We start from the raw sequence: 70,669 nt of genomic DNA on the forward strand, positions 1-70,669 counted from the left end.
GGGGAGCTGCAGGCGCCTCCTCGGGCTCTTTTGCGAGGGGTCAGCTGGAGATCTTGGTCCAACAGAGCATGCTTCCTCTTGACTGGGGAGTTAATCACCTGAAGCAAAGAAAATAATAGATATCGTAAGCATTATATGGACCGTGAACAGTATCTATATCCATCCATCACACGCGCACAGAAAGGGTGGATAATCGCTTAGTTAGTCACCATAGTTTCCACGTATTTAGCCAATCACACCCACTGTACATTGACTAGATTAGAGCCCAAACCAAACTGCAAAAACAGCACCAGCCTCGTAATAGCATTCGTTTGACAGAGTTTAATATCTTCAACAAAAAATACGACACAGCAATTGGAGCATTACATTGTTCTCCTCTGTGTTTATGGGTTCCTGGCTTTTGTCACCTTCCTCGCTCCGCTGAAGCAGTGAGCACAGGTATTCCTTGGCCAGTATCCCCACCTCAAAGGGAAGACAATTGATATTAGAGTCATTATTAAGAAGCCCAAAAGCAGTGCATTAAAATCCACTTGTTTTCATATTTTGAATATTATGATTTTGCTGTTTACCATGCATCTCTGAGGTTTATTACTAACTGTGGAGCCCTGACCCATCATTGTGAACTGTATTCTCGAGTGGGATGGCCTTCTTTGTCCACCAGGAGGCTGGGACACTGGTGCACTTTTATTTACATGGCCATGCTTGGACTACTGCCCTCCTACATCTGTAATCTAATCACACGGAGAAGTGTTGATTCTTATGGTTTGCGTTCAAATTATCAGTTGTTGCTGTCTGTTCCATTTGCCCGCACAGGAGTGGGAAAAAGGGCTTTCATGTACTCCTTACATGCTCCTTCTACATGGAACACGCTGCAAAAAGACTGGAAAATAACAGAACTGAACAGAAATTTCTTTGAATGCTTTTAAATCCAGGCTGAGAGCACTTGAGACAACCTCCTTTACTTTTTTTTTCACTTGTTTTTTTTATGTTGTAACTAACTTTTGCTGCCTCTTGGCCAGGACTACATTGAAAAATAGGTTTTTAATCTCAATGGGACTTTCCTGGTGAAATAAAGTTTAAATAAATAAATATTGATCTGGTAATTGGCTTTAAATAAGAACTTTAAAAGGTTTCTGCTGACCAACAAAAAAATGGTTTGAATATTCAACAAAAAACAATCATAATAGCTTCATAGATAGAACACAGCAGAATTGTTTTTTCTTTCCAAAAATAAGGAGCATGTTTAACTTGGTTCATTTTTTTTAACTCGGTATTGTTAGATCAAACCTGAGATAACCTATCTCAGGTTATCTCAGGTTTGATCTAACAATACAGAGCAACACAGTATCTAAAAAGCTAGTGTCTGAGGTTATTCCTTGTCTTTCATTAACTGACATACCAGGGAAAAACAAAAAGGTAAAAAGTAAACGTCTGAGCTCACCCTCCATCGGGTGTAGTCTCTGGTCGAGTTGGGTCCGAATTGGATGCTACATTGAGCCGTGGTCACAAACTCTCTCTCCATGTCCTCCGCTTTCTCCTGGGAGATCCTGTCCAGGAGGCCAAACTTTGTGTCCCAGACGGCAACAACCTGTTACACATAAGCAGGGCGGTAGAACCGGACGGTGTCGGTGTCTAGTCATTTACACTATGAGTGAAAACTACTTTTGCATAATGCATACGTCAGGGTTATTGTTGCTGTTGTCGTCGTACCCTGTTGTGGAGGATGCTGCTGCTGGTGTGTCGGACGTGGTCGGCTCTGCTGCTGATGTCCTTGTTGTTGTACATCTTCAGCTTGGGCAGGAGCACCATCAGCTTGTACTCATCATTCACCTGAGGGACAAACGTACGTTTGACTTGCTAGTAGAATGTATGATATATTGCATAACACATCAAAACTGATAGAAAATACTGCTGCTGTAGAGTCGTTTCCCTGTATTTTCTTTATTAATGCTGTTCCTCACAGTGATATAAATGTTGCCGTCCAGCTTGAGTTCTTCCAGACCAGTGAGGGAGTCCAGGGTGGTGACGTCCTCCATCTCGTTGTCCGAGAGGTCGAGGGAGCGCAGGCTGGGCAGGGCCAGGCCCTGGGGCAGCTCCTCAAGACGGTTCCCACACAGATTCCAGGACTCCAGCGACTGGAGGCGGGACAGCAGCTTCACGGGGAGGTCTTTACATTCCAGCCCGAGCCGAGAGAGACTGAAGCAAGCAGAACAACACAGGAGGTCTCTTCTTAATCATGAAAACTGTTCCTATTCCCATTTCATTTAATAACAAACAATATGCCACAATGACTGGAGTGCATTGCTAGTTTTCAAGCAGTTGGTAGGAAATGTTACCATGCTAACCAAGATGTCCAGCAGACCTCATTTTGATGAATACTAGCAATGGCCCTCATGGTCTTAGCCCTACACTCCAGTCAACATGGGATAATAACAGGTACACTTACTTCAAGGTTTGGATTTGTTCCAGTGTTTTGGTTTTGGGAGACGCCCTCTCCAATAAAATATTTTCTGTTATCTTCTCCATCGCCTTTCTAAAATAAAAAGAAAGGGTTGTTTAAAGCAAATGTTTAATATGGACTATAGTTGTGCAAACAAAAATAATGCAATGTTGAAACTAAATATGACCGGAATACTCTATATAATAATTTCGTACAAATGGCTCGATACACCTCGCAAAAGGTACGATCACGGAACCGAAAAGAACGAGGTTTACACAACTTACCAACAGCAGCCTCGCACTTTACTTTGTGCTTTTATTTTGTAGTATATTAATCGAGAATTAAGTGGACTGTGCAATGTTTTTACAAACTTGTTTTTAAATTACTGTTAGATACCGTACTAGTACAAAACAAGTATAAATGTATATATTTAAGTATAATTCACACGCTTCTCACCAACTTCACCGACGCTGCAGCCTCGCTCCCGGGAAAATTTTGTGCAGAAACTGACGTAGTTTCCGGTAGAGAAACTTGTTCTTCTTCTATCCCACCGAAGGGCGGTAAGTGCATTAGCGCCCCCTACTGTGTGGCAAGAGTTATGTGCATTAGCGCCCCCTACTGGCGCCTCCGGCAATTCTGTGCACAAAGTGTACAACACCATAGCCTATCAGCGGGTTTAGCCTCTTTTTTTCACATGTGAATTGGGATTCAAGTGGCCTAAAATATTCCCGTTGGCCAAGTCCGACCGAAGTGATTCTCACTGTTGGCGACACACTGATTGAAATCAATACAAGAACGCATGGATCGAAAGAGAGCTTGTTAGTTCATCTTCGGAAAATTTTGGTTTCACGCTAGAGACGCTAGAGGTCAGCAAGACCCGCCGTCGCGCAATGACGTCGGTTAGGAATAGTGGAGTCGAAAAGTTTTTATTTTATTTTATTTTTTTAATTGAAAACGAATTCATTTACAAAATCGTTGGCATACAATTACAATTACACCTCTCAGTTTACATACAAGGCACAAAGAATAAAATGATCACTTAAGTTATATAAAATAATGGGACAGATTATAAATATAGACAAAAATATAATAAAATAAATAAAGTAAGAAATAAATGATAAACAAACTTTGCTAGGGGTTCTGAAATATATTTTTCTCATCATAAGCGGCAATAAATGCTTTTGCATGTTTACTTTTCATTTGTTTTAAGGCACTTAAATGATTGGCAACCAGGTCCCACTTAAACACAGAGAAAAGTGGCTTGGTTCTCCTCCACTTGCTGGCATGGATAAAAAAATTTGACAGACGCATCACAATGTTTATAATCAAATCACTCTCCTTGTCCTTAATATTACACCCAAAAATAATATTTTCAAATGGACTTCTTTGGTCTTGGGGCTTACAGGAAGCTGGATTATGGAGTTTCTGTTTGATCATATTGGGAAGAGTAAATTATTAAGATGAGAATGCATCAATTTGTTTGAGTTTCCCTCAGCCAGAAAATTCTGACCATTGAAATAAAAATAAAACAGTGTTTCTGTGTTTTGGACAATTTTTTTACTGACACAGGGATGGCTTTGTTTACTTTGTCAAATTTAATTAATTTTAAACAGTGCTGTCTTTTCCTGTTTGAAAGGAAGCACCGTTTCATTTCTCCTTGACCCGATGACAGTTTCCACAAAGGTTAAGTAAAGGAGCATAAAGGTTAGGAGATTTGACTGTTCGTAGAGGCCCCCGGTTTTGTTGGGTGCCGACTGTCTGCCCTCTCAAAAAACCAAGAAGCGGTTAATCACAAAATTAATAACCAGGGAAGGCTAGGTCCTTAAGAAACTCGCAACTCTGTATTCCATTTTATAAGTAACCAAGTAGCTAACAACATTTGCAAGGCCAAATCAACTGCCATGGACTGTTTCCTGTTTTTCATAATTGTACATTTCACTCAGCCCGTAAAAGTGAATGGACTTATTTGCCATTATTAAACTACATTGAACACCAATTCATGTTTTCCCTTACTTAAATACATCTGAGTTGCTGTCATGTTGGAGGCTCTTAACTATGATATGCACAGGATAAGTCCAGGCCTTTACTCTGCAGTATACTTGTACACTACAGGTGATTCCATCGGATAGTGACTAGCAGGACTGCTGACACACCGCTCTATATGTGGCTCAGCTCTGGGCGCTTTCTCACACGTTAGGAACTCTGCGGCTCCCCAAGGCAACCCTTCCAGTGAGTGAGAGAAGCAACAGGAACAAGCTGAAGAATGCAAACCCGTGACTTTTATTAAGACAACATTTTTCTTAAGCTCTGCAGGATGTTCGTTTTTTTGTGTCAAAACAGGATTGACCTGTGCAGAAACAAAATCACTCATACAAATGATGGCAACGTGTGACACAATGTGCATACACAAATACACACTTTGTAGGCACCGCCAGTTAGGTCAAGGCAACAGCCTTAGTCGGCGATCTCGGGTGGCGTGGGACACCAGTTTGACCCAAAGTATACAAGCTGTCTTGGTCCAGAAACCTGCCTTAATCACACAGTAAACATAGTCTGAGTTTAACAGTTAAGTTTTAGGTTACACATGAAAATAAGCATATTGAAAGTACAAAACACATTTGTTTTTGGCATTGATGAGTATCACCATGTTTTTTTCTCTTCACAAATTTGAGATAACGTCTTTATCGTAAGTAACTAGACTAGAGTACATACACTTGTTCCAAACCCATTGAAGTCCCACGGCCAAAATTGTAACAACTCGTTTCAACGTTTATTCTAAATCAATCCCCTACTCTCCCAGGATCCGTCTGCTACTACAGACTGATCTAGGTAAGCCCCAAATATCGGTTAAAAAGCTTTGTCTTAAAAAAATCGGTACATTCATCTGGGCTAAGCCACAATGGTATGGGGTGGGGGGGATTGGGAGAGAAGCCATGGATACGTTTTCTTGTTCTTAGTCTTAGTTGGAGAACACTTAGAACTGAGACCAGCCTCATGACACATTGACCTTCACATGACAGCAAGTTTGCAGACATGGTCTGGACAGTCTTTTAGTTGTTATTTTAAGCTACAGAAGGACACCTTAAAAGTGGTTCCAATCCATAGGTAGGCAAACATTAGTAAAGCATTGTAAAGCATTCGATTTTGCAACATGCTGCAATGTAAATCAGAAGAACAAGTCAAATCAACTCATGAAACAAACTAGGGATGCAGTCCATTCCACAGATCAACGACTCGTCTTCACCTTAATAAATAAGATAAGTCTTAAAGTGATGGCTTTTTTCCACTGTAAGCAGTATCTCTCAAGCAATCCAAGTGCCGATAGTGACTAGTACAGTCTAGACCGAATATCATCTAGAGGAAGAGTAACAGACAGGTTAACACCAGGGATGTTTTCTTTCTTCTCCTTCTACATGAGTGGGGGCGTGGCCGTCAGGAGAGTGGGGGCGTGGCCGTCAGGAGAGTGGGGGCGTGGCCGTCAGGAGAGTGGGGGCGTGGCCGTCAGGAGAGTGGGGGCGTGGCCGTCAGGAGAGTGGGGGCGTGGCCGTCAGGAGAGTGGGGGCGTGGCCGTCAGGAGAGTGGGGGCGTGGCCGTCACGAGCGTGGGGGCGTGGCCGTCAGGAGAGTGGAGGCGTGGCGGTCACACCACCTGCAGGCCCCTCTCATGGCCGTCCAGCTGCACCTTGATTTTGTGCAGCTCCTCGATCTCCTGGTGGTGGCGCTCCGTCTTGTGGCGCACCAGTGAGCGGTAGAAGTGCACGGCGAACACCATGAAGATCACGCCCACGGGCACCATGATGATGGTGGAGGCCAGGGCCGCGTGCCAGCCACTGGCATTGGCCACCCTGCTGGCGGGGGTGGTGGTGGCGGCGGTGGCCCCGAGCCCCCCACCACCGGGGTCGGGGACCCGGCTGCAGTTGCGAGCGGCCAGGGCCAGCTCCACCGCTGCCTTGACCAGCACCTCCTGGCTGGGTCTGACAGCGTCCACCGGCAGGAACTTCATCCAGCACAGGAGCACCACCTCAGCCAGGAAGAGCAGGATGCCCAGCGCCGTGGAGAAGCCCCAGGCCAGCTCGATGTACACGTGCATGCGCACGTGCGGGGACTCGCTGACCGAGTTGAGGTTGTGGATGTTGCTAACCGCCTCCACATTGGGAAGGATGCAGGTACTGATGAGCAGGGCGAAGAGGTGCACTGCCACCAGGACAGTGGTGCACACGCTGAAGGCCACCAGGAGCGGCCGGGGGTAGTCGTACTTCATGTCCAGCTCAACCTCCACCATGGCCACCTACAGAGACACCAGGTCAGGCAGAGCGTGTGTGGGGACACAAGGTACCTTAAGGAGGCTTCTCTAACAAGACCCAACTCAGAGTTGGAAGTAGAATCTAGCCAGAGTAACACTTAGATTTAGTAGCCTGGTAACAGATGGGGGGAGATATGTGACATTATTTTTAAGCACAAATACACAAACGATGCACACAAAAATTTACACAAGAGTTTGAGCAATCATTTAAAACTGTGATTATCTGCTAGAAGAGGGACAGGAAGTTAGGACCCATAAAGGCGAGCTGACGTCAGCGGGCCTGGCGGGGGGGCCTGGCGGGGGGGCCTTGCGGGGGGGCCTGGCGGGGGGGCCTGGCGGGGGGGCCTGGCGGGGGGGCCTGGCGGGGGGGCCTTGCGGGGGGGCCTGGCGGGGGGGCCTGGCGGGGGGGCCTGGCGGGGGGGCCTGGCGGGGGGACTCACCATGGCGAAGCCCGACAGCAGCGCAGAGGTCCGGCTGGAGGCCTTGAGCTTGGCCCGGCTCAGGTACAGCTTCCTCCAGGACAGGGCCTGCACCGAGTGGTGGTTGGAGCTCACTAGCTCCAGGTAGCTGCGCCGCACCCAGTCCCGGTAGTCCATGCCCCCCCCGTCCGCCTGCAGGCGCTCCGAGGCCGCCGGCGTGGGCGACCCCGTGGGCACTTCCAGGTCGCTCATGGCCGCCCTGGGGGTGGACAGGAAGAGGGAGGAGGGTAAAAGTCTACGGGTGGTGGATGGCGTCCGTCTGACAGATTTGACGATGGGAGGATCAATTTAGCTCGCTTTACAATATTGCCATGAAATTCCAATACTGCAGCAATAGTAAATAAATGGGAGAAATGCCCGTTGTCACAGCATTATGAAGTCCCTTCAACATAAACTTGAAATACAGTGTTCCCTTATAACACAAGATACGTCAGCTTATGAGGCCACCGTTTCAGAATGAATACTAAATGTTTTACTCCAGTAAAGTTAACCAGTATATATATTGGTCCTATATACAAATTCATAAAAGCACTATATTCTTCACTGATCTTTGCTTTTCATTTCCCATTCCAAGTGCTCTATTCTGGATTTAAAATGTCACCCAAATACTTTACAAGAAAGATTGCATCATAATATTCATAGTTTATAAAATCAGTTTTCTCACAAATCAGACTTTAGATCCCTAATCTAAAGTCTGATGGCCGACAAGCCAAAATCTGGGTGAATTCATATTTATTTCCACCATTATGAAGCTCGAGGCACAGCTGTTTTTCACGTAGATGTAAACAGAGGTAAAGTAGAGGTAAAGTTAGTTAATATTCAAAACTCATTTGATATTCAAAATGTGGCACATTTATAGATGGGCTCATTAGGGAATTGAGGGAAAGCATTTTATTACCAAGAAACATATACATCTATAAATGGAACTAAGTTTGTCCTTCTTCCAAAACAACCTTTGGTTTGTCCATGAAGTTAATCATAATTTAATACAAACCAAAATAAAATCACTAAATATGATTATAAACAGTACAAAGCTACCTTTTCAGAGTCAGAGTCCCACCAGACCTAAGCAAAAGTATTCTAATAACAACTGATCTCCGTGATAATCAGTGTCTCTGTGGTCTACCCCTTTGGTTTGTGTTTCCGGCCTCTGTGACTTCCTGTTCCATCTCAAACTGGTCCATGTAAGCCACTCATCTCACCAAACGTAGATATTTTAAGACCTCAGCTATAGGGTTACCATAAAGAATGAACTCATCATCATTTAGCGTTATGCCAAGGAAAGACCATATGTTTTAGCAATGGATAATCAAGGCCCCACAGCGGGGACCATCTCACCACATTCCCTCTGGTTTCCTGCTTCTATTTAAACACTGACCCCGTATTCCTCTCTCGCCTCCAGCGCTCCGATGTCTGCGTCCAACGCAGTACTTATTCTCCTCTCAACAGAGCAAATGGAATCCCATTAAATTTAATACACAATGACACAACCCTGTGGTGGCCCGTTATCCACTCATACATACTGTACAATGGAAATAACTTTATTTATCCAAACAATAACACTAATCCAGAACAATAATCCCTCCTCCACAGGGTATCAGATGCCTTCCCCGCAACAAATCATCAGTATCCTCACTATCATCAGTTTACAACTTTGGACGACCACACCATTGACCAGAAGTTTCTGGCAACTGAGGGGTCCTGTCCTGGTTTAGCAAAGGATTCTGTGCCCCTCCCCCCACCCCGTACATTCCTGTCTGAAACACTACATGGACTATTCAGAAAGATCTGAGTAACATACTGTACTAATTGCATTTATATAGCAATATCAAGATATCTAAAGTGAGTGAGTGAGTGTCACATCTTATCCACTACCCGTGTGTAGCACCCACCTGGGTGAAGACCCTCTAACGTATAACCAAAACCCTGGGCTTGTACATGAGTGTATCATAGACTCTACTCCTCCATATTGAGCTGACTCCAGAGAGTTGTAGAACCCTGTCCCATCCTTAGACAACGTAAATACACTGTGAACTAGGGTTGAAAACTATATAACCACCTCACGCTGTGGCAGTTACGCTCACGATGTGGCAACACAACAATGTCTCTGCATAATGACAAATCATTTAATGATCAATCACTTTATGACCAAAAAATAATAATTTGCTCTTCATGCGATGTGTTTTAGACTGGCCGTATTTGACGCGAGGTTTTGCATACTGGCCCGTAGCACGATTACGTCATATTACTGTAGTATTTATTAAGGCTTTTATCTCGATGACAGACTCGGCATTGTCTCTCTCCTCATCATTACTGCCAACATAAGCTGAATCTTGTCCACAGACCCAGGGTCCACCGTGTCCACAGACCCAGCCAGGGTCCACCGTGTCCACAGACCCAGCCAGTGTCCACCGTGTCCACAGACCCAGGGTCCACCGTGTCCACAGACCCAGCCAGGGTCCACCGTGTCCACAGACCCAGCCAGGGTCCACCGTGTCCACAGACCCAGGGTCCACCGTGTCCACAGACCCAGCCAGGGTCCACCGTGTCCACAGAGCCAGGGTCCACTGTGTCGACCCCCGGTACCGACGCGTCACCGAGGAGCTCTCCTGCTCCTCACCTCCTCAGCGTGTTTCAGCCAACAACAAACGAGGAAACATCTACCAACAAGACCGACGGTACAAACTATCCCAAACGCCGCCGAGTATACGGCAGGGCGAATCCAATAACGTCAGTCTGCCTAAAACACCGGAAAAGAAAAGCTAAAGGCTGTAAAGCAGAACCTGGACTTTGCTGATCAGAGACCCCAGCTGAACGGCTCATCAGGACGCAGAGAGGTTCAGTAGATAAGAGTTCATCTCACCTGACAGGTGTGCATCGATTATGAGGAGGGCTGGAGCTGCAAGGTGTCCACTACGGTGGGTATATCCACTGTATCTTCTCCTTCTTCTGCTGTTGTTATACGGGCGGTCTATAGCCAGCTCTCTGTGTCCCACTACCGCTCCCAAGCGGATCGGAGTGTGGAGCAGTATTCCGGCTCAGAGTCTAAAACAATTAATAGATAAAGTCGAAAAAAAAACTAAATAATTCAACTAAATAACTCCAATAAAGACTTTATAATACAGTAGCAAAATATGCTCCCCTATTCATGGAGTGAGTAGTGGTATAAAAAAAATAACGTGATTATGTAGTGGGTCCATCGTTTGACTCAGGCAATTGGTCTGCAGATCAAAACCAAACACATAATGTAGCACTTTTTGATAGGGTTGCACGACACAATAGACTCTGCTATCAAGTCGGACTACGGGAGCAAAATCTGACAAGGGAGTGTAGATTGGCAGAACACCGGCAACAGTGTAAATCATTATCAATAGTTCATATAATTATTGGTAATTAATAAGTTTTCCCACAACAGTTCCTCCCTTTTTGAAAGAGAGAGAGAGAGAAAGAGAGCGAGAGAGAGAGAGAGAGAGAGAGAGAGAGAGAGAGAGAGAGAGATATTGAGATACAGAGAAGAGTGAAAGGCTGCAAGAGAGAGCCTACAGCCGACAGTAGAGAGCATGCACTGGTGTGCTGGTAGGTGTTTGGCTTCTTGTCCAGGTGCAGGTAGTACACTACGGGAACCATGGTGTCTGAGAAGGAAAAGAGAAAAAAACATACAGAAAGTAAAGCCACTCAAAATATTTATATTTCATGTATGGTGTTTTAAACAGCATGCAGCATGCAGTACACCCATTCTCACCCAACACCTGTGTCCCTTGTATAATGTAGCCTTGACTATCATCTGTTTTTAGATTTTTGTTTTATCTTACTTGTTGTTGGTTGTATCATGTTTAGCCATGATGCCCGGTTGCAGCAGTGAGTCCTGCTGCAAACCGTTGTGACTGAACAACTCCTACATACAAAGGTCATGGGCCAGCTGGCGAAGGGCAAGAAGGAAAGCATGAGGGGTGACAATCTTACCATCAGGATGGAAGCACAAGTTGGACTCCAAGGGGGCAGAGCTGATCTCAGACTAACCTGCCTTCTCACGAGTGTAAGCACTGTTCTGCAGCATCGCAGCCTCCTGAAGTGAGGGGCCTGGTAGTAGTCGCCCAGGCTTTGGGCCTTGTAAAGCCATCCTTGGAAGGGGTTAAAGGCAGCTTGTTCAACAGCACAATCTGCTAATGCATTACCCTGGCAAACTGAAGAAGAGGTATATATCTGATGTAACATTTAACAATAGAGTCGTCAGAAACTAATAGGCGTATTTTAACTAAAAAGCTAAGCTGAAAGCTTATTTTCAAATTCTAGCCCTGTCTTGGATGGGGTTGTTGGCCAGAGGTTGCATTGAATTCTACATCCACATCACCTACATCCAGGGGCGTAGCACCAAATTCTGGGCCCTATTTTGTAATGCAATGACGTCTGCAGCTAACTAGCCTATATGCCATAGGTTATTATTTATCATGTAGCCTAATAACGGCTTAGTATTAATTTTATATTAGGTTGCTTTAAATCAGTAGCCTGCTGTTGCAATATTAGACACTACACTTTATTTATCCTTTACCTTAATAACCACGGCCTCGTCATGTGAAAGTGTAGCCCATTGTCTGCTCTTGCTTTGGGTTGTCTCTGTTCGTTTTAGCAATGATAACAGAGTTAAGAATGGGGTTTCATCTTGTCTGTTTAAACATTTGTGCTCACCTTTCTTAGAAAATAAGTTAGTCAGAACCCGACTTCCTCAATGTTGTCTTCCTTCCCAGTCTTTCTTCACCTTTCTCTTCTGAGAGCCAAACTTCAATTGATTTAACTGTGGCTGTGACATATTGCCGCATGACATTTAGTTATGTTATTAAACTATTTGAGCAACAATCCAAAAAAAAATATATTTATTTATTTATTTATTTTCAAATTTCCCATGGGCCCCCCTCTGCCTTGGGCCCCCCCAAGCCTGTCCCACTTACACCCACAGTCCGTCAGCCCTGCCTACATCGCTGTCACTAACAGTAGATGTTGTAGTTAATGCAATGTCTGTGACAACTGCATCTCTTGCTCTACAATCTGTGTCAGTTCGTCTGCAACAGGAGTCTTCTGTGTAGCAAACCAAGTCACAATCATCTAGTGGTGTGTTTTATTTTGACACTTTTGACACAAGTATGCTCATAAAAGTGAGGCTGAAACATTAGTGTTTCCGGGATTACAGGTAGCTTTTTACATTTTGATTCAAATTTGCTCAGATATGTGACTTCATAGCCGATATATTTAGTGGTTGCGGAATTAAGTAACAATTTAACAACGTTGGCAGTTGTGATATAAACAACCTATTATTATGATTCTTCAATCCGGCAGCAGCCACAGTTTGGAGGTTGTAATCTACTGAGCTACAAGAAAGCTCTGACTTACTTCAGGCACTCTCCTGAGAGATCAACGAGAGATCAACCACCGAATGGCAGAAGTCTCTGCCTCCCCCTCTGTGCAGTACTGACGGTGGAATGTCTCTTTATCTGCCTCCCCTCTGTGCAGTACTGACGGTGGAATGTCTCTTTATCTGCCTCCCCCTCTGTGCAGTACTGACGGTGGAATGTCTCTTTATCTGCCTCCCCTCTGTGCAGTACTGACGGTGGAATGTCTCTTTATCTGCCTCCCCCTCTGTGCAGTACTGACGGTGGAATGTCTCTTTATCTGCCTCCCCTCTGTGCAGTACTGACGGTGGAATGTCTCTTTATCTGCCTCCCCTCTGTGCAGTACTGACGGTGGAATGTCTCTTTATCTGCCTCCCCCTCTGTGCAGTACTGACGGTGGAATGTCTCTTTATCTGCCTCCCCTCTGTGCAGTACTGACGGTGGAATGTCTCTTTATCTGCCTCCCCTCTGTGCAGTACTGACGGTGGAATGTCTCTTTATCTGCCTCCCCCTCTGTGCCGTATAGTCGAACTAATAGCCCCTATTCACGCAGATATGTTTTTCCAGGAAAAACTACTGATTAACGGTGTTGATCTTCGCATAAGATTCATCAGAGCAAAAAACGATTTCTGTCTCATGGTCGCAGGTAATTATGAATGACATATCTTCTGACAACGATACTGATACAGCAATGCATTCAAAGTTTACAGTCAGCTCGTATCTAGTGCTTCGAAAGCAGTCCTTAATATACAATAATATATAATATACTTAATATAATAAAAAGTACATTAATGTTACTGCTTTGGGGTCAATTCTTAATGTAAACATTAACATTTTTAATAATGCACCAGGTTAGAGGGTTCCTTGTACAATTTACAGCATTAGGTCTATGAGAATCTATTTCATATCCAAGCAAAATTGGTATTGTAACTGAAATATCCCTAACTGAATCAATATCGAATCGAATCAGAGATTAAATCGAATCCGGACCTTGTGAATCGAATCAAATTGATTCGGGAAATCAGTGGCGATACCCAGCCCTACCCATGACCCTGCTACAAGTGCTAATACAATTATTAAGCCTATTTGGAGAGAGAGAGGATTATAATGTGACAATATGTCAGTCATCGTGATAACTTTGTTATCACTTTGTGTTGTAATGTGACACATTTCAGCACATCTAATAGCTAGGAAGTAATATCCTCACATAGCCACAGGGAGCAGTACAGAGCACATATAATAGCCAGCTGTAATAACCACACATAGCCACAAGATGTCAGCACCAGCACACATAATGGACTAGGAGGCGGGCGCTCAACACCATACCAATCAGAGCACATTACACGTCATAGAGGCCACGCCTGCCAAAACACTAGGGAGAGCACACAAGCGAGAAGAGTCAGAAACTCTACAGGCAGCTTATCGATCAGATACCCAGCTAAGAGTCGCTCCATGCGTGAATTATACAATTCCTCTCCTTTTGCTTCATAGATCATAGACCAGAACCTAGACCAAATAAAGTGAGTTAAAAGCGATCCTGTTTCGGCAGCCTTTTCTGAAAAAGAACACAACAGTGGTACATTTTAAACAAGGAAACGCGATTTGGCATGAAACGTTAATGGAGCAGTTAATAGGTATGTTTTGGAAAAGAGATCCTCATATAGTCTGGGCACTAACAAGATGAGTGAGCAGGAAAAGGTCTGGAAACAGACACAACCAGCAGGAGGCCACAGAGTCAATGCTGACACACTGATATCATCATCAGCCCTTTGAATAAGGTTTGGCGGCCCCACCCTCACATGGGACACGAGGCTACTGGATCTTCTGCTTACTCTCGTTCTCCTAAATAATTGAGAGATCAATACTCAATAATCAATACTTAAGACATAAACCAGACATAAACCACCCTGCTGGTTTATCCATGCTTGGTGTTTTCAGGTCCCAGTTTACATAGATAATAAAAGTCTAAAAACAAGTTGCACCTACAGCGATATAGTGTTGTTTCTCCTTCTTATTAAAAGAAAGCGTCTGCTAAATGCCCTGAATGTAAACGTACATTTTAAACAGCTGTCGGTAACACAGTGTAGTTACTCTCACTGATGGAAAAGTGAGGGACAGACTGTGTGTCTGTGTGCAACGTCCTGTGAGGCGCCTGCAAAGAAGGAGGAATGTGATAAGTTACCGTGAACACACACACACACACACACACACCACTAGTTTCTTGTCTAGTTCAGATTTCTTTTTGCTATATTGTGCAAACCAGCTTGCACAAAATAGTAAGAGGAAGATTTGCATGGTTGGACGAACGGACTAACAGAACTTTCAGATTGTCTCCTTGATCGCAGACTTTAGTAGTAGCGAGGCGACGCGGGCTGCAGCTCAGAGAGCCAGCAGGCAGTCAGGGGAGAGAAGGTGAAGATGAGGGGGGCCACATGCTGCCTCCTGATCCCCCTGCTCAGGGTGGCCTTGCTGGGCAGCTTCTCTGGCGTCACAGGGTCCCTGGGGGGCCCCCCACACCTGGTCTTCATCTTGGTGGACGACCAGGGCTACGGGGACGTGGGCTACCACGGCTCAGAGATCCGCACACCGGTGCTGGACCGGCTGGCGGGGGAAGGAGTGAGGCTGGAGAATTACTACGTTCAGCCCATCTGCTCGCCGTCGCGTAGCCAGCTGATGACCGGCCGGTGAGTGTTCCTCCAGGGCACTCTGCCCTTCTTCTACACGACTCAGTGATGTGAGGGGATGGGGTTGATGGGGTTCTACTCAACACCACTCAGTGATGTGAGGGGATCCAAAGCGTCCTCATAGTGAATGGAGGAGGGCACTAAGATGCTTATAAAGACAGTAGTGCAGCTTACACTATACTATGCTACCCGTGGTGGGAGTATTTACATGATTTTATTTTAATTATTCCACATGATATATATGCTTATTATTAAGCTAATGTGTTTTGTGCAAAATGTTGGTTGAGATCAGCCGAAGACATAATAAACAGTCCGTCAATACAGTCGCTAAATAGCCTAGCAAACACAAGAAGCTGACTAAGCTAATGCCACAATGTGGAAGAAAACCATTTATTTTTGATGACAGCATTGCAGTATAGCACTATGTGTGATGTAAGCTATTGGTACTTTCAAACCTAACACTGAAGTATAAAACAATGACACACAGTTTTAAAACAGTAAAACACAACAACATAATACGAACAATAAAATCACAACATTTAGGACACCACAACAACACAGACATCAACACAACTTGAGGACACAAAGACAACATGACATCACGCTTGGGTTGATTTCTGCCATGATTTTATTTTCAATTTAAAACCAGCAAAGTTCCACTCTCTTATCTGGCTCGGTACTGAGTTCCAAGACGAGGCTCTAACAGAAAATACGGATGTGCCAAACTCAGTGGATCTGTGCTGTACTACACAGTCCCCTCTGTTGGACGTTCTAGTTCTCCTCCCATTGTCTGAGCGCAGTGACACAAACTCATTTAATGGAGGAGCGGCCAAATTGTTCATTATTTTATAAACTAAACATCAGCAAGAAACACAAAGCTGTCAAAGGTCATGAGGTTGTGTCTTTGAATTATTTTACAGTGGTGATATTTGAATGGCTTCTTGTCCAGTACTTTGAGTGCAGTGGAGCAAGTGTTGTTTTTCCAGGTTGTGACCAGCTTGTAATACAGTATGAGATGTGTGAAAAGATCATGGAGTGCATGTAAAGTTTTGCTGCATCCAGAGGGAGCTGGTTCCTAATGTATGGAAGCCCATTCCTGCCAGTAAAAATAAAAAAAAGATGAAAACTCTTCCTTGATAAAAAAAATAAAATCCCCATTGTAAGTCATAATTATGAGATAAAAAGTCGAAATTATGAGATAAAAAGTAGTAATAATGAGATAAAAAGTCGAAAAGTCGAAATTATGAGACGAAATTATGAGATAAAAAGTCATAATAATGAGATAAAAAGTCGAAATTATGAGATAAAAAAAAGTCATAATAATGAGATAAAAAGTCATGGTTATGAGATAAAAAGTACATCACCATCATCGCTGGCATCCCGAACCATGCAAAAGACAAGCAATCCTGAATAAGTTAAAGGTCCCATGGCATGAAAATTTCACTTTATGGTTTTCTGGTTTTCTAACATTAAGTTGAGTTCCCCTAGCCTCCCTATGGACCCCAATTGCGTTAGGTGTAAACCGAGAAGTAGGTATCTTGCTCCATCTTTGAAAAAAGGATAGCTGAAACGCTTTGATTTGGCTTCCGGTCCCGTATGACGTCATACGGGACCAGGTTACCAAGTGTTCTTTGTTATTTGGATAACCATTCTGCTGTTGGTGTTATGGCGCATAACACGCAACACAATAACGCAAGCTTGCATAAAGCTCCCATTTGGGGCTCCAGCAGGAGACAACCCTGGGCAACGGGCAGCGTTTAGCGGGGCTCTGACAGACAATCCTGGGCAACAATCCTTTTATCCTCCATGTCGCGGTTCCCAATTCCTTCTCAACCAACCCGACGCAGACAACCCTGGGCAACAATCGTGGGCAACAATCCCTTTCTCCTCCATTTCGCAGTTGTACTTAATATTGACGTGGAAGTGGAAGAACCAGAGGCGTTTGAGAACCCGACGCAGTCGTTTGAGATTCATAATATCATCCGGAGGCTCAAACAGCTTTTGACCATGATAATATATATTATATTATATAGATATCTAAATATAATATGATATTATTTAGATATAGAGCTCCAGGACTCCCGCCGGAGCACCCGGAGTGTTCAGTGTTCCACTATAAACACTAGTGCATGGTACCGTGGCCACAAGCTGCTCACACCCCCCCCCTACCTTGACCCGCCTCTAAAAATGGCATGTTTGTGGAGAGCTCATTGTGGGACTGGCTTGTAGTGGCTGTAATTCTGCACCAAGGCAGAATTTCTTGAATGTCTTCAAGTACTGTATTAGGGGCCCACTAACACCTATATTAAAGCATCCATAAAATAGCATGTCATGGGACCTTTAAGAATTACAGCTATGGTTACTTTTGTTAAAGTCTTTCAATAAGTACACCGTTACAACTAAACAAATTAGATCTCTGTTCGTGTAGTCAAAGCTACACGAACAGAGATCTCATTTGTTTAGTTAATTTAAGCATGGTTGGGGATGCCAGCGATGATGGTGACAATGAAGGGACCTTTGAAAACAGTGCTACTGGAGCACATGCACACTTTACTTTTTATCTCATTATTATGACATTTTATCTCATAATTTCGACTTTTTATCTCATAATTTCGACTTTTTATCTCATAATTTCGACTTTTTATCTCATTATTATGACTTTTTATCTCATAATTTCGACTTTTTATCTCATAATTTTGACTTTTTATCTCATAATTATGACTTACAATGGGGATTTTATTTTTTTTATCAAGGAAGAGTTTTCATCTTTTTTATTTTTTACTGGCGGGAATGGGCTTCCATACTAATGTACCTAAAAGTCCTTGGATTTAATTTGACTGTATTACACACCTGCTTCACTTGTTTCTTAAAGGAGAGCTGTGAGTCAACAGTTATTCCTAAATATTTAAAATGTGAAACAGTCTGGATCCTTTCTCCATTAACAATGATATCTGGCTGACTTCCATTCTTTCTATTATAAAAGCACATGCATGCTGTTTTACTGATGTTGTGTCAAGCAGGACACAGTTGCTACTGTTAATTTGGCTGCCACCTCACATCTATTCTTTCCATGTGCGAGGATGACCGTGTCATCTGCGTACATTTGGATGTCTCTGGACGTACAAGTGGCAGATAATTTACATATAAACTAAATAACAGAGGTCCTAAAATTGAGCCCTGCGGGACACCAACAGAGCAGCCAACAACATATATCACATAGTTCCTCATAGGACAGGAAAAAATATATATGTTTATTGTTGAAATAAAAATAGACAAAATGAAGCAGCAGGTGTTCTCTGTCTCTCTCTCCCCCTCTCTCTGTCTCTCTCTCCCTGTCTCTCTCTCCCTCCCTCTCTCTCTCTGTCTCTCTCCCTCTTTCTCTGTCTCTCTGTCTGTATCTCTCTCCCTCTGTCTCTCCCTCTCTCTGTGTCTCTCTCCCTCCCTCTCTGTCTCTCTCTCTTTCTCCCTCCGTCTCTCTCTCCCCTCCCTCTCTCTCTCTGTATCTCTCCCTCTCTGTCTCTTTCTCTCCCTCTCTCTGTGTCTCTCTCCCTCCCTCTCTGTGTGTCTCTCCCTCTCTCTCTGTCTCTATCTGTCTCTCTCTCTCCCTCCCTCTGTCTCTCTCTCTCCCTCCCTCTCTCTGTCTTTCTGTCTCTCTCTCTCTCCCTCCCTCTCTGTCTCTCTCTCTTTCTGTCTCTCTCCGTCTCTGTCTCCCTCTCTGTGTCTCTCTCTCTGTCTCTGTCTCTGTCTCTCTCTCTCTCTGCTGCATGCTGGGAGTGAGTCGTAGTGTGGAGTGAGACGCTGAGCGTTTGTTCCGTAGTAATTGATTTAATTTGATGTGGTTTATTGGGTATATTTTCACTTTAAGTTTATTGTTAGTGTGTGTGTTAGTGCGTTTCTTTTTTCCTCCTGCCGGTGTCTCGCCGGTCGGCGTCTTTCAGAAATGGAGTCACTTTCGACCACCTCACGCGGAAGCACGGCATTAAAGTTAATGCCGGCTTTCCGTGCAGTGTGGAAGATATTGGGCTTGCGGTGGGAGAGCAGGTGGGGCACGGCAGCGTGAGGTCGGCCGCTCGGATGAACAGTGCCGTGGTCATCTTCCTGGATCAGGTGGAGAAGGTGAACCGCGTCGTCGAGACAGGCATCACGGTGAATCAAATGTTTGTGCAGGTGGTGCCGCTGACACAGCCATCCACCAGGGTTATACTATCAAATGTCCCTCCATTCATAACCGACGAATTTCTTAGCAGAGAACTCTCCAGACATGGGAAGGTGGTGTCGCCCATTAAAAAGATAATGTCTGGATGTAGATCTCAGCTGCTGAAACACGTAGTGTCTCACCGCAGACAGCTGTTTATGATACTTAACAATCGGGATACGGAGCTCAACCTCCGATTCCATGTTAAAGTAGATGATTACGATTACGTGATATTCGCCACCTCGTCGGCTATGAAATGCTTTCGTTGTAACGAAGAGGGACACACCGTAAAAGCCTGTCCGAGACAAGGGGATCCAACTCCGCCTGGCCGGGGGGTGACGCTCGGCACTGTGGCGGAGATTTCATCTGCTGCAGCCCGGGCTGCGGCATCCGAGCGGCCGATAGCAGCGCCGCGGAGCGCACCGCCTCTCGCTGCTGCTGTGTCCGACCTGGAGCATGGGGGGGTGAGTATGGATGATGTGCACGGTGTGAGTGAAGATGATCAGATAGGTGAGGGAGAGGTTTTGGGTGATGGTGTGGTAGAAAGTGGAGCGGGGGAGGAAACAGCTGAAAAAAGTGTGAGTGAAGTGTATATAAATAATGGTGGCGTTAGTGAAACGCAGGGAGGGTTATCAGAGGAGGAGGAAATACAGGCAGAGGAGACAGGTGTGGGGGGCAGTAAGCCCACATGGGGGGAACAGGTGGAGGAGGCTGAGATGGAGGAGCAGGAAGAGGAGGCAGTGAAGGTGAAAAACTGCTTCCAAACGAAGGGGAAAAACTAGAACAACAAAGCAGGAAGCAAAGAGTAGTAAGGTGGAGGAGGACAGACAGACTGTAGGGGGCAGACAGAGGAAAGTGAAAGCGATGAGTGTGTCTCTGACAGCAGTGACATATCTTTTTAGTAAAGCACTGCTAGTAGGAGCTGGTGAGAAACGATATTTCGTTTCAGCCAATGTATCCTGTACATTTGTGTGAAATGACAATAAAGTGTCTGAAGTCTGAAGTCTGAAAGTAAGCAACAGTCAACAAAAAAAACTTTACTCTGTAGAACTAATACAGTCGTTTTTAGCCAAAACCAAAAATGCTAAAGGGGTTAAAATGGAAGAACATTTCCCAGTTTTAAGTTTGTTTTATACCTCGGCTAGACTCCACATGAGCAAAAAAGATGAGTCTGGTTTTACTGATCAGGAGGTTTTTAGATTAAGGAAACTTTTGCCTAAAGTTAAACGACAAATGAACAAGGATGATGATGGGAAGAACTCCAAAGTGTGTTTTAAGTAATTTATTGGCTTTTATTTTTGTTCTTAACTTCTTACTTATGGATAATTTTAGAGTGGGAAGTCTAAATGTAAATGGAGCCAGAGAACAAAGAAAAAGAGCAAGTATTTATGAGATGGCCAAAATGAAACATATTGATGTATTTTATGTACAAGAGACACATAGTGACAGCACCAATGAGGCAGACTGGAGGAGAGAGTGGAAGGGGGAAGTCATTTTAAGTCACAACACTTCCCTGAGTGGAGGAGTTGGCTTCCTCCTTTCCAAATCTTTTACTCCGGTCTCACTGGAGGTCGAGCATTTTATCGAGGGGAGGTTGCTTTTAATGAGAGCACGGTTTGGCCTTTTTACTGCTGTTTTTATCAATGTGTATGCTCCAACAACCGGTACAGAGAGGAAGCTGTTTTTACAAAAAACTAATGATGTTTTAAATGGCTGTGCCTCTGAGGATTTTTTATTCTTGGGGGGGGATTTTAACTGTACTGAAAACGCTGCGCTAGATCGCAACCATGCAGAGCCGCATCCAGTTTCCCAACATGTTCTGAGGCAGCTGGTCTATTCTCATGGCCTGGTGGACGTGTGGAGGAGGACGCACGCAGACTGCCGTCAGTACACCTGGTCCCACCTCAGAGAGAGTAGGATCTCCTCAGCTCGATTAGATCGTATCTATTGTTTTAAGCATCATTTTAATATTTTTAAAATGTGCAGTATTGTTCCTTCTGGTTTTATTTTTATTGATCATTCTTTAGTTTTGTGTAATGTTTTTATTCAGAATATTCTACCTAAAAGCGCTTATTGGCATTTTAATTCAGTCTTAGCATCTGATAAACATTTTAAAGAGGTTCTTATTTATTTCTGGGATGTTTTTAGACAGAGGAAGGGTGATTTTAGCAGTATTAGGCAGTGGTGGGACCATGGTAAGACTGAGATTAAACTTTTATGTCAACAGCACACCCTCAATGTCACCAGAGACATCACCAGATCTATGAAAGACCTGGAGACTGATATAGTGGAACTAGAAAGATTGAGTGAGTCCACAGCAGAGGATATATTGAAATCCTCAAAATCAAAAAGCTAGCGTTAGCCGACCTGTTGGATGTCAAAGTACAGGGTGCACTGGTCAGGTCTCGGTTTCAAGCCAGTGCGGAGATGGATGCTCCCACTAGCTATTTCTTCGGCCTGGAGAAGAGGAGCGGGCAGAGGCGGGTAATCCACTCACTGTTAGCAGACACGGGGCAAACAATTACAGAACCAAGCCAGATACGGAAGCGAGCTGTGCATTTTTATTCATCGCTCTACAGCAGTGAGTATGAGGAGCAGGAAGCTCAGGTGGAGGGGTTCTGCAACGGACTGCCTCAGGTCTCTGAGGAGATAAATGCACAACTAAACAGGCCATTAGAAATGCAGGAGCTGGTAGCCGCTCTGCAGGGCATGCAGGGGCGGCGGGCTCCCGGCATAGATGGCCTGAGCGTAGAATTTTATAAGACTTTCTGGGGCATCTTTGCCAAAGATCTTTTAGATGTTTTTAATGAAAGTCTGGCCTCTGGTTCAATGCCCACGTCCTGCAGGAGAGCTGTGATCACGCTGCTCCCCAAAAAAGGAAACCTGCAGGACATTAAAAACTGGCGCCCTGTGTCTCTACTGTGTGTGGATTACAAGCTTCTGTCCAAGCTCTTTGCCTCCAGGCTGGGGGTAGCTATGGAGCGTCTCGTCCACCGGGACCAGACCTACTGTGTGCCCGGCAGGTCCATGGTGGACAATGTCCACCTCATTCGGGATGTTTTGGACATCTCCAATTCATTGGGTTATAGCACTGGTCTGATTTCTCTAGACCAGGAAAAGGCATTTGACCGCGTTGAACACAACTTCCTCTGGAAAGTTATGGAAAAATTTGGGTTCAGCGCTGGTTTCATAGCCAAGATCAAGGTGCTGTACAGTGATGTTGAGAGTGTGCTGAAATTTAACGGCAGTCTGTGTGCTCCTTTCAGGATGTGTAGGGGTGTCAGGCAGGGCTGTGCTCTGTCCGGCATGCTCTACACACTCTCCCTGGGACAGGGCCTCGTCCACCTGGCCAGCCGGACAGCCACCTTTAGACTACAGTTTTTACAGAAATATCTCACAGGCCCGGCTGACCTAGTGTGGAGAGATGTGGCCAGCTGTATTCTCAGACATGCAGATTACCTAGGGCTGGATGCTGCTTTGTTTTTAATTGATTCTAAATTTTTAAAATTAAGTGGGCTACCTCCGTTTTACCAGAGTGTTTTTAAGTCTTGGGGCCTTTTTAACTGTAAAAGGTGCCCAAAGTCTGACTCTCTGTACTGGTTGTTGAGAGAGCCATTGATTCACAGGGCCAAGCTGGACATCAGCAGCAGCGTCACCCCCGGCCTGACGGTGGCGCTCATTAAAGCCAAGCCCTGTGCCTGCAGCAGCTGGTGGATGCAGTGGGGCCGGCGCTGAGTGATGCCCGGGCCTTGGGTTCTCTCCTGGGCCTGCACTCTGTCCGGGTGGCGGGGAGGCTCCTGGAGCTGTGGCGCCAGAAGCTCACTGGGGGAGACAGGAGGCTCCTCATGGACTATGGAAAAAGAAAGGCCAGACCGGACCCAGCAGACCCCTTCCCTGACGTCTCCCTGAGCCCAGGCCTGGGGGAACTCGCCGGCCCCCTGCTAGCTTCAGCATACCCCGAGAAGCTGACGATACACAAGGCTGATAAAAAAAGTGGTATTTTAATTGTGTGAAAACCATTCACAAGGCCAGACTGTGCAACCGTTCCCCCACTGTGTGGTCCAACAGACTGGGAGCAAACGGACCCGGCCCACAGTGGAGGATTTTATACCAACCTCTCCTAAAAAAAAGTGGAGAATTCTTCATGGTGCTGTAGCCTCCAATGCTTTTATCTCTGTTCTTAATCCTTCTGTTACTTCCTTCTGTTCTGTAACACCTGTCCATTTTGTTGCCTTCGAGAGACTATTTATCATATTTTTACGGAGTGCAAGAGACTCACAAGTTTCTTCTCTCTTTTAACATTGGTTTTTAGTTTTTTTGATGTGGCTTTTACTGAGAAGGTTTTTATCATGGGAGCTGCCTACAAAAAAGAAAAAAAAGAAAAATGTCAGCTCCTTAATTTCCTCTCAGGTGAGGCAAAGATGGCTATATATATTAGCAGAAAAAACAGAGTGGAGAACAGAGAAGGGCAAGAGGCAAAGGCAGTGTGGCTGATAAATATTAGAGCGAGACTGGCTAGATTTTAGATTTTACAAACACATTGGAGATTTGGACTCTTTTAAACAGCGCTGGTGTTTTAATGACATTGTCTGCTCAGTGGTTGATGAAGAGTTGGTGTTTGCACCAGTTTTTAATGGATGAGTTATATATATTTTTTTTTTAAAACATACTGGGATTTTAAAGCATTTTAGCACTTTATTGAACCGCTGAAATGTAAAAACCATATTTAAGTAAATAAAGTGTGTTGTTAAAAATCAAAAAATCTCTCTCTCTGTCTCTCTCTCTCCCTCTATGTCTCTCTCTCTCTCTCTCTCTGTCTCTCCCTCACTCTATGTCTCTCTCTCTCTCCCTCTCTGTCTCTCTCTCTCTCCCTCTCCCTCTCTCTCTCCCTCTCTGTCTCTCTCTGTGTGTCTCTCTCTCTCTCTCTCCCTCCCTCTCTGTCTCTCTCTCTCTCCCTCTCCCTCTCTCTCTCCCTCTCTGTCTCTCTCTCTGTGTCTCTCTCTCTCTCTCTCCCTCTCTCTCTCTCTCCCTCTCTCTGTCTCTCTCTCTCTGTCCCACCAGGTATCAGATCCACACCGGCCTCCAGCACTCGGTCATCCGGCCCCTCCAGCCCCTCTGCCTGCCCCCGGGTGACCCCACCCTGGCCGAGCGCCTGGGGGCGGCCGGCTACGCCGCCCACATGGTGGGCAAGTGGCACCTGGGCTTCAGCCGCAGGAGCTGCCTGCCCACGCGCCGCGGCTTCCACAGCTTCCTGGGCACCCTGACGGGCGGCGGGGACCACCTCTCCTACCGGAGCTGCGCCGGGGGGGGCGAGGCCTGCGGCTTCGACCTGCATGACGGAGAGAGGCCCGCGTGGGAGATGGCGGGGAACTACTCCACCACGCTCTACGTCCAGCGGTGAGCGGCGTCTCATTGAGACATCCGAGTCAATTCAGCCGATGACCTCTAGTCCTAAAACACTAATGTACCAATGACCTCTAGTCCTAAAACACTAATGTACCAAATGCACTCCTCATTTATCAATCAAAAGCTTTTGTTCATGAATGATCTTGGGTGATCCTTCAATATGTTTTGTCTATTATTGGTGGTCAGTAATGAAGCCAACGTGGGGTCACGTAGCTCAGGAGGCGGGGCAGTCAGGGTGGTGGGGTTCAGACTCCACCTGGCTGAGGTAGGGGTAAGCGGCCCCTGAGCAAGGCACCAGGCCTTTGGTTGTTTCCTTGCTTGGTTAATGCTGTCCTGTGTTACATACGTTTAGGGGGGGGCATGATATTTATAAACATTGTTCTCTAATACTCAGAGTTTCAAAAGCACAAACTGCTTTCATAGCCTAACCTCTCTCTCTCTCTCTCTCTCTCAGAGTGAAGGAGATCCTGAGAGGTCATGACCCTGGCCGGCCCCTGTTCCTCTACCTGTCCCTCCAGGCCGCCCACTCGCCCCTCCAGGCCCCCGAGCTCTTCCTGCAGGCCTACCCCGGCGTGGAGAACCCGGCGCGCCGCCGCTACGCAGCCATGCTGAGCTGCCTGGACCAGGGCCTCGGGGAGGTGGTGGAGGAGCTGCAGCGCACAGGGCTCTACCACAACACAGTGCTGGTCTACTCCTCCGACAACGGGGGCCAGCCGCTGTCCGGGGGCAGCAACTGGCCCCTGAGGGGCGGCAAGGGGACGTACTGGGAGGGGGGGGTCCGCGCCGTGGGCTTCGTCCACAGCCCTCTGCTGAAGAGGAAGGGGGTGGTGAGCCGAGCCCTGATCCACGTCTCTGACTGGTACCCCACCCTGCTGGGTCTGGCGGGGGTCTCCTGCCAGCAGGGCGGCCGTCTGGACGGGCGTGATGTCTGGGGAGCCATCAGCGAGGGGCTGCCCAGCCCCCGCACCGAGATCCTCTTCAACATCGACCCGGTGTCCAGGAGGCCCGGGGCGGGGCGGGAGGCCCCCGTGATGCTGCACGGTCCGGGGGTCTGGGACACCGCCGTGCGCGCCGCCATCCGCGTGGGAGAGTGGAAGCTCCTGACCGGGAACATCGGCGACGGCGACTGGATCCCTCCGCAGAGGACGCGCCCGCCGCCGGCCCTGGAGCGGTGGCGGGCGCTGGAGAAGCGCCACGACCAGCGGAGGAAGTCCGTCTGGCTGTTCAACATCACCGGAGACCCCAACGAGAGGGCGGACCTGGCGGAGGCCCGGCCCGAGGTGGTGAGCCACCTGCTGGCCAGGCTGGGCGAGTACAACCGCACGGCCGTGGAGCCCAGGAACCCCCCCGACGACCCTATGGCCGACCCCCAGCTCCACGGAGGGGCCTGGGGGCCCTGGCTGGGCCTGGAGGGGCCGGAGGGCCCCGGAGAGGAGGAGGTGAGGAGGGTGAAGCACTGCAAGGTGTGCAAACTGAAAGCGCTCTTCAAGAAGGTGGGCTCGCGGCTGCAGAGGAACTCACTGCTCTTCTGAGGTTTTTCCTGTTGTTCCGAGTTTTCAATAACACTGCAACTCTTCTTTTTGTTGTAACTGATTACAAATTTAGATTTTGCTGTAAACATAATAAAAATATTTTTTAGAACCATAGCTTCAAATGACACAGCGTTTCCATACACATGATCTAGCCTGATTAAGATGGCAATTTGTTTTGGTTTTGTGGTTATCAGAATGGTTTTGATAGTGTAATAAATGGCTGAGTGATGGCAAATTCAATATTGACTGATGAACTGGGATTTGGGGTTCATATACATATCCCTGGCGCTAAGCAGGGGATATGTTTGTTGTAACCACTCTTTTACGTTGCTATTGATTAAAGAACCGGTAACGTATAAGACTGCATGCTATACTATTATTGTGTTACTGTTTTACATTCTTAGTGGGACTAATGATATGTCTTGAATAGAGTTATGGTCCAACTCCCAGGTCGCTGTCATTATTACTCATTTATTCTGTTCTATTTTCTTTTTTGTGTTGCTATTTAAAGCGAACTGAAATGGGTGCAGAATGGTTTAACTCTTTCATTTGAACCTATGCCCGTATAAGCTGTTAGTGTCAAGGGTTTTAATCAGGAGCGGCTGGTGGTGATATTGGGGGGGGGGGGGGCTAACAGATGCTAACAGGGCCTATATATATATATGTTTATAACATATATATATGTTTAATACCCATAATAGTTCACCCTAGGGCCTATATATATATATGTTTATAACATATATATATGTTTAATACCATAATAGTTCACACTAGGGCCTATATATATATGTTTATAACATATTTGTTTAATACCATCATAGTTCACGATGCAGCAACAACAAAATCACATCCGAGGTGTAGTCCAGAGATACAGCCCCAAGTTACAGCAAGGAATAATGCTCTACAATGAGAAACAAGTACACACACACACTCTGGCTACACACACACACTCCACCTATGCACTACAAAACGTGTTTGAACTGTAACGACTGCCAACTGCACTGTTTTTATCACACACATTATGAAGCAAGCATCATGTCCCGAATAAATTCAAGGCCTCGGAGTGATTTTCCTTTAAGAGGTCTATGGGCTTGGGCCTTCCTTATTTGAAGAGAAGTTCACATCGACGGCCTTTCTGGGATGCAAACAGGTTAATCACCATGTCATTGAAGTCCGGTGACACGCAAAATGAAAGATTTTGTCGCATGTCCTTTTGTTTTTTTTAGGACATTGTTTTGGCAATGTGCCCCCAGTCTCTTTATTTAATTTTTTTCTTCCAAAGACATTAACAAAAACAGGTGAGTCCGTAGATAGTCCACCTCGTTAAGTATGTTAGCATTGGTGATCATCACTCTCTCTTCTCCCGCCTCCAACAGGCACTGTCACTGTTGGAGGCGGTGTGTGTTATTGGTGGAAAGTCACTGGTCTGGGCTATATTCATTTAGCCATGGTCGCTAAATCCAGGGGGTATGTCATGACACCTGTCACTCACGGTTAGGGTTGCCAACTTTCTCAACCCCAAATGCAGGACACTTTGTTTGTTCCAGGTGTGCACGTTCGCGTGTGTGCGCACGCGCCCCCCTACCATAAACAGTGGCGGAGCCAGAGGGGCTGTTGGCCACCCCAGGTGCCACCCCTACCGCGTTCGACCCCCCCCTGTCGACAATCGCGTTCGTATGCCCCCCCCCCCCCCCCGTCGACAAATGCGTTCGCCCCCCCCCCCCCACCCCCGTCGATAATCGCGTTCGTGCTATCCTGACCTGTTTCCGTTGTTATTGTCTTGTCTGTGTTTGTCGATAACATTGATAGAATAATATTAGAAATAAAACTATCCTTGTATCGCAATGATCACATTACATTTTGGGGGACTACTTTCTCAGCAGTGGCGGAATTTTGCTTTGCTCCGGTGTAGCAACCGATTCACTACAGCAGAAGGTAAACAGAAGCGCACTCCAGGTAATATCAGTCCGCCACTGCCGTAGCTTGCTTCCAACTACAGGGATTATAAACTAAATGCAATGTGATGCAAGGGTAAGTTTATTTCTAACACTATTCTATCAACACAGACATTTACATCGATAGTCTGGCATTATAATTGGTTTGCATCGGGTGTATTGTGGAGTGGGTAAAACTGTTTTTATTGGCAGGCTAGCAGTTCCCCTCGACTTGCGCTAGCCTAGCACCAGCGATTTCTGCAACTAGAAGGACTGAATGAAAAGTGTTGAAAACGGTCTCCAATGATGAATAACACACTGGCTCACTTGGAAATGAGACCCGATGTCCAAAATCCTGAACTACCCCTTTAACAAACAAAAATCAATAGTGACAAAAAAACCTTGCCTTGAGTGATGATACAATTACTTATGTAGACATACAATGTACATTGTGTACTGTAAATTAAGAGAAGTGGTTTATATTTATGTATTTATGTATTTTATAAAAATAAAAACTTTATTTATTTTTGAAAATAGAAGAAATACCGCCCCAGTTGCCCCAATACGACATTCATTATATACTGAATTGCCATATTCTTACCATCAACACAAACACCCCACAGTTTATGGAAAAACCTTGCCTTGGTGCACCCTGTAGTGTGTGGAGAGTACACATGTTTTAGTAGCAGGATGAATCAGGTTTATTTCGAAATTAATTTAAAAAACTAAAACAAACCTGAAGATCATCCACAGCCAGAGTCTTCCAAGGCCCAGGGGCTTAAGATCTGAGCCAAGTTTCTGTGAACACAGTACATACTGTATGAAAGTAAGTTTAACGGTACAATTCTTCTCCTCCTAAACATGCATAAAAGATTAGAACACAGTTGTAACAGGATCAGCCAACAGGCTGGAATTCAAATAAAAAAATAAATGGCCTAATGGGGTCAGAACAGCCCCACTGATAAGTTGCAACTATGTCTCTGTTTCACGCATCCAATTGGAAATTATGTACAGTATCTAAAATTTGAGTTTATGTAAAACAGAGCCATAATTAAAAAAAAATAAAAATGGATAAGTGGTCTGAACAGAACTACCACTATCCAGCAATGATAAAACTGGGGAGCTAAAAAACCTGAATGGTACGGTGTGACTTTGATCTCTCCACCCAGTGCCACAGAGGGGATCTAGGAAGAAAATCTCCCTAGCTTGGGGCTTGAGCATCTGTCAATGTTATGTGTTCAGATATAAACAGACACATATAAACTTACAACTTTCAAAGCTACATCATTAAACAGTTTTCATTTTTATAGTTGTTTTATCTGATTGAATTTTATACTGTGCCTATTGCCTGTTTGTCTTCTTATGTCGTTTTGTACTTTAAGAGCACTGATGTGAGAGTTTCTACCTCAATTTCGTTGTACCTGTGCAATGACAATTAAAGATATATTATATATTCTTTAAGATTCCTATGGAAGCTAATGAGAATAGTTGGGAAAAAGCAGAGTATTCCCAAGGCGTGGCGTAGGGCTGGGGGAATATTTATTAGGTAGCATTAAAAGCCTAGTTAAAGATTATTTTCTGGATATTCAACTTTGTTTTAATACGGTAGAGTACACCACAGGGTGGCAACAGCTCGAGATAGGAATTATGGCGGGATGTACAATCTCCCCACTCGCCTTCACAATGGCGATGGAGGTGATTATCAGGGCCTCTAAGTGGGTAGTGGGTGGGGAGAAGTTGCAGGGAGGGCCACGCCTCCCCCCAATTAGGGCTTTTATGGACGACATGACAACCATGACGTCAACCGCTCCATGCACCAGCAGGTTGCTGGATAAGTTAAATAGCAATCTGCAATGGGCTAGAATGAAGGTGAAGCCAAGTAAGTCTAGGAGTCTCTCAATCGTTAAAGGGAAGGTAGTAGATAAGAAGTTTGCTATAAATGAAGAGGTGATGCCTACAGTTTTGGAGAAGCCAGAGAGAGAAGAGTCTGGGAAGGTGGTATGATGCAAGCTTTAGTGATAAGGCACAGGTTGAAGGATTGAGACAGGAAACTAGACAATGTATTGCAAAGATAGACAAGTCAGGGCTGCCAGGTAAGCTTAAGTTATGGTGTCTGCAGTTTGGTCTATTGCCCCGGCTAATGTGGCCATTGACAGTGTATGAAGTTCCTCTGTCAAAGGTAGAAAGGATGGAAAAAATGATCAACTCTTTTGTCAGAAAGTGGCTCGGAGTCCCACGCTGCCCAAGCAGCGTAGCCTTGTATGGGAAGGGCATTGTAGAGTTGCCCATATCTAATCTGACAGAAGAATTTAAATGTGCTAAGGTTAGACTGGAAATGACTCTTACTCAGTCCAAGGACCCAGTGGTGAGGAGGGTTGCACCCACAGTTAAAGCAGGGAGGAAATGGAAACCAAAACAAGCGGTCCAGCAAGCTCAATCGGCACTTAGGCATAGGGATATTATGGGCCATGTTCAGCATGGGCGGGGGGGCTTAGGGAGGGACGTAGGTAAACCCTCATGGGGTAAGGCTTCTGCAGGAGAAAGGAGGAAAATGGTAGTGGAGGAAATACATAGACAGGAGGAGATTGTAAGATGTACTAAGGCAGTGTCGCAGGCTAAACAAGGGAGGGAGTGGAGAAGAAGAAGATAAAGTGGAGAGATCTATGGAGCATGGAGGCTAGCAGGATCAGATTTATGATAGGTGCCACTTATGATGTTCTCCCATCTCCCCAGAACTTAAATCAGTGGTTTGGTGAGGATGACACATGCACACTATGTTCCCGTGTGTGCAGCCTCCGCCATATCCTATCAGGGTGCAAGGTAAGTCTCTCCCAGGGGCGCTATACGTATCGTCATAATCAGGTATTGAAATGTTTGGCAGAGGCTGTTTATGTTAAACGGAGAGAAGCTAATTCAGCAGCCGCTAGTAAAGAGGGTAGGCAAATTAACTTTGTGCGTCGGGGGAAAAGGCTAGACCATTTAGAGGCAGGCATAGAGTCGGGCAGCTAAGTAATGGAGGAGCCTGGAAATTGAAGGCGGACCTTATTCAGCAGGTTGTTGTGCCTCCACACATCGTTAGTACTCGGCTAAGACCAGATATGCTATTGTGGTCAGACTCAGAGAAGATTGTTTATTTTATTGAGCTTACAGTTCCTTGGGAAGACAGAGTTGAAGTAGCCAATGAGCTTAAGAAAGCGAAGTATGCTGCGATGGCTGGAGAGGCAGCACAGAGAGGCTGGACTACGCGACTAAGGCCTATTGAAGTCGGTGCGCGGGGGTTCATGGCTAGATCTGCTATTAGCTTGCTGACTGAACTGGGTATTTGTGGACGAAGTCTGAGGCAGGCGGTTAGTAACATGTCCGTGGCAGCAGAACGAGCAAGTGAATGGCTGTGGATAAGGAGAAAACATACTTCCTGGGGTTACCAAGCTAAGGTAAGCCAGATGTGCTAATGTGTGCTATTGTGCTAACGTGTTTGTTTGGTCAGGGTTAGCGGTAGGGCTAGGGGTACGATGCAGAAAAGAGAGTGTTTAGATGCATTAAATGTGGCAATGTGGTGGCAGCATTGAGGGGGGTGAATCCAGGACGCTGGTTTCATTGTTAAGCCTTCAGGAGGTGTCGTGGGCCTAACTTAACGAAACATCTGTGAAAGAGGGTGCCCACTTGATAACCCCAATGATATTCTGCTTACTGCATACTGCTGTATTTACTGCTGTTAGTTTGGCTAGTTGTCTCGTGTTTTTCACCTTTGGTTGGTAGCTTAGCTCAACGCAACAAAGAAACAGGGCAGGAGACAGCGCGACAATCCATGTTTCTTTGTTTATTTCTCCGTGAAAAGCATGTAACACAAAATGATCTCTGCAGTCGGTGCGTAACCGCAAATCAAATCTCCCGCCGCCGTCTCTCGGAGGCCAGGCCCCTTTTATGCGGTTCCAGGGACACGCCCCGTACGCGGGTACACCCTCTGATCCTGGAACATGTGGGACCAGGCCTAGGAGAGAAACGAGAACAGGAGCAGCACACACAATATGACCCCTGAAAGGCCAAGGTGGCCATAACACCCTCCCGCTTAAGAAGGGACTTGCAGAGTAACAAAAGTCCACAACCATTTCACCAATTCCTAACTGTGCGTAATAGGTGGTGACCACAAGCATACAAAAAAAAATACAAAACTAACTAGATTCCCAAATTTACTCCCAATTAAACCCCCTTTTCCCTGCAGGCGTTTCCATTCTGTCCAAAACCTCTGTCATCCGGGCCCTGGAAGACAAAGCAGACACAGGAAAACACAGAGAAACACATCTGACCAAACTTAGTCAGTGGGAGCACGGGATAGGGCGTCAGCAATAACATTATGCGAGCCCTTAATATGTTGGATATCCAAATTAAATGGCTGAAGAAAAAGAGCCCAGCGCATTTAACCGCTGGTTGGGGTTCTGAAGCGACCGTAAATAGGTCAGAGGATTATGGTCAGAATAGACCACTAGAGAAACAGCACCCCCAACATAAACGTCAAAATGTTGATGTGCCCAAATTAAACCCAACGCTTCTTTTTCAATTACAGAGTAACTGGACTGATAGGAGAGAAATTTCCTAGAAAAAAACTAACTGGGCGATCGATGCCTTGCTCATCCTCCTGGAGCAATACAGCACCTGCTCCTACCTGGCTAGCGTCCACATGCAGTTTGAACGGCCGGTTCAACTGCGGCGCGGCCAAAACAGGAGACGACGTCAGGAGGGCTTTTACTTTCTCAAAAGCCGACTGGCATACCTGGGTCCAGTCAAACTTCACCGAGGACTTCAAGAGGTCTGTCAACGGCGCAACAACAGACGAAAAGCTAGGACAGAACCCCCGGTAAAAACCCACCATGCCCAAGAAACGCATTAGGTCTTTTTTACTTGTGGGCGATGGGTACCGGTCAATGGCCAAGGTCTTAGCCCGAACCGGACGCACCTGTCCTTGTCCTACAACCTTTCCTAAATAGGTGACTGTCGCCCTCGCAAACTCACACTTTGCGAGGTTTAAGTCAGGCGGGCTTCAGAAAGACTTATGTCTTAAGTCTTATTTTTCCGATATTTACTTTTACTAATTTCTCTCAATTTTGCCTTGTACCAACTTTTTTCCTGATATTTCATTTTCTTCTTTTCTAGAAATTTTTGCCTGTTTTCCTGATATTTCATTCTTATTCTCAATTTATTTAGATTTACAAAATGGTTAGACCTACTTATGGATTTGGCTTTTACCGATTTTACATTTTGTTCAATAATGTCTAATTTAGCTTCTAAAATTGAGGATGCGACCGAAGTTAAATTGTCTGCACAAACCCTATGTTTTCTGAGATTGTAACTAGACCCACCCCCTTTGCAATACCCATAGCAACACTGCATGTTTGGCTTCTGAACACAAACACACACATTCTCATAATGATTACCATTACAATTTTCTAAGTAAATTCCCTGATCTGGCAACGACTCCAACTTACAACTATATTCAAGCCAGCGACCATCACAGTAAGTAAAAATACTAACTCCCAAAATATCTGCTGCTGCTTGAATCTCGACTTCAGTGGCCCAACTACCGACATACGCCATTTTTGAGACTGTGAGATATTCCTCCATCGAACTATACTCACTTCTCAAAACACCACCATTACCTTTCAAATGCTTAACTACAGCTAGTCTAATTTTCCTATGATTCTTTTGTGTACCACACACAGACTGACTAACTGCTCTAAAGAAACAATTACCATCCCCGACTATTTTCCCATTTTTACAAGGAGCACCCAATGGACCAACTTGTGTAGAAACTAGATCTGCCTCCTCTGAGTCAACATTTAACTGATTGCACAGAGTTTCTACAACTTCCCCAGAAAGCGGCTTAAACTGGAGGCCTTTACTCAAAACATCACCTACAAAAACAACATCCGAATCATAATCACCCTTCCTTAACTTCTTTGATGAACACCCACTCGGTGAAGCTTTACGCTTTACACTCGAGCTAACCGTTGGTTCTACTTTTAAACTGGATCTCTGGAAAACACTAACACTAGCTATCTCAAACGGTTTGGGTGGTTTTAATCCTGTCGCTAACTTGCAGATGTGCTCAAAAACATCATCTAGGCACGTGAAATACATTACAACACTCTTCCCTTCCCCGTCCACCATCCCATCTGCACTGCGCGCATGCGAATCTACAATAGCAAAACGTCCACCTTGACTAATTACTGCACATGTACTACCACCTAATGTCAGAAAACACGTCTGATACTTTAACTAAGACTTTGAATATGCAACATCAGGTCGGCCAGGCACGTGTTAAAAACCGCTACAGACCTACCAATACCACATGGAAAACCAGATACGTCACAAGTACTACAATCAACTACAACAAAGTAACCATTGTGCTCAATGACAACACTCACCGCACCGTGCAGGTTCAAGAGACACAATCCATCAGTCAACAAAGGTTCCTGTAGCTTTTCGAAGAACACAGAGTCGTCAGAGCCGAAACCTCTGTAGACTGATGGACCAATGGCTACTTTACACTTTCTGCCAAAAACACTGTGCTGTTTTAAGAACTCGCACAGATCACTATCAAAGCCACTATCCCTAGTTGATGTACCTACAGAACTAGCCAACTTCTCACCTTCTAAACAAACACTATCGACATCTCGCGCACCCCATGTACAAACAGGGGCAATGACGTGTTTAAGTGCGGCGACAACACTGCACGCAATTGACACGTCAGTCGTTGTCGCCGACACTTTTCCACTACCACCACCTCTAACTACACTACCAGACACAACAGCCTGTGGCTTTCGCTTGCCACACCTGCAAGAGGGAGGGTTAGCGTCAACCTTACTTTGGATGAATCTTCTGCTGACCTCCTCCCCCTCCGGCACCGTCACAGCACTCGGAGTCGCGTCCCCCTAAAAAGAATTAAGAAAATACATGAACAAAAGTGTCATTATTGCATTTGAGAGAACTTGCTAGTCATAGCAATAATTTGCTATGTGTATTACACAATATGTACATGCACATAGAATTAAACTGATTAAGAATAAAGCGTACTAACTTCCTCCTCTGCAACCACATCCACAACAATGCCACGTGTCAGCCTGGGAGACACCCCAACGCTGGGTGCCGCCTTGACCTGTTTACACAAAACAAAACCATGTATTTTCTTAATTGTTTTCAATACTTGCCAAAGTACTAAACAAGTAAAGCAAAGAAACTATTGCATTATTGGTGCCTACCATTTGTACTGCGCAATTCAGTGATTACATTAATGAAATAAAGACAAACCTGGCACATTGCAGGTCTCCTCTTGTAGGCCACACGTTTCGGACGTCGCTCCACCACACACCGTGTCTGATTAAAGAAAATCAAACACACTTTTAGAACATATAAAAGGAGTGTTTTAAGGGAGACAATACAGTTTTAAAAGACCTCAATCAACACGTCACATTTTCAACTTACCTTTGTGTGTTGTGGAACAGCACGGCCAACATGGCGGTGCTGAAGTGGACAGGATTGAGTGGGATGAAACAATCCTTCAGCACGATGGCACGTCCGTCCTCCTGTGAAATAAACACAGAAACAGAATATTAGTCACAATTGCTATTGAGTAAATCAATGTGCACAGATATACAATCGATATACATATGTTAACAATTAACGTTACAATATACTACAAACCTGATGCCAAACCACACATCTCTTTGAGGGCCTGAAGAGCTGATCCGCAGATTGGATCCTCTGCAATGACAAATAACAATTATTTGATTAAAATGAATGCATGGTGAACATTTTTGAATTTCAACCATCAACTATTTTGCAAATATGAGTGGGGAAAAGTACTGTATGCAAATATTACCTTCTTGCCGTTCACCACTTCCATCCAGACATCGCAGGGGGGAGAAGAGGGAGAATCCCTCACAATCACCCTTGGAGGGGTGATTGGACCCGGCGATGCTGGTCGCGCCTGTGCCGGTGCTGGCACAGGCACGGGAACATCCGGCGCCTTTGGTGCTGGCGCCGGCACTGGCACGTCCAGTTGCGTGTAGGCAGCATGCCACAGCAACTTGGCAAAAATGCCCATGCCAGCCTCGTCGCTCAAGTGAACCTGAAAAGGATAGAATAATACACTAACTAACAATAACATCAACTTTCAATAAATAATACTATCAATTCAACTACAAATAAGTGTAAATCATCAACCTTCTTTGCACACAGTATATGCTACTTACACTATCTCTGACCCAGAGATTCAGGTCGCTGAAGGGGAAGTGTTTGAACGTCGAGTAGTACGCCATACCTAAGAAATGATAAATATATATAAATCATTCATATACTTACATATATCAACAAATAAAGTAAGCAAGTAACATAAACATCTGTTTGAAACATACCCATGGACTTGGCCACAGAACGAAACTCCCAGCTCATGTGCTCCTGCAGCTCTGGAGCGACACTCAGGCGTGGAACGAAATCCACGACAAAAACCTTGAAAGACAATGACATTCCATTTAAACACATGTACGCTGTACTGCAACACCTCATTAACGCATTTTAAGAACTGAACAAAATACACACAATCAACTAAATTACTTACATTCTGCCAACGCTGACTTGCACTAATCAAGAGCTTCTCAAACTCTTGACCAGCCAATTCATGAGTAGTGCTGGTGGTCAGGTTGTTGCCGAGGGCCAGGATGCAGACTGCATCGGGTGTCCGGGGTAGCGTAGCGTGGACCAGCTCCGTCCTAAGATGAGACGCGCTGGCCCCAGGGGTCGTCATGATCCCAAAGGAAAGCCTTCCCTTGGAAATCCCGACCGTTCCATCGGCAAAGGGGCGCAGATGGGAATCCCCTATGATAAGAACAAACTGAAAGATAGAAAAACCTATTTAGAAATCATGTTTTTCAATTAAAAAAAATTAAAAAAATTGTTAAAAATTATTAACACATTCTTAAACAATCAATTACCTTCTTATCAGCCGAATGCGCAGGAACGAAGAGCTTGTGTGTCTTGCCTGACACAGACACCGGGTACTGGGTCACACAACGGCATGTCCCTGTACCACGGCCTATTCACAGAAAGAAGTATATTAGTATTTATAAAACGGATGGCTTAAATCAAGCAATCTGATTGGTTCCCAACTGTTGTATATTGAGCATATACACACAGCTATGACGCCCGTTCGGTTTACAGAGTTCAGTATCACTCCGCGCCTAACTTGAACTGTTGTTTATTTATATATAAAAGCAATAGAATAGTTCACTGAAGCCTAAAAACATGTTGATTGCTGGATAGGCTGGAAATGTTGTAAAGCAATAGGCACACATTGAGTGAACTGCTCGATAGTATTGAGTATTGGGTGTAAAATACACATACTGTACCCCTGAAATCTCCAATAAAGACGTTATAATACAGTATCAAAATATGCTCCCAGTATTCTTACAGTGTACATGGAGTGAGTAGTGGTGTAAAATAACATGTTTCTGTAGTGGGAGCATCGCTTGATAGAGGCAGTCGGTCAACAGATTAAATACGCTACCAAACACATAAGGTATCACTTTTTGATAGGGTAGCATGATTCTATAGACTCTGATACTGTATTATAACGTCTTTATTGGAGAGTTAAGGGGTACAGTATGTATATTTTACACCAATACTACACCGCGGATCAATAGTGTCGTCATGCGCATGCGCAGAACCACTAGGTAGCAAAATCACCAGAGTGAAGGGGGTCGCCGTCCCTCCGCTGCGCGGCGGGATGGACAACGCCCCTTAACTGTGGTATAATGACAGTATACCACAGCCTGGCGTGATCTATTGCTTAAATATAGTATATACTATATTAGTAATAATATTACTCATCTAGATAACACAAATATTGACCTCATTTACAATTTCAAAAGCTTCACTGTGCACATAGAACTTGATGACAATGGAAAAAATCCAACTCCCTACTTAGGTGCAACAAACTCAGGACGGTCAAACGACAGATCCACGTCAACGGGACGTAGGGCTGCCTCTCCTCTTGGCCGCCTGAGAGAGACGGTACGACTTGCCGCGAGGCATCTAAAAACATATAAACAGAATAAGATTAGAAAAAGCGAATGAAACCTGTAATGAAACATACTTGCATCTTTACTACCACACGTTTAAATGGAATGATAAATGAAGTATGAGAAATAAACTCACCGTCGTTCCAAGGAGGATCAAGCGTCCTAGTAAATCGATAGATTGATCGATGGATAGATAGATAGAATAGATGGATAGAATAGATAGATAGAATACTACTAGTAGTACTAATAGTAGTGATAGTAATACCTGAAAAGGTATTAAACTATCAAGCACACTCTCTCGATTGAAATATCTCTGTGTAGAAATATTTCCCACAATCGCTCTAAACCTTGCAATAAAACACAGCTCCGAAGCTCTGAGTCTCAAAGAAGGCGACAACTGCCGTTCGGACAATCCTTTTATAGCCTACCTGGCGTCACACATATTTGAATCACAACAGCCAATCGCAGCACAACATCAGCCAATCACGACACAGGGATTCAAATAAGCCAATCACAAAACTGTCAACAAGCTCTTGTGTTCGCGCTTCTCCGCCATCTTGTGTATGCTGCTCCGCGACTCGTAGTACTTCCGCTCTGAGACGGTGGCCGCATTTGTAGTCAGGATGGTTTATATCGTTAATGTTAGTATTGTTTAGCATCTACTTTTGGTTTTTGGACTGTCTGTTTTATAATGGTGTCTTGTTAGCCCTTGTGGGCTGGGCATGCTGATGCATGACACAATAATAATAAAAAATACTAAACTAAACTAAACTCTAGGGTCAGTGGAACATAATACGTCAATGCCACCGCCATCTTGGGGCGGCCTAACCACCCACCTGAATGAATGAATGTCGGTCTTCTGTCCCATCGACGTCTATGATATCTAGAGGGTGGTAAAGTTGGTTTTATATTTGACGTTGGATATTCGACACATTCGAAAAATCTATTTAGCACTGGCTTCGATGGACGCATTTGTGTCAAACCAACTTTGATGTGACAAGGCCTGCCTATATAACACAAAGCTTCTTTTGTCAAAAAAAAAACATTTTGGTTTTATACCATTTTTATGTTGATAAATGCTTTAAATCTATTATGCGGCTTCACTTTTTGACTTACCCATATCAAAACACATGGGGTGAACCCAGCTAACTGCCCCACACATAACACAAAGCTTCTTTTTTTTCCAAAAACCCACCCTTTGATTTTATACAATTTCTTTTTTTATTAAAAAAGGCTATAAATATATTATGCGGCTTGGTCTTTTCACCTACCTATATCAAAACACATCTGGTGAACTCAGCTAACTGCCCCACACATAACACAAGGCTTATGTTTTCCAAAAACACACATTTTGATTTTATACAATTTTTTATTATTTATATCATGTTAAAACACATGTGGTGAACTCAGCTAACTGTCACCTAACACAAAATTAAATAAATACAACTTACAACAATGTCAAATATTTACATATGAACAGGAAATCAAATACATTTATTGATTATCGCACAGGGTACATTGCCATTGTGCCAGTTCTTGTGGAACATGTCCTATCCGGGTTGCTGTCAGGCTAATGTCATGGAACCACCTTCCACATGAGTCACACTGGGTCTACAAAGATAAACAAATTGAACATCTCATATTGGTGATATGATTTTTTTGTGCTTTATTTAAATGACAAAATGTAAAAGAAATCACAGATTTGTCATTTTATGTACAAAATATGTTTTAATAATAATAATATATTTTACACAATATCAGCATAGTGTAATTTTGTGAAGGTGCATCCTATCTTTTTATGTAACTTCTGCTCCTTTAACAAAGTGTTCCTTTAACAACAGGTTATTCCAACGACTAATGCTTTCTGATCATTCTAATCTCCAATACACATTCCAGCATTTAAATGTTTGTGTTGTTGTATTTCAGGCACCTACCCAGTCAATTACTTCTGCCTTAATGTCTTTGTGTCTTGGCAAATACTTCAGGCCACACATTGAACAGTACTCTTTCTCTACAAGAAGAACAACAACATTAAGTTATGTAATGCTTTAAAATGTACTCTCACACTGCATTACTGAAAGGGAAGAACCTCAATAACCAAGTACCAGCATGCAGCAGCTTCTGAGTTACATATGGCGGTAAGTTAAAACATTTATTTAGCAGAATTAAGCAATAGCTCTTACTCATAACCCTATAGGCCGCGAGCTAGGGGGCCTTACTGTGCACCCCCCGCATGATCCAACGAAACCAACTTTTTTTGAAAGGTCTGACCATGCTGAACATGAATTAGAATGTTTACATTGAAACTGTTGGGTTGCACTTCCTGTTTCAGGCCCATGAATAGATTTACATTGAAAATCAATACGGTTCAATACATTGGAAATGCAGTATAGGAACATGACTCTCCATGACCTAGGGGAAGGTGTGACATCTGTCTTTGCATGTTTGATCACATCTACAGGACACAAGCTTTCAGAAAATGTATGGTTTGAGTGGTTTAATTGGCTTTCCCTAAATAATAGATGTGATGTAGATGTAGATGTGATCAAACATGCAAAGACAGATGTCACACCTTCCCCTAGGTCATGCAGTCATGTTCCTGTGATGCATTTTTAAATGCATTTCCAATGTATTCCAATGTATTGAAACGCATTGACTACCTGAAACAGGTAGTGCAACCCAAATGTCAAGTCAAGTCAAAGTCAAGTCAAATGTTTCAATGTTAACATTCTAATTCATGTTCAGCATGGTCAGACCTTTCAAAAAAAGTTGGTATCGTTGGATCATGCGGGGGGTGCACAGTAAGGCCCCCTGGCTTGCGGCCTACTAATAATTGTACGTATTTACCTGATGCGGACAGTAGATCCTCTGCCATCTCTGCCCGGAGACGACCCATAGCCCTTGGCGAGTTCTTCATATTTAATGAAGGAATCCCCGGAAAAGACTGGATTGCCTCTTTAGCCATCTGATAGACATGTCAAAATAATATGCGTTACTGGAGTGTAGTCAAGTACTTGTCAAGCGTTCTTAAGGGTGTTCTGAATCTTCCTCTAATACCTGCATCACAAATACCCCGCAGCTTGTTGAGTCCTGCTGAACTGGGTGTGGAATTGTTGCGGCTTTCCACTTGAGACTGCCCCACACCTGTTTAGGTACGCCGTAAAGGTTTTGCCTCATCTGAAAGTAGCGCCTAGAAGACACAATGCACCAATGTCTAACATGAGTCATGATGTCCAAGTTTGTGTGCATTTCTGATGACTTTACAGATCTAGAACCATTTGATAAGGTTTATTTAAGGTTTATTATATATTTCTGAATCGCAAAGTATGTTGAACTGTGACATATCACATCTATTTCAGTTTGCGGTTGTATTTTGGTTAATTGATATTCACCCACAATTGAAATGATGCTTCACTGGTAGTCGGACAGTTAAGTTATATTTTGCATTATTTTCTTACTTGTAGCATTGAACAGCAGTTGTGGAGAGGTGAAGATCTTGTTCTGCAGCAGCAGGATCCATCACAAATATACTCCTTAAAGGCGCATGAAGATACTGGGAAAACATAAGGAAAAAGCAGAAGCACATTATGAAATCCACAATTATCCTCTGCTAACCTTCTTTGCAAATCTTTGTGTTGTTGTAGCCTACTCACCACGAACCGCCAGTGGTTGTTGTTTACATTCACAAATGACACAGCAGCGTCAAAGGTATCCAGGTTCACCTGTGTAAAAATTAGCACAACAGCATGAGGCATACTATGTCTGATATGTTATTGTTTTTATAGTGAATTGATTTTGTTGGTCAAATTGGCAGTAAGCATCAATCAACACGTGTTACGGTGGCCTTACATTTCGCATCAGGTGTCGACTGATTTGCTCCCTTGAACCTCCAAGAATTACACCATTTGTGTAGTGGTCTAATTGAAAGATTCGATGAGCAGGGTCATACTGGTTAAGGGTAGCTCGCATGTAAGCTTCTGAGATTCGAACCTTGAATACCTTTGTGTGTTGTGGAACGGCTGGGCAGTCAGGGCTCGAAAGATGAGCTGGAACCACGGCGTCCATCGTGTTGGACCACAACCATCTATTACACACACACACACACACACAAATGATCCAACAGGATGTCGTGCAAAGAGATAGGAGTTACAAAACAAGAGCGTGCATTAAGGACGTCAGGAGAGAGAGAGAGAGAGAGAGAGAGAGAGAGAGAGAGAGAGAGAGAGAGAGAGAGAGAGAGAGAGAGAGAGAGAGAGAGAGAGATGCTTGTTTCCCACTGGGTTTAATAGCAATTGATCCCCTTCTCTTCTGAGGGTTCAGGTCAGGGCGAGCCCTCGGTTCCTGACCAGAGAGATGTTGTTATGGAGCTACCGTCCTCAGCTCATTCAAACTGAATTACAAGGGGCCGTTTCCAGACGAGCCGGCCGCCGTCCCCAGGATGCACCAGGCCTGGGTGCCTTGGTTCACCAGAGAGAGCAACATGGCGGACATGGAGGACTCACCTACGACCCGGTCCCCCGTCTGCACGTCCATCTTCCTCATGGCCGCCGCAAACAGCGCCACGTCCCGCCGCAGCTCCCCAAACGTCACCTTGGTTACCTCCTCGTTAGACTCCACTGCGGAGCGGGCAGAGCCACACACACACACACACACACACACACACACACACACACACACACACACACACACACACACACACACACACACACACACACACACACACACACACACACACACACACCCCGTCAATTTGGGGCAAAACAGAGAAGGCTAGCTATTGTTATTGCAGGACTCAAGCAAAACCAACAAGACACACAATTGTATTAGTTAATTTAGACGACAAGATTATGTTTCCCGTTATTCATTCATTAACCTGATGACGGGCGATGATATTACATATGGTTGCCTCCTCTGCCATGGCGCACAGAGACAGAGAGCCATTGTTCTAATCCCACTAAGTAAAAGCTATCTGACGTTTATAGGTGGACTGTGAAGCCTGTCCTAATAAAATGACAGCTCCGGTGTGTGTGTGTGTGTGTGTGTGTGTGTGTGTGTGTGTGTGTGTGTGTGTGTGTGTGTGTGTGTGTGTGTGTGTGTGTGTGTGTGTGTGTGTGTGTGTGGAGGTACACACAGGTACTATCTCCATTTCCATGTCACTCAGTCAGCGAGAGAGGGAGAGAGGGAGGGAAGAGAGAGAGAAGGCGAGGGAGAGAGAGGGAGAGGGAGAGAGAGAGAGAAGGCGAGGGGGAGAGAGAGGGGGAGAGGATTTAATCTTATTACAGCCTGCCCTGTACAATCTGACTCAGTGTTATGGATTTTCAGCCTTATCACATCACACACTCCTCCTGAATATAAACACACCCCCTGCACTCGCTCACGTCTGCCGGCCTGGGGGGGGGGGGGGTCCCTAGAACTGACCAAATCATCAGAAACTCTTGATACGTAGAGGATGCACAATTGTACTACAATAATTATATTACATTCATTATTGCATTGTGCAATAATGTATCATTGTATGGTTTGAAGGTTAACAGGAAATTAACATCTAGCTGGACAAATCCTATATTTATGTTTATACCTTGGATTCATAAATATTGCCTTTTAATTACAAATGTCAAGGTTCCTGATACAGATCTGTCCTCTTCTTCTGCAGCCTCACTATGAGAATGCACCTGTTTTGTGTTAATTAATTAACGAGGCGTCTCAGGTGGACTTGGAGTGTTATGCAACGCCTCAACCAAACCGTTTTATGTGAAAATGAGTTATTCGTTCAGTTGACAGTGCTCACTGGAGTTTGGACTATTGTTTTTTCATCTCCTGCGTTGCCACTCAACAGTGTTTCCCTGCGGACACTGCCCATATGTGATCAAGTCAACAACTTTCTCAGGGCGTCGGATTCGACGGCCTGTGCTGTAGCCTGGGTACGAAACACGCGGTCGCAAAGACATGTCTTATCAGATTATAACATTTATTATGACAGGTGGAGTTGTTGATTCAGCGGCCAGCCATACAACAGACAAAATACACACATAAAGGTATGAAAGAGTGTTCTTACTGGAAGCGTAGAGCGCCACCTGGTCCAGGTCTGTGTGTTTGAGCAGGTTCTCTGCGTAGTTGAGCCTGGCTCCTTTGAACCACTCTGGGACGTCCGACACCCGCTTGTTCACGTCGATCACCTGAAAGCAGGGAGCTTTGGCTTGAGAAGACCTTCATGAAGACATGTAGGAATGGATGGATGTGTGTGTGGCTCAGAGATGTATAGGAACAAAGTAGAACTACTTCACTACTTAACTTAAGTACTAAAATGCTGTAAAATCTGTACTTTACTGGAGTATTCTTTTTTTCTCCTACTTCCACTTTTACTTCACTGCTGCTGCTACAGCCAAAGGAATTGTGTGTCCTTCAGTTTAAATATTTAAAATAATATAAACAATATGATATTCAAACTTTTGACTGCTTTCTTTAATATAAACATAGCACAATACTTGTACTTTTACTTTCAGTACTTGAGTAGTACATTGTCAAATTAACTACTTGCAATACTTAAGTACAAAACATTTTGAATACTTGTACTTCCACTTAAGTGTGGTGTTTAAAGAACACTTCTACTCAAGTCACTTTTTTGATATAGTACTTGTACTCCAGTCTGGGTCTCTAGTACTTTATATATCTCTGGTGTGGTTCATGTATTGGAGAGCAGTGTTTCAGGCTGGGTTGTGTGTGTCATGCTGTCACTGCATCATTGTGTGCATCATAAAGTCCACACGGCCACTGGCTACAGCGTGGAGCCGCCACGTGTCTGCACACACACTCATTAGAGTGATGATGGGTTAATTGAGGGCTGCATCATGTGACCCACACACACACACACACACACACACACACACACACATACCTCCTCATACGGGCTGGAGCTGACGATGCCACAGAAACTCCAGACTTCGGCCCAGAAGTCTGGGTAGCTGTCCACCGACCACTGATACAGATCATTGTAGTTGGCTGGAGACAGAGAGAGCATGTGGTGAGAGGGTGTATTGTGTTGTACATGGTGATACACATCCATAACCAATCATTTATATAGACATTTACTCCTACTCCGTTGTGTCTGCCTGCTTCCCTGTTGGCCTTAGACTACACATCCCAGCAGGGCTGTGTATTCAAAATTTACGACTGGTTTTGCCACAATGGCATGTTTCCAAACACCAGAATAGCACAAAACCAGAAACACTGGCTGTAACGCAAGGTCAAACAAGTCACCCTGTAATCTTTGTTGTAACAGATAGAATAGGATAAGTGTCCAAATGTTATTATTAAAATCGGAGAACATAACATCCTCAGTTGTCTGATCATCTGTGGACCCTGCTCTTCTCCTACTACGCCCAGCACCATTAGGGCCCCTCTCCATTACATAACAGCCATTCTGCATGGCTCCCCTGCTCTTTGCTGCCATTCATTAACCATCCGTTCCATCCGGTGAATCGGGTCTCTTTAGCACTCTTTAGCGCTTTGTGTACCCTCACCCATCGGATAATAGTAGTTAATCATGTGTAATACACTGTGTATGACACAGTATCCGGATAATAGTAGTTAACCATGTGAAATACACTGTGTGTATGACAGTATCCGGATAATAGTAGTTAACCATGTGTAATACACTGTGTGTATGACACAGTATCCGGATAATAGTAGTTACTCATGTGAAATACACTGTGTTTATGACACAGTATCCGGATAATAGTAGTTAATCATGAGTAATACACTGTTTATGACACAGTATCCGCATAATAGTAGTTGACCATGTTAAATACTCTGATGCAGGCTGTACACTGTGTTGTGGAACACGGTGGACCACCACCGCTACAGCAGATCTGTGCGTGTGGTGGTCAGCATGAGGAGTGACCTGTTGACACCGAGGCTATGTGTGAGAAGGTTAATCCATGACATAGTGAGCTTTGTAGCCAGACGAGGAGGTGTGGTGAAGCCGAGCCGACTCTCTTCGACTGAGGTGTCTGGAATCTTGATGTCCCTTGTTTTATTTATGTCCAAAACATCGGTGCAAACTGAGTAGGTAAAAGCATTGGTCAAATTAGTTTTAATTAGCATCGTTCGACTGTCTTATTATCATATTGTACTATTACGTTATAACTCAATAATATAGCCATACCTGCAAAGAGCAAAAGACAAAAGTAGCCTCGTGCATAATCTCCCGTCTCTCCTTTCAACTCACCCAGATCGACACCGTAATCCTTACTGATGTGCGCCCTGAACCTGTTCATATGCGTGTTTTTCTTAGAGTCTGGGTACCACAGCGCTTTGGTCTCCTCCTCCATGATCTTCTCGCTCTTCCCTTCCTGTGGGTCTTTCGACATCGCTGCTGCTCGGGGTCTTCTCGTCTCGTCTCAAGGGCTTGACCACTGCTGGATAACCTACAGACGCGTTCAGGTGGAGCGTTGAATGAGATCACCCGGCTAGCGCCTCTGTCTTGTGAGCAGGGTTGGAGGTCTGTGACAGCTGACCCACTGAAGCGTCCGGTCAGCGTGGTCCTGCTGGAAGCTCCGCCCACCGAGCGACCGCGCGTCTCTGGAGCGCATTCAAGAGACGTACGCTTCCCGTCGTTTGTATATAAAAAAATATATTTCCCCGTTTCTCTTTACGATACGTACAATCCGTCCATCTGTCTTTTATTGGGATTTAATACGCATAGGGTCATTGACCATTGTTAAAATGTATAAAAATGGTTAGGTCTTAACTTGAGCAAAAATTCTCTGCACGTGTAAATTAAACAAAACACAACACGTAGGAACGACTTGGCAGTGTATCTTAGGTTTCTGTTTTAAATTTTGGTGAAAAATTACCGGAAACGAAAACATAAAAGGGCGAATATAATATTTATTTTTCACGGTTCGCTGGTAGACAGTTGCGAGTCTTGAATGCCTCCCGCCTGTGACGCGCACCAGGAGCTGGCTCGCGGTTGCTCAAGGGCTCTGCTCAAGGAGGGAGGAAGAGGCGAGTTTTGATTGGACGAGAAGAGTCTGGTTCCACATCAGCCGACGGATCAGTCTATACGGGGCGGGCCGTGTCAGTGGACTGGCGTCTTGCTAAGCTAATACCGGTTCAGAGGTGTGCCCAATCAGCAGCCAGCAAAGGGAACCCTCCCTCCCTCGGGGGATGTCCTACAATCAGTCAGAATGGTGTGATTTATGTTTGTTTATGATCTGTGTAGTATACCGCTATATATATATATATATATATATATGTATATGTAGGCCTATGTATGTATATTTGATAGACAGGCAGATTGAGAGTAACCTCATCATTTTGGGTGACAAGTAGGCTAAATGCATTGTAACCTGTGATATTCACACCTTCACAACGAGAGGAGAACTACACCATAAGAAGCCTCAGTCACAATCTCCATCCACTGCAGCGATTACACAGAAGAACTATGTGTCCCCACACACTTTTGGGACTTGTGGGATTGAAGGAAGGTTGTCTTATGCAGGAAGAAGAGGCCCACCACACACCCCCATGTTGTGACTGTTGTCCAACAGGGGATAAGCCAGGACAACCTTGGGGCAGACCTCAGCCTAAACATGAATGCAATCAGCATGTGAGACATTCAAGGTGCAACGTTATGAGAGCGTTACGTTCATGAGAGCATTTTAATTAGTGCATAAACCACAAAAATAAGAATCGTTGCGGAGGTGTGTGTGTGTGGATGTGTGTGGAGGTGTGTGTGTGGAGGCGTGTGTGTGTGGAGGCGTGTGTGTGTGGAGGTGTGTGTGTGTGGAGGTGTGTGTGTGTGGAGGTGTGTGTGTGTGGAGGTGTGTGTGTGTGGAGGTGTGTGTGTGGAGGTGTGTGTGTGTGGAGGTGTGTGTGTGTGGAGGTGTGTGGAGGTGTGGAGGTGTGTGGAGGTGTGGAGGTGTGTGTGTGTGTGGAGGGGTGTGTGTGGAGGTGTGTGTGTGGAGGTGTGTGTGTGGAGGTGTGTGTGTGGAGGTGTGTGTGTGGAGGTGTGTGTGTGGAGGTGTGTGTGTGGAGGTGTGTGTGTGTGTGTGTGGAGGTGTGCGTGTGTGGAGGAGAGGGGAGGTTAGGGTATAGGGGAGGGGAGAGGTAACCTTACCTTATTAGGGTAACAGGCATGTGTATAATAAAAATTACTGCACAACAAGCCACACAGCCAGGTCGTTTTAAGTTATTTTATATCATATCTATCAGTATACATTTCAACATCTGTGCGCACAGTGAAGCAATTCTGGGATGTGATTAAAAAAAAACAATGGTTCATGGTGAGACCATCTGACCCTAACTCTGTCCCTAACACTGAACCATGAGGAACCCTTGTAGGAACCAAGGAACCCTTGAGAAACAAGGAACCCTTGAAAACCCATGACTTAAGTCACGTCCTGCGAGGTAGAAGTTGAATCCGAAGTCTCCACCGTCCAGCTCTGACGAGGCGCCGTCGGTGGGTCACTGAAATGTTGCAAGAGGAAAAACACAAATTGTTAGCCTCGTAGCATAATCTATGTTAGCCATTGGCCAACAATGTCAATGAGGCTACCGATGACGATTATGCTATGAGGCTACCCATGTCGATTACGCCATGAGGCTACCGATGTCCATTACGCTATGAGGCTACCCATGTCAATTATGCTACAATATCAATTATACTATGAGGCTAACGATATAGATAACTCTATGAGGCTAGCGATGTCGATTATGCTATGAGGCTAACAATATCCATTATGCTATGAAGCTTACAATATCCATTATGCTATGAAGCTAACGATATCCATTATGCTAGGAGGCTAACAATGTCCAGCTAGGAGGCTAACCAGATTCCGTGTCTCCCTGGATCTGGTCTCCAGCCTCTGGTCTCCCATGCCTGGTCTTGGGGATCTGGTCACCTGCTGGTCCTCAGCCTCTGGTCCACCCTGGTCCAGGAGATCCTGTGAAGTCAGACAGCATCTTTATAGACCCGTGCACATAGCGGTTTCGAATCTAACTACAACCCCCCCACAGAAGCCCCTTACCTTGAGCTGGAACGATGATTGAGATCTTGGGGTGCTTTGGTCGTCTTGTTGCAAAATACAGCCAACAGACTTACCTTGAGCAGATCTAGTAGTTTGTTGCTGTTGGTTCATGTACAAATAATTGACTATACATTTCATATCCCCCCCATTTAGCAAATAATTCCCACCCATAAACAAGGCTAACCCTACAAAATAACAAACTGTTCTCATGCCTTTTGTCTACTTCCTTACTACTCTCTAAAACATCGCATGAGTGTTGCCTTACTGATCAGGGTGTGACCTGAGTGACCAGAGATGCATGCTGGGATACTGTGCCATCTGACGCCTACAGTTCTGTAGACGTTGCCCCTCAGGGGCCAAGTTTTCAAAAGGCTGTCGTGACATCAGTTACATGACCTGGAACGTCCATCAAGACCATGACAGGGACTCCAAGACGAAACGCCAAAGGGTAGGCTGTGAGGCTCCCCCTCTCTGTGACTAGAATACAACCCAGCTCTTACAGGAGAGAATCATGGAGCACATTTCAATGTTCCTCTTCATAGACCTTGAAGCCCCAGTGAGGCTTTCTCCACCTCCTTTGCAGTTGTGTCGAGCACAACTGCAGCTCAACAGGGATGCTAGTTGGGATGTTACCAAGATGGTTTCCGATTCAAGGGGGACCCATCTCCCAGGTCCAATTAGCCTCTTTGTTACAATTCAGCCCGAGAAAGACTTGGATCTCAGGGCAGGAGTACAGGAGATCCAGAGGGCTTGCCAGCAGTCCATCATGTTGAGGTTAGGTAGGGAAGCCACGTCGCAGACTGTTCATCTTCCATCTTCAGTCAGTTGGTTGGTTTCTCATCCGATTCTGTCCATTCGGAATGCCGTTAGTCCTTCATCCATTGTACCAAGTAGCCATTATCACTTCCCATTGTTTGCATGATTCAGTCACACTGCAGTCCAAGCTGCATGACACTCAAGTCATCCTGTCCTTTGTGTAGAAGGGTCGAATTGAGATCCAGATGCTAGATCGCTCCAGGCTCTAGCTGTATTGAACACCCACTTTGTTATCCTCTTTGATTTAGGCCACAGACTTGAGTCATCCAGAAACGTCCGACCAAAAGACACTCAAGGGTGTTTCAGGAAGAGTAGCGTCCTCCTATAGCTGAAAATTCAAATGTTCAGGTAATACAAGTAGAAATATTTCCCCTCACACATGTAGTGACCAGTACCAGGTTAAAGATTGCCTCTCACACTTAGTGCCCCATGCCAGGATAAATATTGCCCTTCACATGTAGTAGTGCCCCATGCCATGCAAAGATTGCCCCTCACACACTTAGCTCCACATGCAAGGTTAAAGATCGCCCCACTCACTTAGTGCCCCGTGCAAAGGCAACGATTGCCCCACTCACACTTAGTGCCCCATGCCAGGATAAATATTGCCCTTCACATGTAGTAGTGCCCCATGCCATGCAAAGATTGCCCCTCTCACACTTAGTGCCCCATGCCAGGATAAATATTGCCCTTCACATGTAGTAGTGCCCCATGCCATGCAAAGATTGCCCCTCACACACTTAGTACCCCATGCCAGGATAAATATTGCCCTTCACATGTAGTAGTGCCCCATGCCATGCAAAGATTGCCCCTCACACACTTAGTACCCCATGCCAGGATAAATATTGCCCTTCACATGTAGTAGTACCCCATGACATGCAAAGACTGACCAGTACCAGGTTAAAGATCACACCTTTATTTTCAGTTATAACGATCACAATACTCAAAGGAATACAAAGCCAAACGAGAGAGGAGAGACCAGCGGTGGGTTTGTAGGTCCTCGAGAGGAGAGACCAGTGGTGGGTTTGTAGGTCCTCGAGAGGAGAGACCAGCAGAGGTTTTGACGGAGAGACCAGCGGTGGGTTTGTAGGTCTTTGAGAGAGGAGAGACCAGTGGAGGGTTTGACGGAGAGACCAGTGGAGGGTTTGTAGGTCGTTGTTAGAGGAGAGACCATTGGAGGGTTTGTAGGTCTTTGAGAGAAGAGAGACCAGTGGTGGGTTTGACGGAGAGACCAGCGGTGGGTTTGTAGGTCCTTGAGAGAGGAGAGACCAGTGGAGGTTTTGTAGGTCCTTGAGAGAGGAGAGACCAGTGGAGGTTTTGTAGGTCCTTGAGAGAGGAGAGACCAGTGGAGGTTTTGTAGGTCCTTGAGAGAGGAGAGACCAGTGGAGGGTTTGTAGGTCCTTGAGAGAGGAGAGACCAGTGGAGGGTTTGTAGGTCCTTGAGAGAGGAGAGACCAGTGGAGGGTTTGTAGGTCTTTGAGAGAGGAGAGACCAGTGGTGGGTTTGACGGATAGACCAGTGGAGGGTTTGTAGGTCTTTGAGAGGAGAGACCAGTGGAGGGTTTGTCCCTAACAGACGTACCGTAAAGTAAGGGCCCACCAGTGGTGTGGGGGCTGGTGGGTCAGACCAGTGGTGGGGGGGCTGGTGGGTCAGACCAGTGGTGGGTCAGACCAGTGGTGGGGAGGCTGGTGGGTCAGACCAGTGGTGGGGAGGCTGGTGGGTCAGACCAGTGGTGGGGGGGCTGGGTCTTGGGCTTCAAGGCGTACGGAGGGAAACGTTGGAACGTGCTCCGTGGTTCTCAGGTGCAGGAACCAGGTTGGGTTCTAGTTGCTGAGAGGGACAGCCCTCACATCTCGCCCCCTGGTGTGTCTCCTTCAGGAGTCCCTGTCGCCATCCTGAAGGACGTTCCAGTTCATGTAACGACGGCCTCTTAAACACTGGATTCCCCTGAGGGGGAACGTCTACACAACTGAAGGCCTCAAACAGCGCAGAACCCTAGCATGCATCTCTGGTCAGTAGGACAACACACGTGAGATGTGATGCAATGTAGTAGGAAAGAGGACGGAAAATGTATCTTCTAGGGGCGAATGAGAGGCATGAGAACGGGGCATGAGAACGGGGCATGAGAACGGAGAGAGAGAGAGAGAGAGAGAGAGAGAGAGAGAGAGAGAGAGAGAGAGAGAGAGAGAGAGAGAGAGAGAGAGACCTACAAGGGGTATGGCAGGGCCTATGTGGGGCGGGCCAGGGCCTACGAGGGACGGGGCCTGAAAACTGGTTCAAACTAAACGCTGTCAGCCCACAGCAAGAAAATGTTGTAACTTACAGTTCGCAGTTTCTTCTTCTTCATGGTTCGATCATGATACTCACATAATCTGTTTCTTCTTCTTGAGCTGTGAAGGAGAGCAACGAGATTATGTGTGTGTGTGTGTGTGTGTGTGTGTGTGTGTGTGTGTGTGTGTGTGTGTGTGTGTGTGTGTGTGTGTGTGTGTGTGTGTGTGTGTGTGTGTGTGTGTGTGTGTGTGTGTGTGTGTGTGTGTGTGTCACATAAGTGTGTCTGTGTGTTTTAATTAGTGATTAATCCAATCAAAATAAGTTATTAAAATAGGCAGTTATTGCACTCACTTGGTTTGTTGAAGTTGATTGTAGTCTTTCCGGTAGTCTGTGTTGGCTCCAAGCTCTAAAATGCGTCCAAATAAGTTAAAAAAATATCAGGAGTCAGGAGCAGTACAAGACCTTGTCCTCTCTCAGCATTCATCCAGATACTGTAGGTGGCTCCTCCATCAGCTCTCCTCAGCCGAGGGTTCCTGATCATTTTGTCCATGATTTTTTTAGTTAATATAATTTGCGTTGAAATTGTAAAAAATTATACTTTAAGAAAAAACTTTTGTTTTGAGAATTCTAAACTAGAAACACAGTGGTAGAGTTTATTATTCTTTGGACACCTCATTGAAATAATTCTGAATCAAATCAAATTTTTAACTTCAACATGAAACATGCACACACTTGGGAATTTGGTATTAACCTTCCAAAGACTTGTGCAGTCCCATCGTAGTCCTCGTCTCGCTCCTGGTGGGTCGTCAGCTTCATCTGTTCACAATAAAAAAGGGTGACGTTACGTCACCAGGTGTGAGTGTGACCAGCTGTTACGTTTTAGTGTCCACCTTGATGTATGCTGGATAAACCATAGTAGTAGCAGCTGATGTGACCTTAATTACTTCAAATCACAGCTTTGGCTAAAATTCACTGAATCAAAAATCTGAAGGAAAAACTAATGAACACCCTCTACGATCGTTTGAAATAATTAAAAAGAACCTCTGGGTGTCAAGTGTTTGGTGATGGTTACCCTCTGGTCCCCGGTCCAGCCTGGTGCCCCATTCCTGGTCCAGGGGGATCTGGATACCCTCCGGTCCAGCCTGGTACCCCATGCCTGGTCTAGGGGATCTGGATAGCCTCCGGTCCACAGCCTCCGGTCCTGCCTGGTACCCCATGCCTGGTCTAGGGGATCTAGTTACCCTACATTATAATTAAGCGTGAGAAAAGCACTATACACATCCAATAACAATTATCATTATCATCATCATCCACCCTGGTGCCCCATACCTGGTCCAGTGGGATCTGGTCTCCAGCCTCTGGTCTCCCATGCCTGGTCTTGGGGATCTGGTCACCTGCTGGTCCTCAGCCTCTGGTCCACCCTGGTCCAGGAGATCCTGTGAAGTCAGACAGCATCTTTATAGACCCGTGCACATAGCGGTCTCAAATATAACTACCAACCACCCTGCAGAAGCCCCTTACCTTGAGCTGGAACGATGATGGAGATCTTGGGGTGCTTTGGTCGTCTCGTTGCAAAATACAGCCAACAGACTTACCTTGAGCAGATCTAGTAGTTTGTTGCTGTTGGTTCATGTACAAATAATTGACTATACATTTCATATCCCCCCCATTTAGCAAATAATTCCCACCCATAAACAAGGCTAACCCTACAAAATAACAAACTGTTCTCATGCCTTTTGTCTACTTCCTTACTACTCTCTAAAACATTGCATGCACATCGCATGAGTGTTGCCTTAATGATCAGGGTGTGATCTGAGTGACCAGAGATGCATGCTGGGATACTGTGCCATCTGACGCCTACAGTTCTGTAGACGTTGCCCCTCAGGAGAAACCAAGTTTTCAAAAGGCTGTCGTAACATCAGTTACATGACCTGGAACATCTGTCAAGACCGTGACAAGGACTCCCCAAGGAGAAACGCCAAAGGGTAGGATGTGAGTCTCCCCCCGCTCGGCGACTAGAATACAACCCAGCTCTTACAGGAGAGAATCATGGAGCACATTTCAACGTTCCTCTTCATAGACCTTGAAGCCCCAGTGAGGCATTCTTCACCTCGTCTTCTGAAGAAGAGCACAACTGCAGCTCGACAGGGACGCTAGTTGGGATGTTTCCAAGATGGTTTCCGATTCAAGGGGGATCCATCTCCCAGGTCCAATTAGCCTTGTCATTACAAGACAGCCTGAGAAAGATTTGGATCTCAGGGCACGAGTACAGGAGATCCAGTGGGCTTGCCAGCAGTCCATCATGTTGAGGTTAGGTAGGGAAGCCACGTCGCAGACTGTTCATCTTCCATCTTCAGTCAGTTGGTTTCTCATCCGATTGTCCATTCGGAATGCCGTTAGTCCATCATTCATTGTACCAAGTAGCCATCGTCGCTTCCCATTGTTTGCATGATTCAGTCACACTGCAGTCCAAGCTGCATGACACTCAAGTCATCCTGTCCATTGTGTAGAAGGGTTGAATTGAGATCCAGATGCTAGATCACTCCAGGCTCTTACTGTATTGAACACCCACTTTGTTATCCTCTTTGATTTAGGCCACAGACTTGAGTCATCCAGAAACGTCCGACCAAAAGACACTCTTGTTTCAGGAAGAGTAGCGTCCTCCTATAGCTGAAAATTAAAATGTTAATGTAATACAAGCCAAGTAGGAGTAGAAAGATTTCCCCTCACACATGTAGTGCCCAGTACCAGGTTAAAGATTTCCCCTCTCACATAGTGCCCCATGCCAGGGCAACGATTGCCCCTCACACTTATGCCGCTTTTCCACCGACAGTATCAGCTCGACTCGACTCCAGGTGCGTTTCCATCTAAAAAAGTACCTCTTCAATGTGGGCGGGTCGTAGAAAAGAACCTCTCCACCATGGGCGGATTGTCATTAGGTTTTAATCACGGGAGACGGGGTTCCCGGGAAATCTGAATCTGATCAAGACTTTCCTGATTCCCGGGAAAGGTTATGATGGGAAATAAAATAAAATAAAGGGTAGGTACCAGGTACTTTTTTTGCCAATGGAAACACAAAAAAGGCGTGGCGAGTCGAGGGCAGGGCAACAATCACCCCTCACCTGAAATAGTGCCCCATGCAATGTTAAAGATTGCCCCTCTCACACTTAATGCCCAATGCCAGGGCAACAATTGCCCCTCTCATACTTATTGCCCCGTGCAAAGGTAACGATCTCCCCTCTCACACTTCGTGCCCCGTGCCAGGTTAAATATTGCCCCTCACACACTTAGTACCCCATGACATGCAAAGATTGACCAGTACCAGGTTAAAGATCACACCTCTTTATTTTCAGTTATTAGATTGTGTATATACACAAACGATGACAATACTCAAAGGAATACAAAGCCAAACGAGAGAGGAGACCTGCGGTGGGTTTGTAGGTCCTTGAGAGAGCAGAGACCAGCAGTGGGTTTGTAGGTCTTTGAGAGAGGAGAGACCAGCAGTGGGTTTGTAGGTCTTTGAGAGAGGAGAGACCAGCAGTGGGTTTGTAGGTCTTTGAGAGAGAAGAGACCAGTGGTGGGTTTGACGGATAGACCAGTGGTGGGTTTGACGGAGAGACCAGCGGTGGGTTTGTAGGTCGTTGTGAGAGGAGAGACCAGTGGAGGGTTTGTAGGTCCTTGAGAGAGCAGAGACCAATGGAGGTTTTGACGGAGAGACCAGCGGTGGGTTTGTAGGTCCTTGAGAGAGGAGAGACCAGCAGTGGGTTTGTAGGTCTTTGAGAGAGGAGAGACCAGCAGTGGGTTTGTAGGTCTTTGAGAGAGGAGAGACCAGCAGTGGGTTTGTAGGTCTTTGAGAGAGGAGAGACCAGCAGTGGGTTTGTAGGTCTTTGAGAGAGGAGAGACCAGTGGTGGGTTTGACGGATAGACCAGTGGTGGGTTTGACGGAGAGACCAGCGGTGGGTTTGTAGGTCGTTGTGAGAGGAGAGACCAGTGGAGGGTTTGTAGGTCCTTGAGAGAGCAGAGACCAATGGAGGTTTTGACGGAGAGACCAGCGGTGGGTTTGTAGGTCCTTGAGAGAGGAGAGACCAGCAGTGGGTTTGTAGGTCTTTGAGAGAGGAGAGACCAGCAGTGGGTTTGTAGGTCTTTGAGAGAGGAGAGACCAGCAGTGGGTTTGTAGGTCTTTGAGAGAGGAGAGACCAGCAGTGGGTTTGTAGGTCTTTGAGAGAGGAGAGACCAGTGGTGGGTTTGACGGATAGACCAGTGGTGGGTTTGACGGAGAGACCAGCGGTGGGTTTGTAGGTCGTTGTGAGAGGAGAGACCAGTGGAGGGTTTGTAGGTCCTTGAGAGAGCAGAGACCAATGGAGGTTTTGACGGAGAGACCAGCGGTGGGTTTGTAGGTCCTTGAGAGAGGAGAGACCAGTGGTGGGTTTGTAGGTCTTTGAGAGGAGAGACCAGTGGTGGGTTTGACGGATAGACCAGTGGTGGGTTTGACGGAGAGACCAGCGGTGGGTTTGTAGGTCCTTGAGAGAGCAGAGACCAATGGAGGTTTTGACGGAGAGACCAGCGGTGGGTTTGTAGGTCCTTGAGAGAGGAGAGACCAGCAGTGGGTTTGTAGGTCTTTGAGAGAGGAGAGACCAACGGTGGGTTTGTAGGTCTTTGAGAGAGGAGAGACCAGTAGAGGGTTTATAGGTCTCTAACAGACATACCATAAAGTAAGGAGCCACCAGTGGTGGGGGGGCTGGTGGGTCAGACCAGTGGGGGGGTTGGTGGATCAGACCAGTGGTGGGGGGGCTAGTGGGTCAGACCAGTGGTGGGGGGGCTGGTGGGTCAGACCAGTGGTGGGGGGGGCTGGTGGGTCAGACCAGTGGTGGGGGGGGCTGGGGCTTGGGCTTCAAGGCATATGGAGGGAAACGTTGGAATGTGCTCTGTGGTTCTCAGGTGCAGGAACCAGGTTGGGTTCTAGTTGCTGAGAGGGACAGCCCTCACATCTCGCCCCCTGGTGTGACTCCTTGAGGAGTCCCTGTCGCCATCCTGAAAGACGTTCCAGTTCATGTAACTTACGTGATGACGGCCTCTTAAACACTGGGTTCCCCTGAGGGGGAACGTCTACACAACTGAAGGCCTCAAACAGAGCAGAACCCTAGCATGCATCTCTGGTCAGTCAGACCACACCCTTATCAGTAGGACAACACACATGAGATGTGATGCAATGTTGAGGAATGTAGTAGGAAAGTGGACGGAAAAAGTATCTTCTAGGTGCGAATGAGAGGCATGATAACGAGAGAGAGAGAGAGAGAGAGAGAGAGAGAGAGAGAGAGAGAGAGAGAGAGAGAGAGAGAGAGAGAGAGAGAGAGAGAGAGAGAGAGAGAGAGAGAGAGAGAGAGAGAGAGAGAGAGAGAGAGAGAGAGAGAGAGATCAGGGCCAGAGAGGGGGGCGGGGCCTACAAGGGGTATGGCAGGGCCTATGAGGGGCGGGGCAGGGCCTACGAGGGGCGGGGCAGGGCCTACGAGGGGTGGGGCAGGGCCTACGAGGGGCGGGGCAGGGCCTACGAGGGGCAGGGCCTGAGAACCGGTTCAAACTAAACGCTGTCAACCCACAGCATCAAAAGAAAATGTTGTGACTTACAGTTCGCAGTTTCTTCTTCTTCATGGTTTGATCGTGATACTCACAGAATCTGTTCTTCTTGAGCTGTGAAGGAGAGCAACGAGATTAGTTTTACAGCTAGTGTGTGTGTGTGTGTTTTAATTAGTGATTAATCGAATCAAAATAAGTTATTAAAATAAGTTATTTTTTCCATTTAACTACGACGGTAACCGAATGCGGAGTCATTGTGTGATGTCATGTTCCCGCCCCCTACGTCTTCCGCCGGCCAACTCCATCATGGAGTCATTGATAAACATCAGCAGCCCCGTCACCCGGCGAAAAATACCAATTAACTAAATTTAAAACCGCTTACGACGAATTACATCCAGAACTACTATTATTAAACTTATCAAGTAGGCCTAGTAAAAAACAATTAAGATCAATTATAAATAAATGTCAAATAAATGTCCTACTCACAGCAGGTCCGGATGTAGCGGGCCGTTTTACTTCAAAAAGTCTTCGTTAACCCGATGGTCAACCTGGAAAACAAGGACCAGACGTATCATTAGTTACTTTTATAACTTTAACTGGACGTTTCTAACCATGTTTCGGTTAAACTTCTAAAATAACGTCAATATTAACCGTGTAATGGAGACGGCCCACTGTCTTTTTCAATGTAACCTGTTTGATCTGGTGGAGTTAACAGCCCCCTGAGTCAGCCTGCATTGAGTCCCACGTCAATTTCCAACAAAACAATTCCCCCATAGACAATGAATTTAGAGGCAGTTATTGCACTCACTTGGTTTGTTGAAGTTGATTGTAGTCTTTCCGGTAGTCTGTGTTGGCTCCAAGCTCTAAAATGCGTCCAAATAAGTTATAAAAATATCAAAAAGTAGCATTCTATGCTCAAAAGTATGCCAGGAGCAGCACAAGACCTTGTCCTCTCTCAACATTCACTGATTCAAATTGTTTGTTTGCACACCTGCATACAATTACTGAGCTGATTATAATGCTTTACGTCACTACCACTGTTCAACACCAGATGGAGGGATCCCTCATGCATTCAAAATAGTTAACTAAAAAAAGTCAAATGAGGGGTTAGATTCCTGCCTGGGTCATATGCTGCATGTTTCCCTTTCTCTCTTTCTGTCTTACTCACTCTACAATAAAAAAGATTTTAAAAAAAAGTCCGCGAGAACGTAGTCCGCGTACTTGGTATTGAGAAACGGCTTACATCCTGTGTCTCACTTGCTCACTTGTGTTTCCCGCCCCCTCCCGCCCTGGCAACAAAAAAAACCGCGGCCTTTGATTGGACCGTCTCACTTAATTTGCCAAACTGCTCCCATGGTTTAATTGGACTGAATCTCACTTGGACTAGGATGCTGCTCCGTGATTGGCGCATTGGGAGCGCATATTCACCTGCGCTCCTCCCGCCGAAAACTCCTCCCGCCGAAGACTTTTACAATTTCCAACCATCACGTAAGTAATGCCTTTATTAAAGGTTAAAAAATGCATTAAAATGTGAGCAGACAAGCTAGTTATATTCTATAGACCCTAAGGTAGCTGTGGTATAAATGTTGGAACGAATGTCGAAGTATAAATATGTTAAACTTGATGTGGAAAGTACGCACCGTCACGTTTCCCATTGAAACGAATGGCGCGGTGATAGGCCTTGAAACGAGATCTGGCAAATCGTGAAAAATGCATTAAAATGTGAGCAGATTAGCCAGTTATATACTATAGACCCTAAGGTAGCTGTGTTATAAATTCTGTAACGAATGTCGAAGTATAAATATGTTAAACTTGATGTGGAAAGTACGCACCGTCACGTTTCCCATTGAAACGAATGGCGCGGTGATAGGCCTTGAAACGAGATCTGGCAAATCGTGAAAAATGCATTAAAATGTGAGCAGATTAGCCAGTTATATGCTATAGACCCTAAGGTAGCTGTGGTATAAATGTTGGAACGAATGTCGAAGTATAAATATGTTAAACTTGATGTGGAAAGTACGCACCGTCACGTTTCCCATTGAAACGAATGGCGCGGTGATAGGCCTTGAAACGAGATCTGGCAAATCGTGAAAAATGCATTAAAATGTGAGCAGATTAGCCAGTTATATACTATAGACCCTAAGGTAGCTGTGGTATAAATGCTGGAACGAATGTCGAAGTATAAATATGTTAAACTTGATGTGGAAAGTATTCCCTTTGTCATTCCCATTGTCGCGATTCCCATTGTCACGTTTGGCGCGTTTATTCGCCCTGGAAAATTGTGTAAAATGCATTAAACTGTAATCAGTCGACGGTGTTTTATGCTATAGACCCTAGAGAAGCTGTGGTATAAATGCTGGAACGAAATTAAAAGTGTAAATGTGTGATTTCGGTGCTTGAAATACAACATCGATTTGCATAAGAGAGGTGTGAATGGATGGGGCAACAGGTCACTATCAGGCTAAACCTAATGGCCTCCTGACATTAACATTCACGACAGTATTACCCTAACCCCCCTAATGGGCTGATATCCTGACATTAACATTGATATCAACAGTGTTACCCTAACCCCCCTAATGGGCTGATATCCTGACATTAACATTGATATCAACAGTGTTACCCTAACCCCCCTAATGGGCTGATATCCTGACATTAACATTGATATCAGCAGTGTTACCCTAACCCCCCTAATGGGCTGATATCCTGACATTAACATTGATATCAACAGTGTTACCCTAACCCCCCTTATGGGCTGATATCCTGACATTAACATTGATATCAACAGTGTTACCCTAACCCCCCTAATGGGCTGATATCCTGACATTAACATTGATATCAACAGTGTTACCCTAACCCCCCTAATGGGCTGATATCCTGACATTAACATTGATATCAACAGTGTTACCCTAACCCCCCTAATGGGCTGATATCCTGACATTAACATTGATATCAACAGTGTTACCCTAACCCCCCTAATGGGCTGATATCCTGACATTAACATTGATATCAACAGTGTTACCCTAACCCCCCTAATGGGCTGATATCCTGACATTAACATTGATATAAACAGTGTTACCCTAACCCCCCTAATGGGCTGATATCCTGACATTAACATTGATATCAGCAGTGTTACCCTAACCCCCCTAATGGGCTGATATCCTGACATTAACATTGATATCAACAGTGTTACCCTAACCCCCCTAATGGGCTGATATCCTGACATTAACATTGATATCAACAGTGTTACCCTAACCCCCCTAATGGGCTGATATCCTGACATTAACATTGATATCAGCAGTGTTACCCTAACCCCCCTAATGGGCTGATATCCTGACATTAACATTGATATCAACAGTGTTATCCTAACACCCTAGGGGAGGCAAACAAGGTCATTAGTAGTACATTGTAATACACTAAATGTTTTGTTTCTTCTTCTTGTCTTACAGAACATGTCTTTTGCTCCGCTGTTCCGGTTCGAACCCTCATCCTCCGAGCTCACCCTTCGCCCCTCTGATGCCGCTGTCGCGCTGGCAAGCAAACCCCAGGCCTCTGCCAGCGGGGGGCAGGTGAAGAGGGGGGGTGTGGTCCGAGGGCCAGAGCCCGGCAGAAGGGGGACGTCACTGACCATGTTGTGCTGGCGGAGAGCGAGCTCCAGTTTGGCCTCCAGTACCACGGCCAAACGTTCCGGTGGCTGCTGGGGACCGTGGTAGGGTACGCCGTCTCCATCTCGGCGTCCCACCAGAAGGAGAGAGAGGGAGGGGACACCAGCAGGTCGCCCCTCATGGACAACAAGGACGCCCTCGCCTCCTACGCCCGGCTGTTCCCATGGTGACGGCCGTGGCCACCCTGCTGGTAGACTATTCTAATCTGTGTAATTTCTCGCTCATTCGTTATTATTATTATTCGTTATAATAGCCTACTCTCCAACTACATAGGCAGTTAGGCACGCGCTTCTGTACCCTACATATATAATTTATATTCATTCAAAATATCAACATACTATTTTAAAATGAAAGAGGCTGGGGTTTAGTTTTATATAATTAGTTTATATTGTTCAGTAGTTTGAGGCCGTAAAGCACAGTTAACAGAGCTAAGGTGGTGACGTCATCCAGTCCACTGCTGTTCCAGTTGCAGGCGCGTACTCGCATTCTCGGAAGTCTGTACTTAGAAGTCCGGACTTGCCAAGTACGTACTTCCAAGTCCGCGAGAACGTAGTCCGCGTACTTGGTATTGAGAAACGGCTTACATCCTGTGTCTCACCCAGCAAACATGTCGACGTCGATCAGACGTCTAATAGACGTTGGTCATGGAGGTCGAAACGACGTCGATTTGAGGGGCTGATATGAAAGTTTTTCTGACGTCGGTCCTTCGACGGCTCATAGACGACATCAATCCACTGTATAGACATTTCAACCTACGTGAAATGTACTTTTACTTTTAACCTAAGACACTACATACCCACTTAATTATGAAAAAAAAACAGTATTAAGCTACATTTCAGTTACTTTGTAGTATGCCCCAATTTACGGTTTTCAGTATAGCTACCCACTAAACCTATAACAAGCAGTTCTTGTGCTGCATGTAGATAATTAAACATTTCTCAATCTGTTGTAAACATATTTACAACCATTAGACCAATTCCAGCCAACATTACCTCAAACCCTGTCGTCAACAAGTCCAATAGACGTCGAGTCGCAACGTGACTTTATTTCGACCCTTTGCCGACATGACATGTATAGATAGAACCAAATGTAGCCTATAGAGCATTTGGTCACATCAAAAGGATAGCAACATTTGGCTACATATATAGTATTTTGTTTAATTATGCATACTGTATCAATAAAGCATTAATACATGTCCTATTAATCTTCAAAAGACAGATTTCAGGGTATAAAGTGCACTATCCAAAACATTTTATTTATACCCAAGTAGGCCTACATCTTCTTTAAACAACAAAATGAAAACTTATTGGGACCAAAATCCCACCCCCCCAGTCCTTGCAGGTGCATGTTTCAGGTGTAAACTCGTGGCTGCTTCGATTTCTGTATCTGTGGCGTTGGGATTCCATCTCTTCACAGCAGCTGGAAAGAAAACACCAGTACAAGGTTTGGTGAGAGTGAGAAGTTTGACTGGCCAAAATACACAAGTGTATGGCTCAGTGGACGAAGACAGCCTCACCATCCAGCACCCCAGCCTCAAGGGCTAACTGGTGGCTACATCAAGTCCATTTAGCTAGCTACATCGGAAGCTATCACCCCTCTCGCTATGAATAATGAGAAGAATGGGTCCTAAAATTGACAGTTCACAGGAGTAATGCACGGGGAAAGGGCTTTGCCACCCGTGTTTTATTCAAGAACACACAGCTAATGTTAGCCCTGAAACGGGACGCTGCTACTCCCCGGCTGGGAGGTAGCAGCGTCCCGTTTCAGGGCTAAGCTAACGTTAGCCTGCTAGCTTCCCGCTCCCAGTTCGTATGTAACGTTACAAATACGAAAACCCGCTATCCATGAGAATACACCATGTAGCCTCAAATTCAACAGTTTAGCATGTAAATAATAAAAGGGTAATGCCTCTACAAATACAGTTGCATTTTAAATTGCAGTGTCTTTTCGAAACTCACCTGCAACTGTTGCATGCTGCCGAACTTGACGGCGAACTGATATCACCTGCGCATGCGTTGGAGGGATTACGTGTTGGTGCACAAGGAAAAATAGTTCCTAAATGGAACTTGAGTAAATGCTGGAATAAAACATTTTAGCACCTATATTGGCCATATACATGATAGCATATTGCGTTGGGAATAATAACCCAGCAAACATTTTCTCGACCTGCGTCGAAGCGAACAAGTCCAGTCGACGTCGAGTCACGACGTGACTTCATTTCGACATGAAAACATAATCATTAGAGGAATGGTGATTTCAATGAAGACTTATTTTAGAGTGGTGTAACCGAATAAACACTCCCAGCAAACATTTATGCATTCAACAAGTCTTAAATACGCCGGGTCACAACGTGACTTTATTTCGACCATTTGCCGACATGAAAACATATAGGCCTATGCCGCTACGGAAATGGTGATTTCAAGGAAAGCTTGTTTGACAGTTGTGTAACTGAATAAACACTGTTTATATCGCTATTTAACTTAACAACGATGTAACTTTGTAACATTAGTGTGAACGGTAATGTTTACACATTAATAGTATTATTGAAAAGTGTTATTATTCCAAACGCAATATGCTATCATGTATATGGCCAATATAGGTGCTAAAATGTTTTATTCCAGCATTTACTCAAGTTCCATTGAGGAACTATTTTTCCTTGCGCACCAACACGTAATCCCTCCAACGCATGCGCAGGTGATATCAGTTCGCCGTCAAGTTCGGCACTCAGCAGCATGCGGGAGTTGCAGGTGAGTTTCGAAAAGACACTGCAATTTAAAATGCAACTGTATTTGTAGAGACATTACCCTTTTGTTATTTGCATGCATAACTGTTGAATTTGAGGCTACATGGCGTATTCTCATGGATAGCGGGTTTTCGTATTTGTAACGTTACATACGAACTGGGAGCGGGAAGCTAGCAGGCTAACGTTAGCTTAGCCCTGAAACGGGACGCTGCTACTTCCCAGCTGGGGAGCAGCAGCGTCCCGTTTCAGGGCTAACGGTAGCTGTGTTATTGAAAATAAAACACGGGTGGCAAAGCCCTTCCCCGTGCATTAGTCCTGTGAACTGTTGGTCAATTTTAGGACCCATTCTTCTCATTATTGATAGCGAGAGAGGTGATAGCTTCCGATGTAGCTAAGCTAAATGGACTTGATGTAGCCACCAGTTAGCCCTTGAGGCTGGGGTGCTGGATGGTGAGACTGTCTTCGTCCACTGAGCCAAACACTTGGTGTATTTTGGCCAGTCAAACTTCTCACTCTCACCAAACCTTGTACTGGTGTTCTTTCCAGCTGCTGTGACGAGATGGAATCCCGAGGCCACAGATACAGTAATCGAAGCAGCCATGAGTTTACACCTGAAACATGCACCTGCAAGGACTGGGGGGGTGGGATTTTGATCCCAATAAGTTTTCATTTTGTTGTTTAAAGAAGATGTAGGCCTACTTGGGTATAAATTTACTTTATACCCTGAAATCTGTCTTTTGTTGAAGATTAATAGGACATGTATTCATGCTTGATTGATAAGAGTATGCATAATTAAACCAAATATTATAGATGTAGCCAAATATTGCTGTCCTTTTGATATGACCAAATGCTCTATAGGCTACATTTGGTTCTATCTATACATCATGTCGGCAAAGGGTCGAAATAAAGTCACGTTGCGACTCGACGTCTATTGGACTTGTTGACCACACGGTTTGAGGTAAATATGTTTACAACAGATTGAGAAATGTTTAATTATCTACATGCAGCATAAGAACTGCTTGTTATAGGTTCAGTGGGTAGCTATACTGAAAACCGTAAATTGGAGCACACTACAAGGTAACTGAAATGTAGCTTAATACTATTTTTTTCATAATTAAGTGGGTATTTAGTGTATTGGCTTAAAAGTAAATTTCATGTAGGTTGAAATGTCGTCTATACAACGTCGAGACGACGTGGATTGATGTCGTCTATGAGACGTCGAAACGACGTCGGTCGAAAGACCTCCCGCCCTGGCAACAAAAAAAACCGCGGCCTTTGATTGGACCGTCTCACTAAACAGCTCCCATGGTTTAATTGGACAGAATCTCACTTGGACTAGGATGCTGCTCCGTGATTGGCGCATTGGGAGCGCATATTCACCTGCGCTCCTCCCGCCGAAAACTTCCCGCCGAAAAGCAGACTTTTACAGTTTCCAACCATCACGTAAGTAATGCCTTTATTAAAGGTTAAAAAATGCATTAAAATGTGAGCAGACACGCTAGTTATATGCTATAGACCCTAAGGTAGCTGTGGTATAAATGTTGGAACGAATGTCGAAGTATAAATATGTTAAACTTGATGTGGAAAGTACGCACCGTCACGTTTCCCATTGAAACGAATGGCGCGGTGATAGGCCTTGAAACGAGATCTGGCAAATCGTGGAAAATGCATTAAAATGTGAGCAGACACGCTAGTTATATGCTATAGACCCTAAGGTAGCTGTGGTATAAATGTTGGAACGAATGTCGAAGTATAAATATGTTAAACTTGATGTGGAAAGTACGCACCGTCACGTTTCCCATTGAAACGAATGGCGCGGTGATAGGCCTTGAAACGAGATCTGGCAAATCGTGGAAAATGCATTAAAATGTGAGCAGACACGCTAGCTATATGCTATAGACCCTAATGTAGCTGTGGTATAAATGTTGGAACGAATGTTGAAGTATAAATATGTTAAACTTGATGTGGAAAGTACGCACCGTCACGTTTCCCATTGAAACGAATGGCGCGGTGATAGGCCTTGAAACGAGATCTGGCAAATCGTGGAAAATGCATTAAAATGTGAGCAGACACGCTAGTTATATGCTATAGACCCTAAGGTAGCTGTGGTATAAATGTTGGAACGAATGTCGAAGTATAAATATGTTAAACTTGATGTGGAAAGTACGCACCGTCACGTTTCCCATTGAAACGAATGGCGCGGTGATAGGCCTTGAAACGAGATCTGGCAAATCGTGGAAAATGCATTAAAATGTGAGCAGACACGCTAGCTATATGCTATAGACCCTAATGTAGCTGTGGTATAAATGTTGGAACGAATGTTGAAGTATAAATATGTTAAACTTGATGTGGAAAGTACGCACCGTCACGTTTCCCATTGAAACGAATGGCGCGGTGATAGGCCTTGAAACGAGATCTGGCAAATCGTGAAAAATGCATTAAAATGTGAGCAGATTAGCCAGTTATATGCTATAGACCCTAAGGTAGTTTTGGTATAAATGCTGGAACGAATGTCGAAGTATAAATATGTTAAACTTGATGTGGAAAGTATTCCCTTTGTCATCCCCATTGTCGCGATTCCCATTGTCACGTTTGGCGCGTTTATTCGCCCTGGAAAATTGTGTAAAATGCATTAAACTGTAATCAGTCGACGGTGTTTTATGCTATAGACCAGTGTTTCTCAACCTTTTTTGAGCAAATGCCCCCCTTACCTTACCCTGATCCTCTGAATAAAAAACTTCTGTGCCGCTGGTTTTTTCTGGACAAGAAAATGTGTATTCAGAGTTTTATTAAAATGTTTTAATATTGAGCTATTGAAGTTTAATACGTAACAGTGCTTGTGTACATTTGTATTGGTTATTGAGCTGTTAACCCGCGAACTTGGGTTCAATATGTGCACGAAAGACTCCCTTTGTTTACGTGACGTTGCCTAGCAACGCTGTGCATGTGCAGCCTTTATCCGCTCCGTTCTGAGTTGGCGAGTAGCACGTTTAAGTTTGCGGCCAAATAGTAATTAAAGTAGTTTGTTACTATACAAGTTAAGCGCCTGTAACATCAGTGTTAAATGCGTATGTGCCGGTTGGTGTGCGTACTTTATGAAAGTGTTTATCGGTTCGCAGACGTAATGAGCGACGTTGCGGTGGTCTACATGTAATGCGCACGTTCTATTGTTTACAATTAGCATGCTAAGCGGCGTTAGCTTTATTCACGTCTTGTGTTGCCTTACTATGTAATATGGATGAGATTCATGTTGCTTAGTGTAATGCCCCATCCACCGCTTGCTTTGCATGTCCCGCAAACCAACCAGTGGAAGTCAGGGGAGGGCGAAACAGTTTCTGAAAGCACCACGCTGCCGCGATGAGGTGGATTTGTTTATCGGCGTTACTATGGCGATCATGACGGCACTGAGCATGAAGTAAAAAGTAGATGAGACAATAGAGGGGTTAGAAACCCATATGAAGATAGGCTTTTTATTTAAATTAATTAAAAGTGTAAATGTGTGATTTCGGTGCTTGAAATACAACCTCGATTTGCATAAGAGAGGTGTGAATGGATGGGGCAACAGGTCACTATCAGGCTAAACCTAATGGCCTCCTGACATTAACATTCACAACAGTATTACCCTAACCCCCCTAATGGGCTGATATCCTGACATTAACATTGATATCAACAGTCTTACAGCTTTGTCTGTGTGTGTGTGTGTGTGTGAAGGTGGTCCTCACCACACCGCCCCGCCTGTGGTGGTACCCGCCAGGCGCCCGGCACCTCTACACGCAGCCCCCCCGCCAGAGCCCAAGCCTTCTTCCTGCGCCCATTCTTCCTCTGGCTGGATGGTGAGTCAATGAGTCTATTCCTAACTGGCTTTTTCACTCATGTGAATTGTAAAGGGAAGTATAAGTACAAAGAAGCTTCTCTACAGTAACTCATTACGCTGGCGGTTCAGTGGTAAGCGTGTTGGGTTAGAGCTCTGTGGACCTGGGTTCGAGTCCCTACTCAGACATCCACCAGGGAGAGTACAGTTCATGAGAGAAGTCAAAGAGTCTATTCCTAACTGTTTTTTTCACTCATGTGAATTGTAAAGGGAAGTATAACTACAAAAGCTTCTCTAGAGGAGTGTGTGTGGAGGTGTGTGTGTGGATGTGTGTGTGTGTGTGTGTGTGTGTGTGTGTGTGTGTGTGTGTGTGTGTGTAGAGGTGTAGAGGTGTGGAGGTGTGTAGAGGTGTGTGTTTGTGGAGGTGTGTGTGTGTGTGTAGAGGTGTGTAGAGGTGTCTGTCTGTGTGTGTATGGAGGTGTGTGTGTGGAGGTGTGGAGGTGTGTGGAGGTGTGTGTGTGTGGAGGTGTGTAGAGGTGTGTGTGTGTGTGTGTGTGTGGAGGTGTGTGTGTGTGTGTGTGGAGGTGTGTGTGTGTGTGTAGAGGTGTGTGTGTGTGTGTAGAGGTGTGTGTGTGTGTGTGGAGGTGTGTAGAGGTGTGTGTGTGTGTGTAGAGGTGTGTGTAGAGGTGTGTGTGTGGAGGTGTGTGTGGAGGTGTGTAGAGGTGTGTGTGTGTGTGTAGAGGTGTGTGTGTGGAGGTGTGTGTGTGGAGGTGCGTGTGTGTGGATGTGCGTGTGTGTGTGTGTAGAGGTGTGTGTGTGTGTAGAGGTGTGTGTGTGTGTAGAGGTGTGTGTGTGTGGAGGTGTGTAGAGGTGTGTGTAGAGGTGTGTGTGTGGAGGTGTGTGCGTGTGTGTAGGTGCGTGTGTGTGGGTGTGTGTGGGTGTGTGTGGGTGTGTGTGGGTGTGTGTGGGTGTGTGTGTAGAGGTGTGTGTGGAGGTGTGGGTGTGTGGGTGTGTGTGGGTGTGGGTGTGTGTGTATGTGTAGGTGTGTGTGTAGAGGTGTGTGGAGGTGTGTGTGTAGGTGTGGAGGTGTGTGTGTGTAGGTGTGTGTGGAGGTGTGGGGGTGTGTGTGTAGAGGTGTGTGTGGGTGTAGGTGTGTATGTGTAGGTGTGTGTGTATAGGTGTGTGGAGGTGTGTGTGGAGGTGTGGGGGTGTGTGTGTGTAGAGGTGCGTGTGGAGGTGTGTGTGTAGGTGTGTGGGTGTGTGTGTAGGTGTGTGTGGGTGTGTGTGTAGGTGTGTGTGTAGGTGTGTGTGTAGGTGTGTGTGTAGGTGTGTGTAGAGGTGTGTGTGTGGAGGTGTGTGTAGAGGTGTGTGTGTGTGTGTAGAGGTGTGTGGAGGTGTAGAGGTGTAGAGGTGTGGAGGTGTGTGTGTGTGGAGGTGTGTGTGTGTGGAGGTGTGTGTGTGTGTGGAGGTGTGTGTGTGTGTGGAGGTGTGTGTGTGTGTGGAGGTGTGTGTGGAGGTGTGTGTGTGTGTGGATGTGCGTGTGGAGGTGTGTGTAGAGGTGTGTGTGTGTGTGGATGTGCGTGTGGAGGTGTGTGTAGAGGTGTGTGTGTGTGTGTAGAGGTGTGTGGAGGTGTAGAGGTGTAGAGGTGTAGAGGTGTGTGTGTGGAGGTGTGTGTGTGTGGAGGTGTGTGTGTGTGGAGGTGTGTGTGTGTGAAGGTGTGTGAAGGTGTGTGTAGGTGTGTGTGTGTGTGTGTAGAGGTGTGGAGGTGTGTGTGGAGGTGCGTGTGTGGAGGTGTGTGTGGAGGTGTGTGTGTGTGTGTGTGTGTGGATGTGCGTGTGGAGGTGTGTGTGGAGGTGTGTGTGGAGGTGTGTGTGGAGGTGTGTGTGTGGAGGTGTGTGTGTAGGTGTGTGTGTGTGTAGGTGTGTGGGTGTGTGTGTGGGTGTGTGGGTGTGTGTGTGGAGGTGTGTGGGTGTGTGGAGGTGTGTGGGTGTGTGTAGGTGTGTAGAGGTGTGTGTGTAGGTGTGTGTGTGTAGAGGTGTGTGTGTGTGTGTGGAGGTGTGGAGGTGTGTGTGTGTGTGTGGAGGTGTGGAGGTGTGTGTGTGTGGAGGTGTGGAGGTGTGTGTGTGTGGAGGTGTGTGGAGGTGTGTGGAGGTGTGGAGGTGTGTGTGTGGAGGTGTGTGGAGGTGTGTGGAGGTGTGTGGAGGTGTGGAGGTGTGTGTGTGGAGGTGTGTGGAGGTGTGTGTGTGTGTGTGTGTGTGTGTGGAGGTGTGTGTGTGTGTGTGTGTGTGTAGGTGTGTGTGTGTGTAGGTGTGTGTGTGTGGAGGTGTGTGTGGGGG

General features: G+C 45.4%; 5 protein-coding genes across 6 annotated transcripts in view; 1 reads left to right on the plus strand and 4 right to left on the minus strand.

Moving 5' to 3' along the window:
• lrwd1 (leucine-rich repeats and WD repeat domain containing 1) overlaps window positions 1–2,923 on the minus strand; it is a 9,470-nt gene extending 6,547 nt beyond the window's left edge. Inside the window, exons 1-7 of the mRNA XM_084474483.1 lie at window positions 2,897–2,923; window positions 2,447–2,533; window positions 1,962–2,196; window positions 1,711–1,830; window positions 1,442–1,588; window positions 367–462; window positions 1–98 (exon numbers count right to left, since the gene is read on the minus strand). The exon at window positions 1–98 is cut by the window's left edge and continues 283 nt beyond it. Coding sequence (XP_084330609.1) covers window positions 1–98; window positions 367–462; window positions 1,442–1,588; window positions 1,711–1,830; window positions 1,962–2,196; window positions 2,447–2,526 — 776 coding nt within the window. The 5' untranslated portion in view covers window positions 2,527–2,533; window positions 2,897–2,923. The remainder of the gene's footprint in view (window positions 99–366; window positions 463–1,441; window positions 1,589–1,710; window positions 1,831–1,961; window positions 2,197–2,446; window positions 2,534–2,896) is intronic.
• Window positions 2,924–4,040: 1,117 nt separating this feature from the next.
• On the minus strand, window positions 4,041–10,178 carry orai2 (ORAI calcium release-activated calcium modulator 2). Its single transcript, XM_084474487.1, has 3 exons — window positions 10,085–10,178; window positions 7,183–7,420; window positions 4,041–6,727 (listed from the first exon to the last, which is right to left on the minus strand). Exons 2-3 carry the CDS (start codon window positions 7,411–7,413, stop codon window positions 6,080–6,082), a joined length of 879 nt encoding a protein of 292 aa, XP_084330613.1. The 5' UTR covers window positions 7,414–7,420; window positions 10,085–10,178; the 3' UTR covers window positions 4,041–6,079.
• A 4,845-nt stretch (window positions 10,179–15,023) lies between these two features.
• LOC311354496 (arylsulfatase I) lies at window positions 15,024–26,422 on the plus strand (the record flags this gene model as incomplete). The annotated part of the gene is made up of 3 exons (XM_084474288.1): window positions 15,024–15,289; window positions 24,546–24,881; window positions 25,345–26,422. 3 exons carry the CDS (start codon window positions 15,024–15,026, stop codon window positions 26,420–26,422), a joined length of 1,680 nt encoding a protein of 559 aa, XP_084330414.1.
• A 6,134-nt stretch (window positions 26,423–32,556) lies between these two features.
• LOC311354497 (uncharacterized protein) lies at window positions 32,557–38,388 on the minus strand (the record flags this gene model as incomplete). Its single annotated transcript, XM_084474289.1, has 11 exons — window positions 38,332–38,388; window positions 37,344–37,444; window positions 36,971–37,243; window positions 36,768–36,861; window positions 36,606–36,673; window positions 36,233–36,481; window positions 36,055–36,114; window positions 35,836–35,936; window positions 34,784–34,905; window positions 33,020–33,165; window positions 32,557–32,616 (listed from the first exon to the last, which is right to left on the minus strand). Exons 3-11 carry the CDS (start codon window positions 37,154–37,156, stop codon window positions 32,557–32,559), a joined length of 1,086 nt encoding a protein of 361 aa, XP_084330415.1. The 5' UTR covers window positions 37,157–37,243; window positions 37,344–37,444; window positions 38,332–38,388.
• A 1,396-nt stretch (window positions 38,389–39,784) lies between these two features.
• LOC311354679 (acetoacetyl-CoA synthetase-like) lies at window positions 39,785–46,937 on the minus strand. 2 transcript variants are annotated; one of them, XM_084474502.1, is made up of 12 exons: window positions 46,657–46,937; window positions 45,325–45,428; window positions 44,485–44,605; window positions 42,932–43,045; window positions 42,429–42,513; window positions 42,279–42,346; window positions 42,083–42,151; window positions 41,888–41,982; window positions 41,487–41,619; window positions 41,277–41,394; window positions 40,364–40,440; window positions 39,785–40,040 (listed from the first exon to the last, which is right to left on the minus strand). In XM_084474502.1, exons 1-7 carry the CDS (start codon window positions 46,796–46,798, stop codon window positions 42,132–42,134), a joined length of 654 nt encoding a protein of 217 aa, XP_084330628.1. In that variant the 5' UTR covers window positions 46,799–46,937; the 3' UTR covers window positions 39,785–40,040; window positions 40,364–40,440; window positions 41,277–41,394; window positions 41,487–41,619; window positions 41,888–41,982; window positions 42,083–42,131. The 2 variants fall into 2 exon arrangements, with proteins under 2 accessions (XP_084330628.1, XP_084330629.1); XM_084474503.1 differs by lacking the exon at window positions 42,279–42,346.
• Between the last annotated feature and the right edge of the window lie 23,732 nt (window positions 46,938–70,669).

This window comes from Micromesistius poutassou (genome assembly GCF_964030765.1).
Source record: "Micromesistius poutassou genome assembly, chromosome: 10".
In the NCBI taxonomy this organism is placed as follows: Eukaryota; Metazoa; Chordata; class Actinopteri; order Gadiformes; family Gadidae; genus Micromesistius; species Micromesistius poutassou.

What these genes read in the sequence shown, in the direction of transcription:
- orai2 (XM_084474487.1), bottom strand. Translation starts at nt 7,413, where the DNA reads ATGAGCGACCTGGAAGTGCCCACGGGGTCGCCCACGCCGGCGGCCTCG. An exon ending in TGCTGTCGGGCTTCGCCATG is followed by an intron (nt 6,728 to 7,182) that starts GTGAGTCCCCCC and finishes GTGTCTCTGTAG; the next exon opens with GTGGCCATGGTGGAGGTTGA.
- LOC311354679 (XM_084474502.1), bottom strand. Translation starts at nt 46,798, where the DNA reads ATGTCGAAAGACCCACAGGAAGGGAAGAGCGAGAAGATCATGGAGGAG. An exon ending in GGTGGCGCTCTACGCTTCCA is followed by an intron (nt 43,046 to 44,484) that starts GTAAGAACACTC and finishes CCCGCTCCGCAG; the next exon opens with TGGAGTCTAACGAGGAGGTA. An exon ending in GACGGGGGACCGGGTCGTAG is followed by an intron (nt 42,514 to 42,931) that starts GTGAGTCCTCCA and finishes TGTGTGTAATAG; the next exon opens with ATGGTTGTGGTCCAACACGA.